The sequence below is a fragment of the Bubalus bubalis genome, chromosome 7, assembly GCF_019923935.1.
Source record: "Bubalus bubalis isolate 160015118507 breed Murrah chromosome 7, NDDB_SH_1, whole genome shotgun sequence".
In the NCBI taxonomy this organism is placed as follows: Eukaryota; Metazoa; Chordata; class Mammalia; order Artiodactyla; family Bovidae; genus Bubalus; species Bubalus bubalis.
In genome coordinates this window covers 96,272,252-96,344,340 of record NC_059163.1, presented here as the reverse complement: position 1 = coordinate 96,344,340, position 72,089 = coordinate 96,272,252, and the positions used below count along the sequence as shown (strand labels likewise).

Genomic DNA, 72,089 nt, shown 5'->3' with positions numbered 1-72,089 from the left:
CTAATCTTTTTGTAACCATGGCCTATTAATTTCCATATTTTGTCTCTGTATTGTCCATTGTCCTGCATGAGAGTTGTCTGTAATTTTTACTTTCTATGTTAAGAGGATCTTGAAGGCAGTTAACAACAGCTTCTTCACCAACACCATTCCTCCAATGTCTAGCGTCATTAGAATTCCATGCATATTCAATAAGAGCTAAAATTGTGAAAATAGACATACAATATGAAGTTCAAGTCAATCAATTTCTATCTTGTTAACAAGCAATGTTGAATACTATTTGGATCAGTTCCTTCTTTTTGAAAGATTTTTTAAAATAAATTATAAGAATACATAATACCATACTGTCTCTTGTTGGGATATTCTAAAGCAATATCATGGGTGGTGTAATGTATATTTTAGGGGAACTAACAGATGATGGATACAAATATCTGAAAACACTAGGTCCTTAAATATAGAGAATGCCCTCTGTATGAAGATTGTGATGCCTTTTTATTTACAACTATGAATAAATTGGGCTTTCCTGGTGGCTCAGCTGGTAAAGAATCCACCTTAAGTGCAGGAGACCTAGGTTTGATCCCTGGGTTGGGACGATCTCTTTAAGAAGGGAATGGCTACCCACTCCAGTTCTGGCCTGCTGCTGCTGCTAAGTCGCTTCAGTTGTGTCCAACTCTGTGTGACCCCATAGACGGGAGCCCACCAGGCTCCCCCTTCCCTGGGATTCTCCAGGCAAGAACACTGGAGTGGGTTGCCATTTCCTTCTCCAATGCATGAAAGTGAAAAGTGAAAAGTGAAAGTGAAGTCGCTCAGTCGTGTCCAACTCCTAGTGACCCCATGGACTGCAGTCTACCAGGCTCCTCCACCCATGGGATTTTCCAGGCAAGAGTTCTGGAGTGAGTTGCCATTGCCTTTTGAATCCCAATGGGATCACAAAGAGTCAGACATGACTGAGCGACTTTCACTTCACTTCATGAATAAATTAACAATACCCACTAATTACACCTTTGTTTTATGTTTTTGCCTCAAAAGCTTCATGAAACCCTCTCCTTAACATAACAAGAAAATCGTATAGTTACAAGCTATATAGGTGTTTAGAGTTTTGCTTAAAATTTGTCCTGTCATTAATATTGGGACTATCTCAGTTTTCTTTAAAAATAGGTGGATTGTTACACTTAAGTTTATCATATACCTAAGTTCTCCCAACAGCTTCTATTCTGTGTAGTTAGAACTGCTTGTTAATAGTTTTCATTTATTAAAAATGCTTATCAAGTGCCTACTGTCCATAGCTCTGGATATACCAGCAGAAATGTGACCTGGCCACCAGGTCACTAGGATTGTTAACCTGTATTAGAGTGACAGCGTGCAAATATAGTGCTCTGTTATAGGATCTTTTCCTCACACCATTCCAAATCCAACACACTAAATAATAAAACATTGTACCAGGCATCAGGAGATGGTAAAACTTACTGGAGGCAGAAGCTTGTTTAAAGGCATCACAAAGAAGAAGAGAAACAAAGAACTTGGCAAAATAACAGTTCAATCATCACTTATTTCCCTGGAACACTGATGAAAAATTAATCCCAACAGGAAAATTAAAAAGTATAATCAATGTTCAGTATATACCTATATAGTTTATCATAACCTGGGTCATGCATTTCCTTTCCTTTCCGTTAGCAGTACATCAAGGAACCTACAAGAGAAGAACCATTCTAATCTCAGTGGTTGAGTACCACTTCTGTAACTCTCACCCTTTCCCGACTCTCTACTGTAGAAATTAACCCGTTTTCTATCAGTGTGTTCCTGGGTGAGGAATTGTAGACACTAAAGATGACAGTTATGTAAAGTTTAAAATAAAATAAAAAAAAAAAAAAAGAAAAGGAATTAGAATTTACAAAGGTGAATATATATATAACCTGAAGCTCTTGCTTTAAGAAAAATGTTGATTAAATTTCCATCTGGTAAATCAATAAAATTTGATGTCACAAGCAAAAAAAAAAAAAAAAAAAGATGAAATACTCAACTTATTCATCTCAGCGTTTATTCACATTCCTAGGTTGTGTGACAAGGGAATGATAGAGGGCAAGAGAATGTTTACAGTAACTTGGCTTCTTCTTGCAGAGAATTATCTAATTATCAATTATATCTTTTTCTTTTTGGATACGGCACATCCAGTTTTGTTTGGATATCTCACTGTTCTCCATTGGAGAGCAGTAATAGGGTGGTTTCATCAAGGAATTGCATCTTTCCCCTGGTGAAAAGGTGGGCACCTGACCCAACCAAGGTCAATCATACACAAGTTCTAGAATTTAAAAATGTGTAAAAGGTGATTCAAGGTCTGAAAATAGTCAAAGATAGATCATTTTGATGATAACACTTTGAGAAAAGAAAACTGTTTATTAGTTTCTGGTATTTGTATGTTACAAAATGTTTTGACTCCGTACTTTCAGAAACTTGATGTTTCAGTTTCTTTGGGCCATCCCTGTCATTCATATATGAAATTGTCCAAAGAGAGTTTCTGATGACTGCAACCTTCTTACTCATTCTGCTTATTGTGTCTTTCCTTCCTTAACTCATACTTTTAGTGCAAATGATGACATCCATAAAAACTTCTTGACACTGGCTTTCCCAAGAAGAATGTATTATTCCCCAAACCTCTTGCTGTTATGTCATTTGTTAACAGTTCTCCCTTGTAACTTTCTTGCTGTATAATTGTGGCTGGTTGAATACATGACTATTGCTGGATGGTGAGTTCTTTTCAGGGTAGTTAATATATCCTTGCAATTTTTGTAACCTCGGTATATCTTATAGAGCTGTGATTGTAGTGAAAAAAACATAAAGTTTTATATATACATCACGAATATGTATTTTTTATTTATTTTTAAACAAATATATGCATTGAATATATATTTAAACAAATATATATGCTAAATATATATTTGTTTGTTTACATGCATATGTAAATAGGGTGTCTCCAGTGACAGGTGGCTATTTTCCCAGACTGTTCCTTAAATTGAAATCAGGAACTAATCTGAAGTAAATATATCTTACCTTTTTCACTATTATGAGGAACATTTCAGTTTGCATTTGTGAAGCTATGTGGGTTACCTGAATATACACAACTATAAAGTCTGAAAAATAAGTAAGCATTGGCTTAGGAAAGTGAGGAAGATGTTTGTAGAATATTTAGTTTCCAGAATAGGTATCTAGTATTTTTCAGATGTCAAAGAATAAAGTATGATGCTTCAGCTGGCCTCATTCTATCTTGTGATATCTTATTTATAAATTATACCCTGCCTACTTCCAGAACATGAATCTTGAAGTTCCTTAAAATAAAAACATATCTAATAGGATCTAATAAAGCTAAAAGAAGAAAATCACAAATCTTTAAACTGGGGGAAATGGTTTCTCCCATAATCAAAGTTTGAACTTCTTGCATCAACAAAAAAGGAAATGTGATGGTTTGTAAGGTTCCATCTGCTTAAAGAAAGCATATAGTTAATTAATTTATGAATGTTTGGCCTTAAATTCTTTATTTATGTATATGTGTGTAACTATTGAGTGAATATATTAGAAGCAAATTAATGTTTATATAGAAATGATCCTCTAAGTTGAGTATATATACATTGGATTTTGGCAGTAGTTGCTTGAGATCTCAGCCCAGATTCTTTTCACTTGGCCTGACAGCACTCACCCCACAGGTCCTGTGAGTTCAAAGAACTTCTAACTTGAGAGAAATGGCCTTGGTCTGGGTACGCTGGAGAGATTCCACCCACATCCCTCCTCCAGTGTCTGACATACACGGGGCACAATGGGCAGGAAAGCCCAGCGCCTTTTCCTTGAGGCAGATCCATTCCGTGACCTAACGCAGTGCATCTTCCAGAACTCCTGCTCACCACAGTGGGTCAGGCCAAGCCCGGACTTATGGGAGATGCATCCTCACTCAGCCCTTTCCTTCTCCCTGTTCTATGTGATCCTCCAGAGGATTTTTCCTTCTAAAAGTGTGTTCAGTAAATTACCCGTTCCTGGGTCCCTGTCTCAGTCTTGGCCTCTGGAGAACCTGATTTAGGACCATTTAGGCTGGCACCCCACTCCAGTACTCTTGCCTGGAAAATCCCATGGGTGGAGGAGCCTGGTGGGCTGCAGTCCATGGGGCCGAGAAGAGTCGGACACGACTGAGCGACTTCACTTTCACTTTTCACTTTCATGCACTGGAGAAGGAAACAGCAACCCACTCCAGTGTTCTTGCCTGGAGAATCCCAGGGAAGGGGGAGCCTGGTGGGCTGCCGTCTATGGGGTCGCACAGAGTTGGACACGACTGAAGCGACTTAGCAGCAGCAGCAGCAGCAGCAGGCTAATATGCTATATTACATGTTTTTAAGTTGAGCCCTGCTTAAAGTGCAAAGTTCTAAAGCCAGTGCTGCCATCTCCACGGCTTTGCGCCCCAGGTGGACTAAACACAGCACATTCCAACGAGCTTGGTACCTGGTATGTAACTAACTGCTGTGTAACAGCCTCTTAGAATCAAAGGTAATTTGAATAGTCATAAAAATCATATTTAAGGGTATAATTTTTCACCCTCTCTTGTACTGAGTGCTTCTTTTTTAATAGAATGCAAATTGGGTTATTCAGTTTGAAGGCCATTTAAAAAAAACTGTATGCTTTTATAAGAAAATGACATACAATTTTATCAAACTCTTTACCTATTTTTATAGTACAGCTAGCACTCGCTATAACTCACTGTGCAAACCAAGTTAAGAACTTTCTAATATTTGCAAATATTTTTTCACTCAGATTTGGCAAAATCTTCTAGTCACAGATGTTTAAAAACTTATTCTTAACCTAGGTTGCTGTCATTTTTTTCCTTTGTAATACTAATGCTTCTAGGGGAAATATATGTATGTAAATGTTTTTTGAGGTCCAGATTCAAATGGGTTATATATTTGACTAAAATATTTTCTGTCTTAAAATCCTGATTTTACTTTTGCAACTTTGGACATGGCTTTGTTGCATCCCTCCCCTGCTTGCACAATCTGGTGGCTATATGTTCTGTTCTCACCGCACTGCAAGAATTTGTCTGATCCTATGTGCAGAACTAAACTTCGTCTTAGCCTTTTCTGCTTCCTTCTAGGGATGGGCACAGTGTTTGCATCTCAAAACTGTCTACTAGCTGGACACTTGTTCGAAATATCCTTGTCTCTTAACGGACTCCATCTTAGAAACACAGTCACTATGTCAGAGCTTCATTGACCCTCAGTAGCCTTATTGTCGGAGAAGGTGATAGCACCCCACTCCAGTACTCTTGCCTGGAAAATCCCAAGGATGGAAGAGCCTGGTAGGCTGCAGTCCATGGGGTTGCTTGGAGTTGGACATGACTGAGCGACTTCACTTTCACTTTTCACTTTCATGCATTGGAGAAGGAAATGGCAACCCACTCCAGTGTTCTTGCCTGGAGAATCCCAGGGATGGGGAAGCCTGGTGGGCTGCCGTCTATGGGGTTGCACAGAGTCAGATATGACTGAAGCGACTTAGCAGCAGCCTTATTGTCCATTTCGTTTAGGGTGGCCTGTAGCCTCAAGGCCAGTGTTAACTACTCTAACCCTGATGACTCTTCAGTCTCTCTGTCTCTGGGCCTCAGATATCTCTCTCTGTACACTGGGAAGGACTAATTACTTTGCCTTCACAAAGGTACTTTTGGAAAGACTATGTACCCGGAAGCCATAAGCAGCTTTCTTTAAGATTCATTTCTTGTCTTTTTATCCCAAAAACTCAACAAAAAAGAGAGAAACAATAAAGTTGAGGCTCATATTCAAGCTTTGAGTTATTAGAGCATTTCTTTTTAACATGTGTTTAGTTATCAATTGCTATAATAGAAACAGTAATAGTGATAAGCACCAGGCTAGGCACAAAGATATGAGGATGTAGATAAAAATGCTCCTCCCCTTAAAAGTTTAATTTAAATGAGTAGGTTTGTATTAAATACTCACAAACCTTTATAAAATAACACAGTGTTTAATGTGGGTAAGGAAGAGGACATTCAGCTACTGATTGAGAATCGGGGACAGTTTAACAGAGAAAGAGACATGAATTGCATCTTGAAGGACAAGATTGCTTTTTATCAAAGAGGTAAACAAATGTCAACAAGAAATTCAAAGTAGGGGTTGACATTTTCAAAGGCACAGAAGAATAAGAAAACATGACAGACTGGATAAAACCTCTGGTTCTGGAGTGGGTTGCCATTTCGGGCTCCAGGGAGTCTTCCCAGTGAGTGGTAGGCAACTGTTGTGGAGGTCTTCAAGTCAGAAAAGATCAAAATATTTAAGAGCTACATTTCTTTTTCAATGCAAACTGAATATAATCTTGAGTCTGGTGGGGCTAGTGTATTTGTGAATTAGTAGTACAAAACAGCTTTCCTACCTTTGATACTTTATGTTTGCATCATGCTTAAAGAATCTCTAAATGTACCCACACACATTATTTCACCTTATTCTCAGAACTACTCCAAGACGGGTGATGTCATCATCTCTAACAGAAAAAATGAGGCTCACAGAGGTGAAATATTTTACCCAAGGTCATACACTGATTTAAGGACAGAATATATGTATGTCAAGAGGAGTGCAAAGTGTTGGGGAACATGTAAGATATAGGCAATTGCTCTCAATCGATCTGGCTCCCCTTCTTATAGTTTAGATTGACCAGTAACCTCAAAGCCAGTAAAAGCCATACTCTAACCAGGGCAACTCTTCAACCGGCAACCCAGAGCAGCAGCTTTGTCACTGGCTCCTGCAATGGAAGCACTCCTGGTCCTCCGTGATATACTGCACTAAACCGGATGGATTCCAGCTTCACCATCCAGCAACTCTGCCCCAGTGGTTTTGCAGTGCAGCTCTGCTCTTCCCACAAGGCTGCCCCTCTGCCATTCCTCACTCTCCACCACTGTGGTCAGATGCTCTTCCTTGGAGTAAGATTTTTTTTTTTAAAGCTTTCTTTTTGAGTCCAGGATATTTGCTGTGAAGACTTTCTCTACCTAGTCTCATGCCTAGGAGTGGTTAGGAAGACAGGCTGAATGCTTCAGACTTCAGCAGAAGGTTGCCTGCATTCTTTCAGATGATGAACAGGGACATTGGAAGTCCTGCATTTCTGTTTTAGGAAGATAACTCTGGTGGTTGTTATCTTTTCTGCCCCAGTACTCCATTCACTAAAAATAAAACCTCCATTGGTTTAATATTTTGATTTCAGGCACAGTCCAGGACATATTTGAAGTTGGCTCCTCTTATAAAATATTTCTCCTTTAAATATGTAAATGTCAATAGAGGGACACATTCTCCTGGGGGATCCTATCTTCTCCTTCCTCTCCTCTCAGTGGGCATGCTGTGGTGGCTACAGAAGCCCAAAGAGACTCAAGCCCATTGCAATCAAACAATAAAGATCTGCAAAGAGTTCAATGCTATTTAATGAATGAATAGATTTATTAACTTATATAGCTGAAACATGAATTGTTTGTGAATGAAATCTATAGAGAAAAATGGGAATAGGAGGCAGCGTGTGAAGAATCCCGTGAAGAAAGATGTTGACAGCAACAAAATAAAACAGTTTCAAGATTGGTATTAACGGGGTGACTTGAGTATTAATTAGGCAATTTGGGTATTAATTAGATAATTTGTTTCTGCTGCAGAATTCTATGAACTAGAAATGAACCTATAAGGCTGGTTGTGTGCATGTGTGTGTGAGAGAGAGGCAGAGAATGATCCTGGGAATGGTGCCAAATTGAAGTCCCCAGAAAACTAAAGTCCTCAATTTACCTGGAGAATGGTTTCCATTGTGTTAGCAGAAGCCTTAGCAATAGTATCAGTGAATTATATTCAGGATGACCTAATGCAGATATCCTCAAGGCTGGAGTGTCCTATTCTGCCCTTCATACTGAAAAGAGAGTTAGTCGCTACTGCTTCAAAGACAGTCTGCTTAAAATCCCTTGTTACAGGGATATGTCATTTCCACGGATTGCTCTAATTTGGGAAGATCATTGGAAGTAGATTCAGTCAAATTTACAAGGGCCGAGAACTCTCAGATGTGAATTTTAGCAACATTTATTCAATTTGGTTGACACTGGCTAACAGAATAATTATTTTCCAGAACAAAGATTCAAGAATCTTGTCTTTCTCTCTAGAAACCAAATTGAAATACTATGGCATCTACTATAAACTATCAAACACTCTGGCTTGGTTTGCTCATTCTTTAAGAAAAAATTTTATTTTTTATCTTTTTATGTGGGCTTCCCTCATAGCTCAGTTGGTAAAGAATCCGCCTGTAATGCAGGAGACCCCAGTTCAATTCCCGAGGTGGGAAGATCCCCTGGAGGAGGGATAGGCTCCCCACTCCAGTATTCTTGGGCTTCCTTTGTGGCTCAACTGATAAAGAATCCTCCTGCAATGCAGGAGATTTGGATTCGATCCCTGGGTTGGAAAGATCCCCTGGAGAAGGGAAAGGCCACCCACTCCAGTATTCTGGCCTGGAGAATTCCATGGACTGTCGCAAAGAGTTTGATATAAACTATCAAACACTCTAGCTTGGTTTACTCATTCTATAAGAAAAAAAATTTATTTTTTTATCACTTTACTAGTTAACACCTGCCCATCTAGAATATTCATTCTGTGGGGGTAAAAAAGTTGTCATGCATATTGCTGCATCCTTAATGTTTAAAATGCTGCCTTCTCCATAACAGATCTTCAGTATGTAATAAATACATAAATGAAGCAATCACCATGGTTACATTCATGTTGTAGCTCCTCACCTCAGTTAGAAAGGTTTAAAGTTATGAAGTTAAATTACTGTGACCAAAAGTATTTAAAATGAAAGACTACAGATGTAGGTAAGGAACAAAACAAACAATAACCTTCTTAAGCCTGAAATACCACCTAGGTGGCTTTAGTTGAGTTTGGATGAAAAAGCTTGCCTATTTCCCACTTGCCAGCAGATGGCCTAATTATTCCATTGTTCACTGGGCATGGAAACTACTCTGCAAAAAGAAAACCAATTGATGGGGACTACTAACTTTCCTCTTAATATTTTTTATTTTTTTATTTTTATTTATTTATTTTTTTTTTATCCAAAACGTGTTTATTGGGATGGTTTCCCGTTCATCTTGACACAGGGTACTTTTAGTGCTGCTTCCGTCTGAAAGAGCATCCTTAATATTTTTTAAAGCAGAGATAATGTTTTAGTATGTTTTCCATTATTTTTTGCTGGGTTAAAAATTGATTAGAGATGCTGATTTTAATATAGCCTGTCTAATCAATAAGGAAAGCAGGTACTGCTCTTTATATGCACCAAATCACCTAGGAAGATCTATAGAGGAGACATATTAATATCATTGCCTCAGGGATAAATTGATTCATCAGCCTCCATGAGTAAAGCAAGGCTCTTTATTTTCCTCTGGATGGTCTTTACAAGTCTTTCAACATATATTCCATTTGGACAACTTCAACAACTTTTCTGAAGATCAGTGTAAATGAACTGTTGATCTTCAATCTCAGTTTACCTGTAACAAACTTACTTTCTCAGAGTTCTGAGGTTATTTGCAGAGTATATAATTTGTCTATAAGGGAATGTGCTATTTCATCTAAAAAGTATATTGAATTTTTTCTTTAAGAGTAAAGATGAAAAATATACTATGCTTGAAGAAAAAGAGAGCAAGAGATAGAAGGGAATTTTATAAATTAATATAATGTCTCATTTGATCACTGATGCAATGGACATGAACTCCAGGGCAAACTCCTGGAGATGGTGAGGGACAGGGAGGCCTGGCGTGCTACAGTCCATGGGGTTGCAAGGAGTCAGGCACAACTGGGTAACTGAACAGAGCTCGTTTGATATTTTAGTTTATTAACCTACCAATCTAAAAACACGTTATTCCATTATTTTTTTAAAATATTGCCTATCTTGTCAGTCGTCTAAGTATTCAATTGCTTTCCCCTACTTGAAGGTAAGCACTGTGAGGTTAGGGGCTTTGTCTCTCTCAATACTGTTTATATACTGACACCCACAACAGTGCTTTGTCTATGGAAATAATTAATCTTAATATGTATGAAACGAAGAAATTTGATTCTGAGCACATTTTCCAGGGTAAACCAATAGGAAAAGGCAATGAAATTTGGCATAGCAATTAGAAGTCTCAATCTTGGGCCACTCCGAAATTTAAAATAATCTGGCAATTATTTTTCAAACACTTGCCACATCCTACCTGCTTGTACCTCACACCAGGTAGCTCACTTTCTTCAAGGTATTACTTGTTGGGTGAGTTATTCAAGAAAAGGAGTCTTATTGCAGAAAACCAATTACCTGCCCACAATCCTAAAAATGTCATCTCAAAAATAAATTAAGAAAGAAAAGGATAGAGAAAATCCCACAAGTAACATAATGGTGTTTTTTTGTGCACATGAAATCAAGGATAAAGTCACGGTGTCTGTTTTATCATTATAACTTATAAATATCTTAAGTCCATTTGGACCTAACACTACATACTAAAAATATTTCAGAGAAAATGAAAAGGAGATAAAGAGGTGAGTTAACCATTTTTATCCTTGTGACTTCATTTTCTTTCATTGGTGGCTTTACCAGGATTTTGAAAGAAGAAAAACAAGCCTACTATCCCCATCATGACATCTGTCTGATTAGTATATTTGGTACTGTATAGACATTGTCTTAGAGAAGAAAGTCATTTTTGTTTTCTGGTGGAACTGTTATTTCTTTGTTTGTTTTGGTAGTTTACCATTTTATTTTTTGTTAAGCAAATAATTGGAAGATTATTTCTTGTTAAACATGAATGAAATGAGTTATTATTATGTAATATTTAATCCATATTTTTGAAATAAAAATATTCTCATGGAAAGAGTATGCTATCACTAGTAAAAGTGAAAGTTGTTCAGTCATGTCTGACTCTTTGCGACCCCATGGACTAAACAGTCCATGAAATTCTTCAGGTCAGAATACTGCAGTGGGTAGCTGTTTCCTTCTCTGGGGAATTTTCCCAACCCAGGGATTGAACCCAGGTCTCCTGCATTGCAGGTGGATTCTTTACAGCTGAGCCACAAGGAAAGCCCCTTCAAATCTGATTTCACTGATATAAATGCATATTTTAATTGGTAATCAAAGTGTTTAAAACAATTTTAAAAACCTAGATTTCTCAATAGAAAATTCAAAAGTCCCCAAAGATTCTGAAAAGATGTTTGGTGTTACCATGCTGATTTTTTTTTTTTAACAATATAAAATCTGTGATTTAACTTTAGAGTTGTATCTTCCTTAATCAGTATTTTGAGTGTGTAATCAAGAAGGTGTCTACACAGTTTTATTTATTTAAAAATTTTTTTCTTAGGAATTTTTCTCAAACGTGCCCTAGAGGCTGTGGACATTAGTACCAGTAAGCAAAAATGTTATTACTTTCATCTTCTTACTTTTTGGATTCTGGTGGCTTTCAGGATTTCATACCTATGCTCTATTCACTTGCATCAACAAAGAAAAATTGATTTAGATACTTTACAATGGATCTTATTATTTTATCTAAATTTTCTTATTTTTAAAATAATTAAAAAGTAATGATAAAATACAATTTGTATAATTTTTTAATATAAAAGAGGTGTTTAGATTGTGAATTTCATGTTGTGTGCCTTTACTTACTGATCAAGTATATGTTATATTCTACATGCTCTTTTCATGTGTAAATATATATTAGTATATATAATATGTATATATTGTTAATATATATAAAATTGATCAATTAGGAAAGGGGTACAACATGGGGTTATGTATAGTCTTTCTAAAATATACATAGTGAATATATATTAGATATAATATTTTATAGGACACATATTAGTGTAAATATTTTACATGCATATATATGTATGTATGTAAAATATATCCATGGTATCCGGTCCCATCACTTCATGGGAGATAGATGGGGAAACAGTGGAAACAGTGTCAGACTTTATTTTTTGGGCTCCAAAATTACTGCCAATGGTGACTGCAGCCATGAAATTAAAAGACGCTTACTCCTTGGAAGGAAAGTTATGACCAACCTAGATAGCATATTCAAAAGCAGAGACATTACTTTGCCAACAAAGGTCTGTGTAGTCAAGGCTATGGTTTTTCCTATGGTCATATATGGATGTGAGAGTCGGACTGTGAAGAAGGCTGAGCGCCGAAGAACTGATGCTTTTGAACTGTGGTGTTGGAAAAGACTCTTGAGAGTCCCTTGGACTGCAAGGAGATTCAACCAGTCCATTCTGAAGGAGACCAGCCCTGGGATTTCTTTGGAAGGAATGATGCTAAAGCTGAAACTCCAGTACTTTGTCCACCTCATGCGAAGAGTTGACTCATTGGAAAAGACTCTGATGCTGGGAGGGACTCGGGGCAGGAGGAGAAGGGGACGACAGAGGATGAGATGGCTGGATGGCATCACCAACTCGATGGACATGAGTCTGAGTGAACTCCGGGAGTTGGTGATGGACAGGGAGGCCTGGTGTGCTGCGATTCATGGGGTCGCAAGGAGTCGGACATGACTGAGCGACTGAACTGAACTGAACTGAACTGATCCTTCTTTCTATTCATACGAGAGAAAAGCATAGGTTGTCTCAGGTGAGGGGCAGCTGTGCCATACTGGTGTTGGGGTCTCCACTGGGATGGTCCATCCCATTATACTTTGCTCCACTGAACCATGGTGTCCCTTCCTTCACCAACCACACCTAACTACACCTTCTTGGAGGGGAAGAATGTGCCTGATGTTGGCTTTGTCATGACTGTGTGGCAGCTGTGAAGTCACAGAAAACAAAGCCATGTTCCAACTGGACCCTGGTGCCCTTTCCTTCTTTGAAAAGTGACTTTTTGAACTTTAGGCACATCTGAGGCTGCCTGGTTATCTTTTTCTTCATTGTCTTCTTTGAGAAGGCAGGTTGAATAAAAACAAAATAAATACATACTTTAACATTTTTTAAAATTTAAAAAAAAACTTTTTTTTTAATTTGGAGGGTTTTTTATGTTGAAAAGGGCTTTACATTTATTTGTACTTAGTTGTTTAGTTGCTAAGTTGTGTCTGACTCTTTTGTGACCCCATAGACTGTGGCCCGCCAGGTTCCTCTGTCCATGGGATTTCCCAGGCAGGATTACTCTAATGGCTTGCCATTTCCTTTTCCAAGGGATCTTCCTGACCCAGGGATCAAACTCATGTTTCCTTCATTGGCAGGCAGATTCTTTACCACTGAGTCACCAGGGAAGCCCATATTTGTACTTAGACCAACAGGTAAATGATGAACTATAAGATTGATCACTGCTGTGAAAGAGCTAGAGTATATGGAAGAGTAAGATCACTTCTAGTTTGGAAGATGGGTGGAAAGTCTAGGAAAGATTCACAGTGTGGCATTTGAGGCAGGCCTTGGGGGATGAAAAGCATTTGTGTTGTACACTTCATTGGAACTTACATAATTTACTTAATTATTTTATGATGCATTGGTGTGTATATATATATATCTGTATATATATATATAGAGAGAGAGAGAGAGACAGAGACAGAGACTGTACTAGAGGCCAAGTGCTATTGTAGACACAGCAGTGAATAGAACAGATTAAAATCTCTGTCCTTAAGGATTTACATTCTAGTGGAGGAGGAGGCAAATAATAAAAACATAAATATATGTTACAAAATAGTAAGCAAAAAAGTAGAAAAATTATCTGGCTCTTTTTTTCCTAGCTAGAGGACATTGGTCAATGAACTTATTCTCTATAATGCTCATTTTCTGCATTAAAAATGGACATAATGCTTACTACAAACAGATGTCATAAAGTGCAAATGAGATAATGAATAGAAAGTGGTTATCTAAGGGCTTAGTGTATAGTCACATTTAGATTAAAGTTGCAATAATAATTTTAGTTATCATTATTTAGGAAATTCTGTTTAATTGGGGAGGTGGCATGTAAGTTTGCAAAACACTGATTGATGGCTGGAGTGTTGACAAGAGAAAGTGAGGTAAAGATTGATTTCGTTTGGAGGATTCATGGAATGTTTATGGGCTTTAAACTGATTTTACAAGGTTTTATTGAGGAGGATATTAAAAAAAATCATAGATGAGAAGGAATTACACAAGTTAAAAAGGAAAGGACAGGTGGGCAGCATCCAGTTCTAGACACTAGACCAACTCTTGATACTTTTGTCGATTTAAAAAGACATATCCACTACTCAAGGGTGCCATCCAAGGAGATATTAAAGTGAAACTTTAGTAGCCAAGATTTACTAATTCTGGGGAAAGAAAAGTGAAGGACAGACAAAGCCTGAAACAAAGTAACAAATGTGTGTCTCTGTGAAGAGGAAAGAATATTAGGGTTCTAGGGAAAGCTAAGCTTGGAAATCCCAAGGGGACAGTAGCCAATGGCAGGAGCTCTATCAATGAGAAGCTCTACTCCAGTCACCAAGCTGTGGGCAGTTACTATTCTCCAATCTCTGGGGGCAGATCAACAAGGGCATATGAGCTGTGGAAGGTGACTCTGATATCCAGAAAGTTACCAGAACATGGTCAGGTACTTTGTAAAAAGGAGAGCAGAGTGTACTAAACCTCAGGTTTTTTTTCTTTTTTCACATAGTTAATGGAAGGTAGATAGGAGAAGAGCAGAATGAGGCCAAGACAGGGATTCAGAAATAAAGCAAGAGTTTATTTTTCATAGGTGAGTTCTTGGTTTGCTTTGGAGTGTCTGAGGATTATTTTGGGGGGGATTTGACCTCTTTTCCTAGAATTATTCCTGGGAGTCTAAAGCATTACTTTGCGAGCCGGTGGTTTTCACTGTGAGGAGGAAGAAGGAAAAGACAGAGGGCAGTAAGGCAAAGAGCAACAGGAACAAAAGCTTTCAATGACGACTGAACATGCAGCGTGTGGATACTTTATCAGGCAAAACTGATATATGCAGGTGGCTGCTTCAAACTATGTAGTACAAAAGGAAATGCCTAAGTGAATAAATTAACCTAATAATTCTTAAACCTCACTTTATTCTCAATAAATATAAAAGAGGACAATAACCGAACCATAGGCCTTCTTTGTCATAACTTCTATCTCTGCAAATGCCTGCCTTCCACCTTCAGCGGATCTCTATCAGGCGCCATAAGAGATCCATGGAAGAAAATTTAAATTTGGCCTTAAAACCAACATATATTTTTGATTATATTCTAAAATATCAAGTTCTTTAAATCTAAGGGGAGAGAATGTAAAAGGTAGGTGCTTTAGACAATATTTTTTCTAATAATATCAGTATTTAGGGGACATTAATATCTACATTCTAGAACTGAACATGAGTAAATACATTAAGCCAGGTTCTTCTTGCCAGAGCCACTGCTTTATTCTTTATCTGTTATATATATACTCAGTTCAGTTCAGTTCAGTCACTCAGTTGTGTCCGATTCTTTGCGACCCCATGAATCGCAGCACGCCAGGCCTCCCTGTCCATCACCAACTCCCGGAGTTCACTCAAACTCACGTCCATAGAATCAGTGATGCCATCCAGCCATCTCATCCTCTGTTGTCCCCTTCTCCTCCTGCCCCCAATCCCTCCCAGCATCAGAGTCTTTTCCAACAAGTCAACTCTTCGCATGAGGTGGCCAAAGTACTGGAGTTTCAGCTTTAGCATCATTCCTTCCAAAGAAATCCCAGGGCTGATCTCCTTCAGAATGGACTGGTTGGACCTCCTTGCAGTCCAAGGGACTCTCAAGAGTCTTCTCCAACACCACAGTTTAAAGGCATCAATTCTTCGGCACTCAGCTTTCTTCACAGTCCAACTCTCACATCCATACATGACTACTAGAAAAATGTATATGCTAATACTTATCAAAGTATAAAGTATAAAGCAGTTTAAGTATTCCTGAAGTTATCAAATTTGCCTCAATGTAGAAATCATAAAATACATAGTAGATAAACATCAGGTATTTGTTGGAAACCACTTTGGCTGGCAACAAGGGGGAATGTTAGAAACATAAAATAAGGTTTGGTCCTTATCCTTGGCTATCTTATAGCCTCTTGAGGGAAAAAAAAATGTGTTACAGACAAATGCATTCACATGTACACACTTGGAAATGGAAGATAGTGTATTATTTAATGCTGTAGGTGTTCAAAGAAGTAAATGATGACTATGCAGCAAAGAAGGAATCTGTAAACACAAAAAGTCCAATAAACACATATTATTAGTGTGAATTTTAATTTCTGCTTTCTTGCCCTTTGCTGTTGGCAATTAACTACACTATTCTGGAACTAAGAGCAACAGACATGATGGAGTGACAGACATCAGAGGACACAGGAGAAGACAAGAGACTTTCCTGAATTACACAACCAAAAATATAAAATAGAGAATCCCCACTGTTTAGACATTTTAATGAATGTTTGAATACTTAGTTAACTATGCATCCATTTACATGCACCATACAGTACATTATTGCTGTCTATAAAAACAAATGCACACACCCACACTTAACATGTACAACATACACTCGCACACACATGCAGTATATGTATAAGTATTCAGATTTGTTGTTGTTCAGTCGCTCAGTCGTCCACTCTTTGCGACCCCATGCACTGTAGTATGCCAGGCTTTCCTGTCCATCACCAACTCCTGGAGCTTACTCAAACTCATGTCCATTGAGTCAGTGATGCCACCCAACCATCTCCTGTGCCTTCCCCTTCTCCTCCTGCCTTCCATCTTATCCAGCATCAGGGTCTTTTCCAATGAGCCAGTTCTTTGCATCAGGTGGCCAAAGTATTGGAGTTTCAGCTTCAGCATCAATCCTCCCAATGAATATTCAGGACTGATTTCCCTTAGAATTGACTGGTTGGATCTCCTTGCAGCCCAAGGGACTCTCAAGAATCTTTCCCAACTCAATTAAATTAATATTTATTCAATTTGATGTTTATGTTTATTACATTTGTAAGTGCTTGACATCATTTCTAAATTATATATATCATGTTATATAGTATTGATTTTATTAAATTATAAAACTATTGAATAATATACAAATTTTATATAAATAACATAGTATGTTTATTATAGAGCCACATATTAACAGACTTCTATCGAAAGTAAGGACTTCCCTGGTGGCCCAGTGGTAAAGAATCTGTCTGCCAGTGCAGGAGATGCAGGTTCATCCCTGTGTTGGGAAGATCCTCTGGAGGAGGAAATGGCAACCCACTCCAGGATTCTTGCCTGGAGAATACCAGGGACAGAGGAGCCTGACTGGCTACAGTCAGTCCATAGGGTCTGCAAAAGAGTTGGACACAACTTAGCGACTAAACAACATCAAAAGTAAAATTCCATTCTTTGCCCAAAGGATTCAGTTAACCTTCTACAAGATACCATACTCACTCTCTCTCTCTTTCACACACACACATTCTTAGAAGTTTTTTCTTGCTTATTAAACCTCAGTCATTTGCCCTAGTCTCTCACATTCACTGGGTCTCAATGAAGGCACTAAGTGCTTTCCAGAACATAGATTTAAACGAGGCCCCTGCCCAGTGGGCTTACAACCTAATTAGACAGAGACAGTTGACCAACATATGCCCACAGACTCCAGTTGGCCACTTATTTATTCTCTAATTAACATAAAGCAGCAGGGCGACAGCCCCGCCTGTGCTCAGTGAGCAGGAGCTCTGCCGAGGGTGCGGGGAACTCCGCGTGAGCCGACTGCAGCTTTCTGCGAGAGTTTCCAGCGTGCAGTCTCATGCTTCTCGCTTGTCTCCATAATTAATATTCCTGTGCATATCTTGCTGTGAATGTGTGTCCCAGCCAACAGACCGTCAGGCACAGCGGAGTCAGTTCAACCATCTTGATGATCCATATTGGTCGCTGGAGGATTGACTTGACTGCGATACAGGTAACCCCATTGAGAAGGTAGGCAGTAACAGTTAGTGTGCTCCTCCCCTTATCTGATTTAGCTAAACAAGCAAGTTTGTCATCTAGAAGCATTATATTGTCACGACCCAGAGGCTGCCTTCTGCTGTTCCCACTACCCTTTCTAAGTCTTCCTGCAGCCTCTTTCATTTTTGAAAAATTTCCCTCCCTCAGTGTGTTCTGCTGCTGCTGCTGCTACTGCTGCTAAGTCGCTTCAGTAGTGTCCGACTCTGTGCGGACCCCATAGACGGCAGCCCACCAGGCTTCCCAGTCCCTGGGATTCTCCAGGCAAGAACACTGGAGTGGGTTGCCATTTCCTTCTCCAATGCATGAAAGTGAAAGGTGAAAGTGAAGTCGCTCAGTGGTGTCTGACTCTTAGCGACCCCATGGACTGCAGCCTACCAGGCTCCTCCCTCCATGGGATTTTCCAAGCAAGAGTACTGGAGTGGGGTGCTATTGCCTTCTCCACAGTGTGTTCTACAAGATTCTAAAAAAAAGAAAAACGATGAATACTGGAAGTGACATACAACACAGAGCCATCCTATTTTTAAAAATATATATGTATGCTAGAATAGTACGATGAGAAAAAGATAAGCACCAGACCAATTAGATAAAGTTTGAGAAGTTGGTACCTGTAATGCATGACAAGAGCTCACAAATATTTCCTAGACAAAAGCCTTCACAAGGGTGGTGGATGGTTTTACTATTCATTAATTGTTTATTCAGAGAAAAAAATGCAAGGAAGAAAATCATACTTTTTTCTAACTCTGGGGATATATTCGATGGTGGAAAAAAGCAAATCTAATTTGCTTTTAGGCTACAAACACAAAGGATTGCCAGCTACTACCCCTCTAATGCTCTCTTTAAAATTCTGTGTAATGCTCTTGACCTAATAGTAATCCTGATTTATATCTTCTAAGAATAAAAACCTTCACAGTTTTACAGCCACGAATTTTTCACCCTGTGGTTTTTTAATCTGCTATTGGAAAAACTGATATTCTTTGTCATCTTCTTTTGGGGGAGTATTGTGGTTTTTTTTCTTATTTAAATTAATCTCAAAAATAGTATAGACATTGGAGAGTGTGATTTCCTATATTATTCTTTTGTGTTTACTTCTAAAATTTTTTACCTCACACACAGCAAACATTAGATAGTTAATATCATTACTTGTTTTAAAATGTTTCTCGAATGAGAATAATACAGTAGATATTTGAACTAATAGGAATTTAATACTCATAATAAATGCTTATATTTTCCTGTAAGTTGTAAATCTGAGGATTTGCTGCTATGTTGCTGAAATAAGAAAGTATAAGTAATCCCATTCACATTATTTAAAAAAAAAAAAAACTTTCAGACCTAATGACATTATAACATGACCTTAACAAGTCAAGTGAACAACAGAAGGCCTGAGTCAAAATATTAAAAAACTAAATTTTAGATTTTTAAAATTATGTAACCATTACTTGTCACTGCTTCTAAACAGAGTCCCAGAAATACCAGTATTATTATTATTTTTTCATGATAAATTGAGTTGGTACAATCAGACTAGTCACATTTTAGAATTTAGATATTCTTCTGATAGATGTTCTTGACCACAAACATCTTGTACTTTAAGAAATAAGTGGTTCTTTGTTAAGAGTCTTTTTGAATCAAATTACTGTTTCAATTCTCCCCCTTTTTTAATGCACATGTGAACATGATCACCACAGTGAAAATAAAACCCAAATTGAAAGGGCTATCTCATGTTAATGTGGTTTTACTTATTTGTATTTAAAACTCTCTCTGGAATTTGAAACCATGCAACTTTTGTGAGGTATTTTCTTTTCATTTATTTTATTCTTTTCTTCCCCCTTTCTTCTCCCATCTTCCATTTTCATCATGGAAATTTCATGCAGCAAAACAGGAAATTCCATCCAAGCTGATCTAACCTCAGGGCCTCCTCCAAGCATGCTAGAGAATCAGTACTCTGTCACCTCTGAGAATAGAATTCATTTTGGATTCTTGTATTACCTGCCTCTGGTACTTGGGCTCTTATTTGCTGACTGACTGATATATAACTTTGGTATGATGTAAATGTCCTTTATTGCACAGTTTCCAATTTAGTATTTTTAAATCAAGACTGAATTGAAACAGTTCAAGGTACAGTGTCCCCTCCCACATAACGAAGCACTTAGCTAAAAATGTCAAAGTAAAAGTAGTGGCAAAGCTAGGAAGAAGAAATTATAATGTTGTGATTCTTAAAATTCAAGTTCTAAAGTAATTTTCAGCCATCCAAATGCATGTCCTTAAGAAATACTGTTATTTGAAAATAGTAGTGACTATTAGCAAATTGTGATAATAAAACATAATGGTTATGTCAGGATTTGTAAGATTTAGTTGTTTAGATGGTTCTTAATAGGTAGAACTAGTGTTTCTGGGCTCCTGCCAGTTGACCATCTGTCTTGGTAGTCTATGGAGAATCAGAACAACTGAACTTTTGGCACATTCAATTACATTGAGCAATCACCAACACTGCTTTCGGTTACAACAGAAGAGAGCATTACCAAAGATTAGGTTAATTGACTTAATGCTGAGAATTCAGGGAATCTGGCGATATTCATAGAAGCATCTCAGTGAGCCCTAGTGAGCTGAACCCATCCAAATATAAATTACTGTAATTAGATGAAGGTCCTCATTCTTCTAGGTGCTTTGATAGACATTTGAGGAATACAGTGATAATATAATTTGTGTCATCTGTTGCACACAAAATAATATATGAGATAAGATTTGCACTTTTCATATCTGTAAAGGAATGCAGCTAGTAATTTTTAAAAGTTATATTTTTGTTGTTGGAGTACTAGGAGGAAAAAAAAAATCTAGTTTTGAGTGGAGATCAAGAAGTAGAGCATGATTAGTGTTAAGTCTCAAATATAGACATGCTTTTGAGAAATGAATTTAGAGGAGAAAGTTTTACCAGCTTGAAGGGGACAGGTTGAGAAAAAACAGTGAAGTGAGTTAGGAAACTGGTGAAGGCTAAGATTAATTGGAGAGTCACATTGGGGCCAAATCAAGTTGAGTCGTTAGCATCACATTTAGAAATCTAGATTTATGTCACAGAGAGCCAGTAAGGAATCTTGAGCAGTGGAATCATAGCACTCTAATAGGATGTAATACCCAGGAAAAAGTGTAGTTAGAAAAATCTGGGAGGAAATACCTACAATATTAACAATACAATATATCAATAGAAGAAATAATGCCTTCACTCGGGTGAAGGAAGAGGGAAAGGAAAGAGATGACGTTGAGATAGATGTGAAAATAAGTCATTTGATTTTATGTAAAGGGAGAAAAGAAGAAGTTAAGGTGACTCTCAGGTTTTGAGAAGGAGTGATGGTGAAAGTGTTATACAGTTAAATGAGATACAGAATTCAGCAAATGGCACAGGTTTGGAGATTTACCTGTGATCATTAAGTCCATGAGAGTACCTGGAAGGATGAGTAGAATTTTGAAAAGGGTCACACTGAAGAGACAGAGGAAAGACGGTAGGGCCATGATAAGAGAAAGATGAAAGGGAATTAAAAGAGAACAATGAAGAAAAGAGTATTCATAAACAAGTGATCATCAGGGTTAATCACCTAAGAAATATTAAGAAAGAGGTCATAAATAATATCATTGGCTTGAGATTACAGAAGGTCATAGGGGAATTTCAGAGGAATAATTGTACCTGAGTGTCAAAGTTACATTATATTCACTTTACTTCTAGAAATTGTAGGTTTCCTAGTGAAAGAGAGCTTGAGATAAAAGGAAAAGGTTAGATGGATAGATACAGAGAGATATATTGATATGTAATTATGACTTAAGAAAATGAGTAGTTTTTTAATGAGTTGTCAGGACAGGAAAGATGAGCACTAGCATTCTATCAAATAATGTAAAATAAAGGACTGTTTTCAAAGGTTTAAGTAGCAGTAAATAAACCAACAAAGAATATTTTCCCTCTTCCCCGCTGTAGATCTGAAGAAGAGAGGGAAAGAAACAGAGGGCCCCAGTGGGCACTGAGGCTACGCAGCAATCAGCCCCTGAGAGAAACATGGCCCACAGCAGAGAGGGAAAGTGGAGGGAAAGCTTGACTCCCTGTAGCCTCTTACCTCCTCTTCTTGCTTTACACGGACAGAGCAACATATAAACCTGGGCAGCACCAAGCCCTGACCTTGGGAGTACAGTCCTTGGGAGCATGTCTTTTAGAGCATAAATCAAGGCAGAACAGGTACAGAACGGAGAGCAGGAGAGCAAGAGAATAACAGGGCAAGCTTATTTTAAACAATGAAAGGCCTCCCAAAATTAAGAGAAATGTATATGAAAGAAGATGAGATGATAAGATGAAGGCATACATAGAAATTTTAAATTAAAAAGTGCAAAAGAGGAATAGAGATGCAAAGCAGTTTTGAAGGGGAAAAGGAGGTGTGACAATTATCACAGTATGTTTGAAATATGTCTTTTGTTTCACTAACAAGAGACCACAAATTTGCAGCTTAGCATCTACAAATGTTGCCATATAGGAAATACTCAAATCTTAAACTCTAAACAATATTATAAAAGTGGCAACAACAATAAAATTCTGGAATCTATATCATCATATTGCTGAATGCTTAAATATCAATTTATATAAACATATCCATTTGTAATGACTTAAAAAAAGTGTGGGGGCAAAATTCATATGTTTCTTAGCCAAATACAATCATTCTTAGTGATTCAATTAAGCTACATACCAAATGACATATTCCATGGTTTAATTTTTAAATTTTGCACCATCTTTTTGGAAATTTATTACCATATCAGCTGAATCAGACAGTATCACCTGCTTAACTTTTACTTTCAATTATCTTAAAAATTATTTTATATTTGTGTATCTTGGAGTATCGACAGTTATTCTTCAATAACACTTCCCTGGCATTAGGTATGTATTGTAGGTATAATATTATAATCGTTGTTCTATCAGGACACATATTATTTCTGAGAAAATAGTGGATTGGTGAATAATTTTACCCTAATATTAGGAAAATGGTTTCCTGTAAATATAAGACTACAAATGACACAATGTGCAAGAAAATACTATGCAGATATAGAAAAAATATGGCTGAAAAATGGCAAGAGATTTTTCTAGAAGCAGTCATACATACATCATAAAAAAGCAAATAAAATTTGATCAGTTAAGACTGTACAATACAAGACCAGGGGATAGCAGGTAAAAGTCCAGAGAATAATCTTTGTACTCTCATGATATCTGGCCTACAGATGGATCTCATGAAACCAAGTCTCAAGTAGCAGGGATGCCTTTCAATTGGGAGTGTTCCCCCTTTAGTTCATTGGCTTTCGTGTAGGTACATGTGGTACTCAGAACATTGTTTGGAAAACAAAAGGTATGGATTACAGTGTCTGATTTTTATTAAATACTTGCATATTATTTCACTTGATCCTTGCAACAATCATATATATTTAGATATATCCATGTGTATATGTGGATATGAGAATATCAATTCAGAGTGGGGAGTCTCACATATTTTTTAAGAAACTGAAAGACAGGAAAGTATCAGAGAAATAAAAGAACATTTCCAGAACTCAAAGCATTAGTCTTCATATAGTAAGTGTCCCACAGTACAAAAGATAAAATATAAATGCTAAATCACATCATCGTGAATTTTTTAACACTAGGGATAAAATAAAAGATCCCCAAATAAGAGCAGTACTTGTCTCAGGCAAAGACTTGAGAATCAAAAACAAGTAAGAAGAAATAGCAACTCACTCCAGTATTGTCTGGAGAATTCCATGGACAGAGGAGCCTGGTGGGCTACAGTTCATGGGGTCACAAAGAGCCAGATGAGACTGAGCAGCTAAGAGAATCCTGAACTTCACTAGAAGACAATAGAGCAATACCTCTATATTCTGCAACAAAAATTATTTAAAATCTTGAATTCTACACTCAAAGTCATTATTAATGTTGAAGTAGAACAAGGGGAAGTTACAATATATGCTTCAAAGTGTACTCCATGTGAACAAGAGAATAGATTCAAAGTTAGGAACTGAGGAAACAGATACCCAAGCCATGAAAATGTTGAGTGAAGTTCATGATGACTTTGGGACAGCATAGAATTCGTATTGGAAAAGGAATAAGAAATTTTCCAGAAAAAAAGAAAAGTAACGGGGAAAATGGAGAGGATTCATGCAAAAAGAGTAAAGTTCCTATTAAAAATCTGACATGGATAAGGAAGTTGTTTCTGATAGGTAAGTGATAAAGTCTGTAGAACTGATAAAACAGTTGAGGCATTTGAAAATATTTCATATTTGAGAACAGATATTTTAAAAATCTATTGGAATAGGTGGAGGAAGAATATCAATCATAGCATATACAGACAAGTAGATGAAACTCAAGCAATGAGTAGCTTCTGGATGTTCTATTCACTGTATATGTTCACAAATGAGATAGAACACAAAACTACAGGATTTAATGGTGAATGACATTTGCATAACATAACAATATAATATCTGTCTGAATTAATTAAATATTATGAATAGGTGATAGTATGGAGAGAAAAGTGAAGGGAGACAGTCTTGCAAAAGAGCTAAATCCTCTTTTAAATCCTAAATCCTAAAGACAAATTATCTTATGTCACTTGTTGAATCAATAAATAGTAGTACAAATGTAGTAGTCTAAAACGGGATAAAGAATGAAAACTGAGAGTTGACTTTGAAAAACTGAAATAGGGATAGAGATGCGTGGTACTAAAACTATCAGCATCCTCTATCACTGTATTTAAATTGTAATACATACTGTGTAACAACTGGAGAATTAGCCGAAGTGTTCAAGTTTTATAATGTCTTTGTTCCAAAATTCATTCTAGCAGATGAATTTCAGTAATTTTGCCATCTTACATGTATTATGGTCATAATAATATTTAGCTTTCTAACTAGTTAGATAATATTTGAGTCTTGATCTTTTCTGTAAAATTTAGTAGTATAACTGCGTCATTCAGTACCATATAGTAACCCACATGGTAACACAAACACACAGGACTTTCCTGGTGGCTCCCCAGTAAGGAATCTGCCTGCCAATGCAGGAGATACAGGTTCAATCCGTAGGTCCGAAAGACCCGCTGGAGAAGGAAATAGCAACCCCCTTCAGTATTCTTGCCTGGGAAATCCCATGAACAGAGAAACCTGGTGGGCTACAGCCCATGGGGTCACCAAAGAGTTGGACATGACTGAGCAACTGAACAATAATACCACCAACAGCACCCACACACACACACACACACACACACACACAATTTATTGTGTCACTTGCAATCATGCAATCATTTTCTGTATCTATAGAATGCTTAATTTTAGAAATAGACTGTCATTTTATCTTATATAATGGGTAAGTTATGGTTAAGAATCATTGAAATCATTTTTTTCTAGTCTGAATTTTGTATTGTATTGCTTTCAAATTTCTTAATTAACTTTTCTGTTTTGTTTCTATCTCAAAGTGCTTAGTGTTAATAACCTTTAACAACTTGTGTCTGTAATGTATAATGTCATGTCTTAAAGTTATTAATCTTTGCAACAGATCAAATCATCAATCACTTCTACTATACTTTAATTTGGGCAAATGATATTTCATTTGCAGTTTTAGGTGCCTATGGATGGTTGTTGCTATAAGGTTTGTGTTAAGGTCACCAATATTAAGCATATTCATTTAATCAGATTGTTATATTATCACTGCTCACACACATATTAACTATATTGACCTCAATAACTTCTTCAGCTTCTCTTTAATTTTTATAAAGCTGATTCTGCTTACCTGCTGACAGCATAGATTTCTAATCTTTCCTTTGCATTAAATCTATAGCATTTTGATTTGTAATGGCAAGGAAACCTTAGGTAACAGAAGTCATTCTTTCACGTGTACCATGTAAAATCTTATTCATATTAAACTTTATTTGCCCTTCACAAGTCAGGTTTTGCGTGTGTATTTAAAATTGATGAAACTCAGAGAAGTGTGGAAACCATCCTAATATCATGTAAAAATACTGGTCTGTCTGTCTGTCTGTAATTTGCATCAGTCCCTTACTACCGCCACCACCCTCTTTGCTGCATCTGCCGTTGCCCTTCACTGACCAACCACAACAGCCTTCTCGTTCTGTGGAAACCTACAGTTTCTGCGTGTGCTGTTCCCTTGGCTCAGAAACTCTTCCTTTTCCCCCTGGTCAAGTCTGACTCACTCTTCTCATCTCAAGTCAGTGGTCATTTCCTTGTCTGCTTGACTGGGCAAAACACTCTACTACAGCCGTTTTGCTGTTTACTCTTTTGCAGTTTCTTTGTCCCAAAAACATTTTGTCAGTTTTAACAAAGGCCTATATTCTATGTGTGCGGGGATTTGTTTGTGTTTAAAGTGAAAGTGAAATCACTCAGTCGTGTCCGACTCTTTGTGATCCCGTGGACTGTAGCCCACCAGGCAAGAATACTGGAGTGGAGTGCCATTTCCTTCTCCAGGGGATCTTCCTGACCCAGGGATTAAACCCAGGTCTCCCGCATTGCAGGCAGACGCTTTAACCTCTGAGCCACCAGGGAAGCCCTAGTTTGTGTTTAGTCACCACATAAGTTAACACGTATTTATTGAATCAATGAATGATGGTTTACTTTAATAATAAATTGTAATCAATATTTGTGTTTTGGTTCTTAAAGTGTGGCATTGTTTTAACTTACTGCTGTAGGCAAATCAATTTGTTTTTCTAATATCCAGACAAAATAAGCTTCTATTATAAACTCAGACCTTATGCATGCATGCTCAGTCACTTCAGTCGTGTCCAACTCTCCGCGACTCCGTGCACCATGGCTCACCAGGCTTCTCTGTTCATGGCATTTTCCAGGCAAGAATACTGGAGTGGGTTGCCATTTCCTTCTCCAGTGATGAAGAATGAAGTGAGTGAAATGAATGAAATGAAGTTGCTAAGTCGTGTCTGACTTTTTGCGACCCCATGGACTGTAGCCTACCAGGCTCCTCCGTCCATGGAATTTTCCAGGCAAGAATATTGGAGTGGGTTGCCATTTCCTTCTCCTCAGACCTTATGGATTTCCTTTATTTTTGTCATCCCATCCCCAATATCCTACCCTGCATGATATTCATCAAAACCTTTTCTTTTAGAGGTAAATGTCCTGAAAATATAACTAGAACGCTTCAGTTTTATTTTCAAAGTGAAACAAGCTCTGACCTCTACAACCATTCAAAGCACTAGCCTTTCCCAGGTATAAACGTACTGTATGATCAAGAGGCAAAGTAGGGTTTATATAATGGGCAGGAAATAAATAGCTAATTGAATTGTTACCATTCAGCAACTAGCCACTGAGCACTTTAGTGTCTTCTGTGGGGATAAATAAATGAATCCAAGGAGATATCTTCTCCAGAATCTTGCAGTTTTGTTGAAGAAATATGAGAGATACATTAAAAATTAGAATATACATTAGCAAGTGGTATGTGTATCCTGTTATCTGAGAACCAAGTGTTACTGTTTTTACTTCTTGTTTCTGGAAACTTTTTTTTTTTTTTTTAGCAAAAATTACATTTCTCGTTTTGGAAGTTTGGGGACTCTTCCAAGCTAAAAATAAGATACTAATATATGCCTCCCCTAAAACTCATCCCACCCTCTACATTCTGGAATATTGTTAATCTTCTCCATGTCTATGAAGCCCCCGTATCTTCAAATTAAAATTGATTGCTCTCATGAAATGGTATCTGCCCACTGTTTTACATTAATAAGTGAATTACATACTTTTTAAATTGTGTTTGCCAATGTGAATTTTATAAAAGACATTCTCTCCTCCCCTTCATAATCCCTTTTTGTATGTTTTCAGGGTAAATGCTGGAGGGGCTCCAATTTTGAAGTGTTAAATTATCAAGCGAAATCATAAGAGCAATTTATAAAAGAGATAGCTTAAAATTAAAATACAAAAACTGCTTAAGGTAAAATTCATGGGGAAACTCTCTTGTCACCGCCCGGAGACCCTGAAGAACAGATGGAAGCAACTCTCCAGCTTCTGTGTAGGTACCTGCTGTTTAATTACACCCTAATTAATTAAAGGAAAGACTCCTGTGTGGTTTCAGTAGTAGTGAGCAGGAGGGCGGCCAGAAAGAAACACTTGAATTCAAAATACTTCAAAATTAAAACTAATCAGCTCAGGAAAGCAATTACCATTTATTCATTGTGGTCATTTTCCAAAAGCAATTATTCCAACAAACTGATTCCCACACTCCTTCTTCCAAAATACATAGTATGTCTCTTTTATCAATAACTAAGTTTCATGAGTATCTTACCAGAGTTTTAGGGACCACTAATAAATATTTAGAAGATATATGAAAACTTTTAGGACCATGTGTGAGCGTGCGAAGTCGCTTCAGTCCTGTCTGTCTGACTCTTTGTGACCCTATGGACTTGAGCCCGCCAGGATCCTCTGCCCATGGGATTCTTGAGGCAAGAATACTGGAGTGGGTTGCTATGCCCTCTTCTTGACCTCCAGCCCATAACTCTTACATCTCCTCATTGGCAGGTGGGTTCTTTTCCACTAGCACCACCTAGGAAGTATACATTGTGGGTAAATACAATTGTAACATATCCAGATGAATGGGATGATAATGGGGTGGAATCTTGCTATCCTCTGTGTTCAGTAGCAATGCCTTGTCTGCCATCTGCATTCTATGTGCTTGCATGTGTATGCACACTTGTTTTTCTGGCTCCCAGATTTTTTCTTCTTTACCACAGTCATCACTGAAGTGTTACCAACTTTTTGGCTAGCTGTATGAAGAAAGATGGGAAGGCACATTTTATAGAAAACCAATCAACAGGTAAAAAGAACACATTCATAGTATGCATTAGATAGACTGTGTAGATGTTTATGCATATGTTTGATGTGTTATCAGTGGATATAGCAATCCATGAACCCAAGAAACTGCTAAAATAAGTCTTGTATCCATTAATTATCTTTTAAATGTGGCTTGGAAACATTAAATAATATATTTACCTGTTTTATTGTTTCCTTATTGATTGAGGAGGCTTCATAAAGTAGTAAGAAATTCAGTCAACTGCAGTGCCTAAGTCAATTTGGTAAGCTAGATAAGAATAATTACACCAGATTTGGATCTACAGTAAGATTGCAAACAATAGATTTTAGTTTGCTTCATTATTTATAGGCTTATATTTGGGGTTTATAAAGGGAAAAATTATTGAAATTGAAATACAATTGTTGCTCAAGAAAGATTATTTGAGATCGTTCATTAATATTAACGAGTTATCGGTACTATTTAGGTAGGTGGAGCCTCAAGAGTTCTCTTCTGCTCTGTATAGAAACCTGGAAGAAAGATAAGCTTTTAAATTAAATTTGAAACATTCAGTATACAATCTCTTATTATAATATAAGAAATATTAATTAAGAGTTACGGATTTGGACTTATGCAGACTCCATAAAATCTCACCACAATAAAGGTAATTGACATGTGTATCTCCTCCAATAGTTTTCTTGTTTTCCTTTGGTTTTTGTTTTAGTTTGGTTTGGTTTTGTGGTGCATGCAATGCATGCTCAGTTACTTTCCCTGCCAATGAATATAGTGCACATAGATTATTACTCAGAATCCCACAATAATAGTTCAAGCTCAGACAGTAAAGAATCTGCCTGCAATGTGGGAGACCTGGGTTCAATCCCTTGGTTAGGAAGATCCCCTGGAGAAGGGAATGGCTACCCACTCCAGTATTCTTGCTTGGAGAATTCCATGGACAGAGGAGTCTGACAGGCTATAGTCCATGGGGTCACAAAGAGTTGGACATGAAAGAGCGACTTTCACTTCACTTCACTTTACTTCAGTCAATAAGTATTTATATCTAAGTTTGGACACAATTTTGGCTGACCAGTGTACACATATGATACACATCGTTACAGGAAGAAGAAATTACCAGGTGTATTATTTGACTATTAGCATTTGATTCTTTTTAAAAATATGTCTTTTTAAAACAGCATTATTCAGATATGTAATTGATATACAAAAAGCCTGCAGACAATGCTATGGATGTGGACTTAGGCAGACTTCAAAAAACCATCACCACAATAAAGGTAATTGACATGTATGTCTCCTCTAATAGTTTGCTCGTGTTCCTTTGGTTTTTGCTTTAGTTTGGTTTGGTTTTGTGGTGCATGCATGCATGCTTGGTCACTCAGTTGTGTTAGACTCTTTGCAACCCTGTGGGCTTTATCCCACCAGACTCCTTTGTCCATGGGATTTCCCAGGCAAGAATACTGGAGTGAGTTGCCATTTCCTTAGCAAGGGGATCTTCCTGACCTGGAGATTGAACTTAACATCTCTTGTGTCTCCTGCATTGGCAGGCCGATTCTTTACCACTGAGCCACCTGGGAAACCCTTTGGTTTTGTGGTAAGAACACATAAAATGAGATCTTCCACTGGAAAAAAAAAAAAAAGTGCACAGTACAGTGTAGTTATCTATAGGCAAAATGCTGCACAACAGGTCTCTAGAACTTGTTCATCTTGTATAACTAGACTGTTACATCCATTGAACACTAACTGCTCATTTCTTCATCCTTTCTTTAGTCCTTAGCAACCACCATTCTATTCTCTGAGTCTATTAACTTGACTATTTTAGATGCTCCATATAATTGGTGTATGTAATATTTGTCCTTCTGTAACTGACTCATTTCACTTAGCATAATGGCCTCTAGGTCCATCCATATTGTCACAAATGGCAGGATTCCCTTCCTTTTTAAGAGTGAGTAAAATTCCATTATGTGTGTTTATGATATTTTCTTTGTCCACTCACCTGTGATTACTTCTTAACTGCCTAAAAGGTTGGTATTATTTTATAATTTGTCTTTCAAAAATGAAAAGGAGAAGCAGCATATGTTGGAGAAAGTAAAAAATGATCTGTAGAAAACAGTATAAAATGAAATACTAATTTTCTTATTAAAGTATTGATATGGATATCCAGATAATTGATCAACACATCCTTTGTCTCATACAATGCAGTCCATGATTTTTTAACTGCCTGTTTTGTTCTTATTAATGGAATTTCAAACAAGAAGTATATCATGGCCTAGACAGAGATCAGATTGACGACTATTAGGATAAATACACTGGTGATATGTAACTAATACATGGGTGGAGAGAAAAAAAAATAGAACAACTTTATTTTATCCTCTTCTAGGCAAGATCCAAAATTATATATATTTTTGAGGATGTGTAATAATAATTTCAGCATTAAGCTATTTACACATTCTATGTTTCCCTCTTTTTGTAGATAATTTTAATATCTTAGTGAGATATCTAGGTACCTGCCCAGTCTCAAGCCCTGAAGATTGTTTTGCCTGATTTCTAAATGACAGCTTCTTTCCAACTAAAACCGCCAATCATGCTTTTCTGGAACTATGTTGCTGTGTGCAGAGCCTCTGATGCCTTTATAATGCAAAGATTCCTGAGGAAAAGTGGTTCGGATCTTTGTGTAGTTTTTTTATCAGTATGTGTAGTTTTCTCCATGAGTATCCAAATATCCATTTGGCTGGTGGTTCATTTCTCTTTGAAAAAATGACAATTTTTAGAGGAAGTTCAGTGGTTCTTTGGGCTGAAATATGTACAAGAAGGCTTTTTAACTTACAGTGTTTGAAGCTTCAGATGGAACTTGTTTACTGGTAAACCTGATTTCTCTGCAAAATTTGTGTAACTCCTAATCTGTAGGCAATGTTCCCCAAATCAGGGATTCTCTCCTACCTGGGAGATAGTATTCTAATAACTCTAGTTACAGGAGAGAGAGAGGGAGGTGGTAGAGAAAGTAAGGGAAGGGGCGAGGCAGAGAAAGAAATAACCCTGAAAACAATAAAGAGAAACAGATAAAGAAGAAATTATCTTTACATCTCCCTAAATCCTGTTCTTAATATCTTTTCTCTTGTATCTGCTCTTAGCCATGATCAGAGTATCTTAAATATCTTTCATTATCAGCTCAGCATGGGCTGCTCCACCATGGTTTGAAGAGTTATGTAATTTCTGAGCATAAACTGAGCTCTTCTTTATTTTGGAGTCTGACTTCAATGGGTTTTTCATTTTATTTTTCCTTAGAAGACCATCCATACCTTGCTATTGGAACATAAGGGAGACCATAATGGAGACTGGTTGTTGATAGCTTTATTTCCTAATTCTAAGTGCATTCTCATAATATATTTAAGTTCAGATTCAGTCAAATTGCTTCTTTGTGGTGTTGAGAAAAATTATTAATTTATTCTCCTGGAAACCATGCATATTTATATGGGAATTGGGGGGCAGTGGGGGAGAAAGTCTTGTAGATTAAAGAATTTTTTAGTATGTCCTAATGTGGGTGTGGAGAATGAACTAATTTGCTACCTCTACCCTTTCAAGTTAATCTTCTTTTCTGCCTCATTTAATTTTCCATAGGGCTAGGTTTAGAATTGTTCACCCAGTTTGTTTCAACTAGTGAGGAACACTGGCAAGAGTTCAGAGGATGGAAGAAGGGTATGGGGCTTGCTTACCTGCACCTTCTAACTTCAGAGCCGCTCTTCTGGCAGCACCTGTGTGCTTTCATGACTCAGATCCTGTCCGCTCAGACTCTAGCCCTCACAGTGTTCCAGGAACACACTTTCTTCCTCTTGTCCCTTCAGGACCAGAGGTAGCATTTCTCCATTGTTTCTAAACTCAGTTTGCTCCAGCAGCTCTGGTTGGCTTCTGGAATCCAGCCCAAATCTCTAATCTGTCTTTCATGACTGTTTCTGTGAACCACTTGATTTGGATTTGTTTTCTGTTGGAGGCTTGACTGATGATAATGACAATAATATTAGTAGTAATACCTCGAACTTTCCGAATGCCTGCCATATTTGGACATTATGTTAAATGTTTTATATGTGCTATTTAATCAAATCATTAAATTGTTCTGAGGTATGTATTGTTTCTCTTTATAGAGAGTAAATGGAAATTTAGAAAGTGCATTATTGCCCAGTCTCCCCAACTAGTTTGGGGAGGAAAGAGAAGAAGACAGGATGTTGCATTCATTTTCCAGAAATACCATGCATTTTTTCCCCAGTATCCTCTACTTAAACGCCAAACCTTGGCATGTTCAAAGTCATTTTTCTCATGTAACTTCTGTAATCATGGGTCGGTGCCTATGGCAAAAAAGCACACTCTAAATTAAGATGCAAATCAGAGGGTTCTAAGCAACAGTGAACAATATTCAGAGATGTCTTTTTATTGCAGTTCATAGTGCAGAGGGTCTGAGGATGGCAGCTATGTGACCTGACTCTGTCAGTCACATGAAGGGATGAAGGCCATGTTCAGCCCCATGCACTCTGACTGGTAACAGGTGTGCATGTATCATTTTGTATGTCTTCTATGTTGAGTTCATCTGCATATAGGAGGTTGCCATGTGCAAGCCCTGTCAGATATTTCTCATGTTTCAGTTCAGTTCAGTCACTCAGTCATGTCCAACTCTTTGTGCATCCATGGACTGCAGCACACCAGGCTTCCCTGTCCATCACCAACTCCTGGAGCCTACTCAAGTTCATGTCCAGTGAGTCCACGATGCATGCCATCCAACTATCTCATTCTCTGTCACCCCCATTTCCTCCTGTCTTCAATCTTTCCCAGCATCAGGGTCTTTTCCAATGAGTCAGTTCTTTGCATCTGGTGGCCAAAGTATTGGAGTTTCAGCTTCAGCATCAGTCCTTCCAATGACTATTCAGGACTGATTTCCTTTAGGATGAACTGGTTGGATCTCCTTGCAGTCCAAGGGAGTCTCAAGAGTTTTCTCCAACATCACAGTTCAAAAGCATCAATTCTTTGGCGCTCAGTTTTCTCATGTTTAGGCTATTGAAAATTTCTTTTCAGAAAAGTCGACTCCACCCCTCCAGTTCTCTCTTCAATAATTTATGAGGCTTTTATTTTTTCCTTAGAGAATTAGTACTACTGTTTTTTCCTCTTTTGATTTCTTTAAGAAAGAAATGTTGAAATGTTACTTGCTAGCACAAAATCGAAGAAGCCAACTCTTCTCTCCTTGTTTTCAACCCATCCTTATTTCTCCCATTTCTGTTATCTTCTGGCAAATGATTAAATGAGTACCTAAATAAAAATTCACTACCCAGCTAACATAGTTGCTTCACAAATATTTAACCAAGAAAAAATGTATTTTAAAATGAATGCACAAATAGACAAGTGATGTGTAATATTTATTTTAGCCTCATCTGATCTGCTAAGTTTAGAATACACTAATTCCTTTTAGGCCTCAGGCCATAAAAACTAGTATTTCCTGTCATGAATAGTATATTCTCTTGCCTTGGAATGGGCATATAAAAATATCTGTGTCTCATAATGGATGGTTATGTGCAGAAATAACTGAGGGTGTTCAAAGGGTTACTGGCAAAAATGAAGTGAATGCATGTGTAAACCTCACATAGTGGCATTACACATTTCCCTGAATCTCATCTCAGTGAAATAAAATTTCAAGCGAATCTCAGGTGATTTCAGAGATGCTGTAGGAGATTTTTTCTGGCCCTTTATTCTCTATATATCAATATAAAATTCTCTCCATTGAACTTTTCTGCTTTTGAAGTGTGTAACATCAGTGTATTTCCATTGAGGATAAAAAGAACTTTAAAAATTTCAGTGTGGCTTGCTTTGGAGTTTACATCCTAATATAAACTCACAAGAAGAAATATAACATTTATTTGTATTAACTTGTAGGGAGCTTTTGAGTTAAGAAATGTAACTCATTAATATTTCAATATCAGCAATTGCTGCATGCACGCAGCATTTACAAATGATTTACATTTGTATAAACATATTGCAATTGGTAAAGAAGGGACAAAGAATTGGAAAATTACTAAAATTACTAAAATTTTAGGAGTAATTTGTTTTCAAATCAATCCGATATATTCATAAGATTCTGTGCATAAGTTAATGTTAGATATGTGACAATTTGCAAAAGTATTCTACCTTTTGTAAAAAGATATCACTAACCAAATTATACAAATAAATAACTCACATCCTGGATTAAAAACTGCTTATCAGATATGTACAGTTTATCTACTACAGTAAGCTGTTCACACTTTTTATAATTTTATGTCTTTAAAACTTCTATTCCTTGACATCTCCCCACCTTGAATTTTTTCCACTGATCTTTTAAAGATACTGGATGCTTGGGGCTGGTGCACTGGGATGACCCAGAGGGATGGTATGGGGAGGAAGGAGGGAGGAGGGTTCAGGATGGGGAACACATGTATACCTGTGGTGGATTCATTTTGATATTTGGCAAAACTAATACAATTATGTAAAGTTTAAAAATAAAATAAATTAAAAAAAAAAGATATATGTAATATCTGACTGTTAGTCACCAGTGTGTTTGAACTGGTGATTATATTTAGAGATTTTATTAGATTTAGGATCAATTTGTAGGAGCAATACATCTCTAATGGTGGTTACGTGGACTTCTTTATAACATGTGTTCATGAGACACATACCCCTTTTTATCAAACTGATAAATTAATTATCTTTACTTTCATTGTTAATTTCCCCATCAGCATTTCACTCTATTAATTTCAGCAAAATTGTTTTGTTTTTAAAAATTTCATTAGAGTCTACAAATGATGTTTTTCAATTCTCATGTTTTTCTTCTACTTGTTAGCTATAATTCTCCATGGGAAAAAAACATTTATTGAGTCATTTGGTTAGCTTTTAATACAGTTTATAGAGAATCATGATAAATATATACTTTTTCTTATTAATTTATTTTAGAAAAATGTTTTTGCTGTAGGAATCTTCAGTGCCACCAAAGGAAAGTATTTTTGTTATTATTATAACTTCTTAGACCTTTATATATTTGATATGGATCAATCCTTACTAGAAAAGGCAGAGGAACCAGAGATCAAATTGCCAACATCCGCTGGATCATCGCAAAAGCAAGAGAGTTCCAGAAAAACATCTATTTCTGCTTTATTGACTATGCCAAAGCCTTTGACTGTGTGAATCACAATAAACTGTGGAAAATTCTGAAAGAGATGGGAATACCAGACCACCTGACCTGCCTCTTGAGAGACCTGTATGCAGGTCAGGAAGCAACAGTTAGAACTGGACATGGAACAACAGACTGGTTCCAAATAGGAAAAGGAGTATGTCAAGGCTGTTTATCGCCACCCTGCTTCTTTAACTTATATGCAGAGTACATCACGAGAAACGCTGGGCTGGAAGAAGTACAAGCTGGAATCAAGATTGCTGGGAGAAATATCAGTCACCTCAGATATGCAGATGACACCACCCTTATGGCAGAAAATGAAGAGGAACTCAAAAGCCTTTTGATGAACGTGAAAGAGGAGACTTAAAAAGTTGGCTTAAAGGTCAACATTCAGAAAATGAAGATCATGGCATCTGGTCCCATCACTTCATGGCAAATAGATGGGGAAACAGTGGAAACAGTGTCAGACTATTTTTGGGGGCTCCAAAATCACTGCAGATGGTGATTGCAGCCATGAAATTAGAAGATGCTTACTCCTTGGAAGGAAAGTTATGACCAACCTAGATAGCATATTCAAAAGCAGAGACATTACTTTGCCAACAAAGGTCCATCTAGTCAAGGCTATGGTTTTTCCAGTGGTTATGTATGGATGTGAGAGTTGGACTATGAAGAAAGCTGAGCGCTGAAGAATTGATGCTTTTGAACTGTGGTGTTGGAGAAGACTCTTGAGACTCACTTGGACTGCAAGGAGATCCAACCAGTCCATCCTAAAGGAGATCAGTCCTGGGTGTTCATTGGAAGGACTGATGCTGAAGATGAAACTGCAATACTTTGGCCACCTCATGTGAAGAGTTGACCCATTGGAGAAGACCCTGATGCTGGGAGAGATTGGGGGCAGGAGGAGAAGCAGACAACAGAGGATGAGATGGCTGGATTGCATCACCCACTTGATGGACATGAGTTTGGGTGAACTCCGGGAGTTGGTGATGGACAGGGAGGCCTGGCCTGCTGTGATTCATGGGGTCAAAAAGAGTCAGACATGACTGACCGACTGAACTGAGCTAAATCCTTTCTAACTTAGCCACTTACCAGAAGGAAATGCAAATACTATATGTAGGAAAATAATAACCAAGAATCCAATTATGTGTACATTTTAAAATATCTAATGCAGAGTACATCATGCGAAATGCCTGGCTGGATGAAGCACAAGCTGGAATCAAGATCACTGGGAGTAATATCAATAACTTCAGATATGCAGATGACACCACTCTCATGGCAGAAAGTGAAGAGGAACTAAAGAACCGCTTGAAGATGAAAGAGGAGTGTGAAAAATCTGGCTTAAAATTCAACATTCAATAAATGAAGATCATGGCATCCGGTTCCATCACTTCATGGCAAATAGATGAGGAAACAATGGAAACAGTGACAGACATTATTTTCTTGGGCTCCAAAATCACTGCACATGGTGACTGCAGCCTCGAAATTAAAAGACACTTACTCCATGGAAGAAAAGCTATGACGAACGTAGATAGCATATTAAAAAGCAGAGACATTACTTTGCCAACAAAGGCCTATCTAGTCAAAGCTATGGTTTTTCCAGTGGTTGTGTGTGGATGTGAGAGTTGGACCATAAAGAAGGCTGAATGCCAAAGAATTGATGCTTTTGAGTTCTGATGTTGGAGAAGACTCTTGAGAGTCCCTTGAATAGCGAGGAGATCAAACCAGTTAGTATTATCATTATTATTAATCAATAATATTAATTATATTATAATTAATAATATTATTAATGTTATAATAATTATAATAATATAATAAATATTACTATTAATATTCAAGGAAATCAATCTTGAATATTCATTAGAAGAACTGATGCTGAAACTGAATCTCCAATACTTTGGCCACCTGATGCAAAGAGCTGACTCATTTGAAAAGACCCTGATGCTGGGAAAGACTGAAGGTAGGATGAGAAGGGGGAGACAGGATGAGATGGTTGGATGAAATCACTGACTCAGTGGACATGAATTTGAGCAAGCCCTGGGAGATGATGAAGGACAGGGAAGCCTGGCGTGCTGCAGTCCATGGGGTCTCAAAGAGTCGGACATGACTGAGCGACTGAACAACAACAGTGGAAGATACCTAATCAAAAGTAACTAGATATACAAAACTCAAGATAACATAATCACAATTTAAAGAAAATAAATAAAATATACAGTATGAACAGATCCACAGTTTATTCAGATAATGAGTACAGTTAAAAGGTAAGACTAAAATAATATACTGCATATATTAAATGAAATATAAGACAATATTGAGAACTTTTGCAGAGAGCTAGAAGCATGAAAAATAACTGATAGAAACTTTTAAATTATATACATAAACATAATTTTAGAAATTAAAATGTGAAAGTCAGTAGAAGGCTTTACAGAAGGTAAATATAAGTGAAGAAAATTACTGAACTAAAAAAAGAGGAGAGAAAAATATCCAGACTGAAACATGTAGAGACAAAGATATGTAAAACACATACATACATGACAATTAACGATTGTCATAGTGGGTTGGTGCAGAAGGATGTAGGGAGCCTGGAGCCTTGCCAGCAGGGTTGCTGCATTTTTCCTAACTTTTTTGGTCACATGTGTGGAAGAAATTATTAAGTGGGAAAATGTTAAGATCATGAGTGGTAAGCAGCACTGACCTGGCTTCCCTGGTGGCTCAGAGGATAAAGCATCCACCTGCAATGCAGGAGACCCAGGTTCGCTCTCTGGGTAGGAAAGATCCCTTGAGGAAGGGAATGGCAACCCACTCCAGTATTCTTGCCTGGAGAATCCCATGGACAGAGGAGTCTGGTGGGCTTGCAAAGAGTCTGAACGACTAACACTTACTTACTTCCTCAAAATCTAGAAAGTGACTCCCAGTATGATTGAGAGTATACAGACTGCAAGCTTGAGAGTATTCAACTTCATGAAGTTACGAACTTCATGAAGTTAAGTTCATTAGAAAAAAAATATATATATATAGAAAAATATTTCCCACATTTTATGGCTTTGCTTGCTGTGGTGATCGGGCTTCCCAGGTGGCTGAGTATTAAAGAATCCTCAGGAAACGCAGATTCAATCCCTGGGTCAGGAAGATACCCTGGAGAAGGAAATGGCTGCTCACTCAGGTGTTCTTGCCTAGGAAATCCTGTGGACAGAGGAGCCTGGCAAACTGTATAATCACGGGGTCACAAAAGAGTTGAACGCAATGACTAAACAACACCTGTGGTGATTCTAGAGCTAGATTTTCCAGAATTCCTTTCCCTGTATGGCTGTTGGCAGCAAGAAAAATTTACTTAGGATTTGGAAAGTGGAAGGAGGGTGGCCTCTGCTGTGTTTGGATGGTTGGTACATATCATCAGACGCATTCCTGAAGTGCATGCATTTGGGACTGAACTGGTGGCCTCGGGCAGTCATCAGCACTGCAGCTCACCCAGATGCCATCGGACCTCTTCCTTCAGTTTACTTTGCATTTGGGCCAGGTACGTGCAGACTGTAGAAAAAAGAAGTCGGCTTCTTCAGAACTCCCACATGACTCAGACTGGAGGTGGTGAGACACTGATTCCAGTTAATCTGCAATAATTCCAGTATGCCTTGTCTTCCTCTGCTCCATGCATAACTTTTCTTCCTGACTGCCATCTCTGCTAACCTACAGTGCCTTCTAATCCACCACCAGATGAGAGGCAACGACTTCCTGTAAACTTTGCCAAAAACTTTGAATGTGGAATTTTTATAATTTGTGTAACAAGTCTTATTCCATACTGTAAAATTGTGGCTTTGCAACCCTGACACTGAAATTGATCCTCAAGTGTCTCTAGAGAAATAAAAACTTGAGGATGTATTATCCAAATATTTTCTGGGACATCTGGAATTGGTTCCTTGATCTTATTAAATTTAACTTCCTTAATAACCCTGTTGCAAGTAGTAAAGTGACACCGGTTGTCTGTTCCATACAGTGGAAAAGTAGTTAGTTAAATGATTATGAGGACACCTAAAATCAAGTGATTAGAAAATGCTATACTTTAGGTCAAGTGGTGCTGGTTTAGAACACTTCTGTGAAAATAAAGACCATAAAGGAGTTTGCTGGTTACTTAAGCGTACACAAAAGAACTTGAAGAAAGAAAATGAGGAATGTGGGGCTTTAATTTTCTACCTTAAATTGTGGATAAGAAAGCAGTTTTAGGACTTTGTCCTAAAATAAAGGGCCTTAGCCAGGCACAGGGCCAGGATTTCTGAAAACAGCACCTTAAGTCTGATCATAAAAGAGTGCCAAGTACCTGCCAAGTCACTTCAGTCGTGTTCAACTCATTTTGACTCTATGGACTGTAGCCCACCAGGTTCCTCTGTCCATGGGATTTTCCAGGCAAGCATGTTTGAGTGGATTGTCATACCCTCCTCCAGGGGATCATCCCAACCCAGGGATCAAACTCGCATCTCTTTATGTCTCCTGAACTGGCAGATGGGTTCTTTACCACTAGCACCATCTGGAAAGCCAAGGGTGCTGCATTATAGTACAAAATTAATTCATAAAATCACAAGATTGCATGTGTTAAATGTAGAGCAATGACTGGGGAGGATTTTATCCTGAAAATGGAGAGGGGTAACCAGTTCTCATTGCTTGTAGACCTATGACCAGATTCAAATCTTGGTAGGAACTAGAAGGTAGAAGGCAGATGAAAATCATCAGGGGATTTACCACTCCTGATATGGAAATAGATCCTAAAACTACAGGGGCAGGATAAAAGAAATATTGTGTTGGGTCTGATTGAATTTGTTGATATGCTTGAATTAAGCATAGATTCCAGATTCAATATATTAGCTCTGGTGATTGGGAGTAACAATTTTGGAGGCTAGCAACAAACTTTGCACTCAAATATGACCTCACTAAATGAAGTGGAAATGCCATTACTTCCTTGGTGCAGTGTAGAGGATGGTGTCCAAAGGCTAAAAGAAATCAAATAAATTCTAGAGTAAATTTATCATGAAAGTCCCACTCATTCCATTTATTATATTTTTTGTAATGTTCAGAGATTATTTACTTCACAAAAGCTATGAGAAATACACCCACAGGGAATTCTAGTATTCTTAAAGATATCTGTGCTGGTTATTCTCTGTTGGCCAGAATGACAGTGGGAACCACTACCATTGAATTGGGATCCCAGATTCAATAAGGATGTTGTGTCCTATGGTGGCAGGGACCAAGCTGTGGCATGTGATTTCCAGAGGCAACTATGGTTATTTATGAGTATGGTTGTAGCCACAATTTCAGGTGTGATTTTGATGCTGGACCAAACAGGCATAATCTCCAGCACCTGGAATGGATCAATTAATGTAACAAATGCTACTCTGATATTCTCTCTCTTTATTTGGAACTGTTTGTTCTCACCTGGCAGAGTCTGAAATACACCTTCACTTATACTAAGGCAACTAGCTTCCTAGTCCAGTATAATAATCTTATCCATGGGTACTTTGATAGCCTACCCATTGTAGAACATCACTAAGTCATTCGATTAATGATAGAGTTCTCCTTGGACATACATCGATAGTATCCATGTGTACCAGAGGAAAGGAGATAAATGCCATAGAATGCGCTGGTCATAGCAAACACCCTCTTCCAACAACACAAGAGAAGACTCTACATATGGATATCACCAGATGGTCAATACCGAAAACATTGATTATATTCTTTGCAGCTGAAGATGGAGAAGCTCTATACAGTCAGAAAAAACAAGACCAGGAACTGACTGTGGCTCAGACCATGAACTCCTTATTGCCAAATTCAGACTTAAATTGAAGAAAGTAGGGAAAACCACTAGACCATTCAGGTATGACCTAAATCAAATCCCTTACAATTATACAGTGGAAGTGAGAAATAGATTCAAGGGGTTAGATCTGATAGACAGAGTGCCTGAAGAACTATGAACAGAGGTTCATGACATTGTATTGGAGGCAGTGATCAAGACCATCCACAAGAAAAAGAAATGCAAAAAGGCAACATGGTTGTCTGAGGAGGCCTTACAAACAGCTGAGAAAAGAAGAGAAGCTAAAGGCAAAGGGGAAAAGGAAAAATATACCCATTTGAATGCAGAGTTCCAAAGAATAGCAAGGAGAGATACAAAGCCTTCCTCAAGGATCAGTGCAAAGAAATAGAGGAAACAATAGAATGGAAGAGATGAGAGATCCCTTCAAGAAAGTTAGAGATAACAATGGGATATTTAATGCAAAGATGGGCACAATAAAGGACAGAAATGGTATGGACCTAACAGAAGCAGAAGATATTAAGAAGAGGTGGCAAGAATACACAAAGAACTATACAAGAAAAGATCTTCATGACCCAGATAACCAGGATGTGATCACTCACCTAGAGTCAGACATTCTGGAATGCGAAGTCAAGTGGGCCTTAGGAAGCATCACTACGAACAAAGTTAGTGGAGGTGATGAAATCCCAGTTGAGCTATTTCAAATCCTAAAAGATGATGCTGTGCAAGTGCTTACTCAATATGCCAGCAAATTTGGAAAACTCAGCAGTGGCCACAGGACTGGAAAAGGTCAGTTTTCATTGCCATCCCAAAGAAAAGCAATGCCAAAGAATGCTCAAACTACTGCACAATTGCACTCATCTCAAACACTAGCAAAATAATGCTCAAAATTCTCCAAGCAAGGCTTCAACAGTATGTGAACTGAGAACTTCCAGATGTTCAAGCTGGATTTAGAAAAGGCAGAGGAACCAGAGATCAAACGGCCAACATCCATTGGATCATTGAAAAAGTGAGAGAGTTCCAGAAAAACATCTACTTCTGTTTTATTGACTATGCCAAAGCCTTTGACTGTGTGAATCACAACAAACTGTGGAAAATTCATTAAGAGATGAGAATACCAGACCATCTGACCTGCCTCCTGAGAAATCTGTATGCAGATCAAGAAGTGTATAGAACAACAGACTGGTTCCAAATCGGGAAAGGAGTACGTTAAGGCTGTATATTGTCACCCTGCTTATTTAACTTATATGCAGAATACATCATGATAAATGCCTGGCTGGATGAAGCACAGGCTGGAATCAAATAATCTCAGATATTGATATTGAAGTGTCAATAACCTCAGATATGCAGATGACACCACCCTTATGGCAGAAAGTGAAGAGGAACCAAAGAGCCTCTTGATGAAAGTGAAAGAGGCGAGTGAAAAAGCTGGCTTAAAACTCAACATTCAGAAAACTAAGATCATGGCATCTGGTCCCATCACTTCATGGCAAATAGATGGGGAAACAAAGGAAACAGTGACAGACTTAATTTTCTTGGACTCCAAAATCACTGCAGATCGTGACTGCAGCCATGAAAGTAAAAGACACTTGCTCCTTATAAAAGTTATGACTAACCTAGAGAACATATTAAATAGCAGAGACATTACTTTGCCAACAAAGATCCATCTAGTCAAAGCTTTGGTTTTTCCAGTAGTCATGTATGGATGTGAGAGTTGGACTATAAAGAAAGCTGAGCACTGAAGAACTGATGCTTTTGAACTATGGTGTTGGAGAAGACTCTTGAGACTCCATTGGACTGCAAGGAGATCCAACCAGTCCATCCTAAAGGAGATCAGTCCTGAATATTCATTGCAAGGACTGATGCTGAATCTGAAGCTCCAATACTTTGGCCACCTGATGCGAAGAACTGACTCATTTAAAATACCCTGATGCTGGAACTGTTTGAAGGCAGGAGGAGAAGGGGACAACAGAGAATGAGATGGTTGGATGGCATCACTGACTTATGAACATGAGTTTGAGTAAGCTCCTGCAGTTGGTAATGGACAGGGAAGCCTTGCGTATTGCAGTCCAAGGGGTCACAAATAATCGGATATGACTGAACGACTGAACTGAACTGAAAGTCATTTAATTAGCAATAGAATTCTCCTTGGACACACATCGATAGTATCCATGTGTACCAGAGGAAAGGTGATAAATGCCGTAAAAATTCTATAGTGTGTTGCTTCAGTGAAATTTCTAGAGTCCAAGTACCTGGAACATGTTAAGATATGATTTCAGAGGGAAGGAAAAGTTAATATATTTGGAAACTGGTTCCTGCTTATGAAATTTGATTCTCATGTTCCTCATCATCCAGATGCAGCTAGCATAATAAAATAGTGAAAAGACCTTCAGGAGATTCTCTAATTGGCCTGGTTAGGCACATCAGCTTCTGGGGTTGGAAGAATGTCCCCCAGATGTGTTATATGTTGTGACCAATATTGAGTGCTATTTGTCCCACAGCAAAAGTTAGGAAATGAAAACTTAGGAAATGAAGGATAAAATTTGGGGGTAATTCTCTTACTCTTACCCCTAGTAAATGAACTATTAATGAAAGTTTTACTTCTTGTACTTGTGTCTTTGGGCTCTTCTGCTTTGATATGTCTTAGTTCCTAAGGAGTGAATGCTCCCACCAGGGGACACAATTGCCATATTAAACTGGAAGTAGAGACTGCCACGTGGCCGCTTTAGAATTCTCATGACAATGAATCCACTGGCGAAAAACGGAATTACTATACTCTCTGAAATAATTGGTCCCGACTCTTCAGGGAAAATCAATTTGGCCCTATGGGGTAAGAAGACATATGCCTGGAATGAAGTAGACACCTTGGGTACCCTCTTAGTGCCCCATGTTTTGTGATAAAGGAAATGGAAACTACAAGTATTCAATACAAGCAGGATTGCTAAAGCCCAGACCTTTCAGAAATGCAGGTTTGTGTCATCCTCTCAGGCAAGGAATCATCCTCTTAGGCAAGTCTGCAGAGGAGGTCACTGAGGGCAAAGGAAATACAGGAGTGTCCAGTTATACCTATCAGCTACACACTAATACTTATGAGCATCTCCCCTTTACTTTTATATGAATATGCATGCATAAACTCATCAGTTCCTTTTTTCAAAATTCCATTATCCCTATAATTTAATATAAAGTATGTTAATACTACTTAACCTTATTCAACATTTAAAATATGTCTCAGTTTGATGAGATAAAAGGAGATCAAGTGATATGAGGTATGAGGACTTGAACCTTTTTTGGAGAGAAGGTTAGTGTTTGTTTATTTTTGGTCCTAAGAATTTCACCTACATCCTATGAGTTTGAAGTATGATTTCGTATTTATCTTTCTTTGGGGGGATAATTATGGTTAGGAGATACATATATCTCAAGTTGAAAAAGGTGAAGTGGGTTGTTTTCCAATTTTGTCAACTTAACTAAACGAAACAGTATTTCCTATAATTTCTTTCCTTCTATGGTTTCAGGTTAGAATTGTGTTGAGATTTGGCTAAACTACTCCATAATACTGTGGCTGGGGCATCCATTTTGTATAGGTAAGTAGACTGTGGGGGCCTTAAACCGACAGTAGCCCCACCCCATCCCCTTGGCACGTGATCTGGAAAACAGAGTCACAAGTAAATATGTCATGACTCCAGATATCCTGATATGACTCCCAACTGTCCTGTAATAAGCACTCTCCCCTGCCTCCTAGGGCCTTCCTTTTGTACCCCTTAGAAAAGACTCCCCAGGAAGTTTATAGAAAATCTACCTTTTTGAGGAGGTTGAATTGATCAGTTCAGCTTTAGCCAGGGAACTCCAAAGCACTCCACCTGTAGGTCTTAGTAAAGGCACATGTCCCAAATTCTGCCCCACTCTCTGTCTGTCCTATGCCTTGATGTCCCTGTGTGAACCCAGGAGGCATGCTGTGTATTTCCTCTAAGACCTGTAAGTTATAATCTTCCCTATATCTCTTCCCTTGCGGTCTTTCTTGAACCGTGGCTCACCATCAACACCCCTGGGCACTACTTAACAAACTTTAAACTTAACAAATTCACAACAGGTTGGCTACAAGAAAAATTTCTGTGAGATTTGGAAAGTAGGAGGAAAGAACAGTCAATCCACTCTGAAGGTCAATGTTTAGCACCTTGCAATGATGCAGTATTTACATCAGTTTTGAGTTAGTGATGTAACTAACCGTACATCATGTAGCATGTAGTTAGTGATGTCTTGTTGGAATAGAGCCTGCAGCCCTTTGAGCTACCAAAAGTCTCCTCAGGCTTGTTTTAGGGTCAGATGATGGTGCAATTCGGTGGCAAAGGGCATCAACTAAAATCTCGAATTAAGAACTTTTTTTATCTACAAGCACTAAAAGGCTTATGTCACTCATATGTGTCTCCAAATATGTCACTGAAATAAATATCAATACTAATTTTTAAAGTAAACATAAGATACCCAAACTAAATTCTAATTAGTTCTAAGATAACTATTTCAATAAATGAAAGCAGTATATTAAATGCCAAACTCTTTCAAATTATCTCTTTCCTTTGGATTTTCCATACACGCTTAGGCTGTTGGAAATTGTAGCAGATTGACTGTAAAAACAGTTCTACTTTTTTCTCTCCATTTATGTACCACCTTTGCAATGTGACAGTGCATCTCCTTCCAGGGAGAGGGGGAGTCTTTTTCCCATTCCTCGATTCCAGCCTGGACTCTTAATAAACTTTGGCCAACAGATGACAGTAAAATGACCTGGCGCTCTTCCTGAGCTTGGGTCTCTATTGTCTCTGTGCTGCTTCTCTTTCTCAGTGGTCTGTACACTGAGCTAGTCTGCATGGAGATAAAGACCCTGTAGAAAAGAGGCCAGTTGCCCACCTAGAAGCTTCCAAAAGCTGTCTAGCACCAGCAGACAGACAGTAAGTGAGCAAGCACAGCCAACATCACCAGAACAGCCTACCTAACCCACAACGGGCCAGGATGTAAGAACATACCCAGCTGATACCACGGAAACGCTATCACACATAGACTCATGAGTGATAAAAATTAGTTCTTGTTTTAATCCTCTGGGTATTAGAGTGGTTTGTTAAACCCTAATATTTGAGAAATAAAGAAACCTGGCCCTAGAAATTGTTGGGCTGGACTGTATATGGAAGAGAGTGATTAACCTATGAAGAGATTTAAAAATCACTCTATATCAGAATGGATTGGAAGAATTAGGATATTTAGCATAGAGAGGAAGAATTTTAAGAAGGACGTGATGGCTCCCCCCAAATACCTGGTGAGCTGTTATGTAAAAAGGAGTTATGTTTTCTTAGTATAAATTCAGAAGATAAAATGGTAAGCATTTTCAGATATTAGATAATGAGAGGCATTGTAGTAGAGGTGTTTCACTGGGGGCTCAGATGGTAAAGAATCTGCCTGCAATGTGAAAGACCCGGGTTTGGTCCCTTGGTTAGGAAGGTCCCCTGGAGAAAGAAATGGCAACCCACTCCAATATTCTTGCCTGAAGAATTTCATGGACAGAGGAGTCTGGTGAGCTAAAATCCATGGAATTGCAGAGTCGGACACAACTGAGTGACTAACACACACCCACATTGTAATAGAGAGAAATAAATTGTAGAACTAGCTCAAATTTTCTGGTGGGTTTGGTGACTTACAATGCAGTCATTTTTCTCAATTAGGAATGTTCATACAGAGTGGATGACATTTTCATGGGTTTGTTTCAAGAGGCAATTTCTTCTTTAGCTTAGAGTTTTGACTAGGTGACGTAAGATTAGTTTTATGCCAAAATTTTATGAGTGGTGAGATTTTATGTTTCCTTTAATTAAATATGCTTTTAATGATTAGTATTCAAAATTTTATATTGTTTAAATACCAGTAGTCTATTTGTTGGGTTTTACATTCATATTGATTTGAATTGATGATACCATAGCGACACTCTGTGTGGAATAATCTGAAAACTATCTATCACTTTACCATCAATAGAGCTGTTTGTTAAAATGTGTTCTGGGTTCCAAAGAATTTACTTTAAAATAAACTATTGGGTAACAATGAATTTTGAAACCCAAGAAAAAAATTCATACAGAAATAATAAGAGAAATTTATTTCTATTCTTTTATTCAACAAAGTTTGAGTATTTTGTAACATAATTTTGTAACATATTCTGTAACATAAAAATTACATCTTCACAATTTTCTTTGTTTGTTTGTTTGTTTTGGCTATGCCACTCAGCTTGTGGGATCTTAGTTCCCTGACCAGGTATTGAACCCGAACCCTTGGCAGTGAAAGTTTGATTTCTTATTATTTGCTTGGCATTGATCTAAGCACTGGAGATATGTCAGTTAACAAGTGTAGACTTACTCTCAGGAAACTTATGTTCTAGGAGGATGAAAAACAGTAGCCAAACATAAATTCTATATAGTGAGAGGTAGTGATAGTACTGAGAAGAAAATTAAGGCAGGACAAGGAGACATAAATTAATGAGGGGGGGGATCAATCGTGTAGATGAGTGTTCAGAGGAGTCCTTTCTTGGGAAGAGACATTTGAGCCCAAGACTGACCAAAGCCAGGCAGCAAACCCAGTAAGCGAGGGAAACCATTTATCAAACAGATGGGAGTTCTTGGGAATAAGTTTTTCTAGGCATACTCAAAAAAAAAAAAAAAAAAAAAGCAAGAAAAGGAAATGTGCTGAAATAGGGTAAGAAAAGGAAAACATTAGGAAGTTAGGGTAGAAGACAGTGGCTAGGTCACATGAGGCATCACAGGTCATAGTAAGACCTTTGTATTTTATTCAGAGCATGATGTAAAGCCTTTGGAAAGTTGAGACTAGGCACTTGGCAGGATATGTGATATCTATTCTATTTCATATAGTTCACTCTTGCCTTTTAGAGATGATAAGCTATGAGAGAGGTGGAGAGGGGGACAGAGCTCATTATTTCTTGGCCCAGTTGTCTTCATATCCATGGTCTCCTTTTTTTGAGTTCTCTTTTATATCACTGGAGGAATGGGATGGACACTTGGTGCTTTACTTTATGGCCTCCTTATGAAACAGCTGGGCAAAACACTAGCTGGTAAAGGAAAGAGAGAAGCCAGGTCATTTAAAAAGCTTCTTTCTCTCTATTTCATCCACTAATCATGATCTGAGTGAATTACAGTGGTTCTGCATCAGCAATGAACATACTTTTGAGTTTAGGTTATGCCACTTCATTTCCCTATGGATGGGAAATTCTCTAGAGTGATTTGTCTAGTTAGATTTTGATTGAAACAAGGGGTGAGAGGTGCAGCAGGATGACTGTCAGACTATTGCAGTCACCTAGACAAGAGAAGAACAAGTTGAACAAGTTCCTATAACAACCATAGACAAGAAAAAATGATGAGATTTGGGATCTCCTTTGAAAGCAGAACTTACAGGGCATGTGAAAAGATTGGATGATTGGTGGAGTCAAATAAAAGAAGTTTTAAGTTTTCAAAGTTTAGTTTGAAAAACTGGGTAAAGGCAATATCGTTGATAGATATGGGGAAGACTGAATAGGGAAAAACACTAGACCATTCAGGTATGACCTAAATCAAGTCCCTTACAATTATACAGTGGAAGTGACAAATAGATTCAAGGGACTAGATTTAATAGAGTGCCCGAAGAACTATGGATGGAAGTTCATGACATTGTACAGGAGACAGTGATCAAGACCATCCCTAAGAAAAAGAAATGCAAAAAGGCAACATGGTTGTCTGAGGAGGCCTCACAAATAGCTGAGAAAAGATATATCTATTTGAATGCAGAGTTCCAAAGAAGAGCAAGGAGAGATAAGAAAGCCTTACTAAATGATCAATGCAGAGAAATAGAGGAAAACAACAGAATGGGAAAGACAAGAGATCTCTTCAAGAAAATTAAAATATTTTATGTAAAGATGGGCACAATAAAGGACAGGAATGGTATGGACCTAACAGAAGCAGAAGATATTAAGAAGAGGTGGAAGAATACACAGAAAAATTATACAAAAAAATTTTTAATGACCCAGATAACCATGATGGTGTGATCACTCACCTAGAGGCAGACAACCTGGAGTGTAAAGTCAAGTGGGCCTTAGGAAGCATCCATACAAATAAAGTTAGTGGCGGTGATACAATTCCAGCTGACCTATTTCAAATCCTAAAAGATGATGCTGTGAAAATGCTGCACTCAATTTGCCAACAAATTTGGAAGAAAATTCAGCAATGGCCACAGGACTGGAAAAAGTCAGTCTTCATTCCAATCCTAAAGAAAGGCAATGCAAAAGAATGTTCAAACTACCACACAATTGCACTCATCTCACATGCTAGTAAAATAATACTCAAAATTCTTCAAGTGAGGCTTCAACAGTACATGAACCAAGAACTTCCAGATGTTCAAACTGGATTTGGAAAAGGCAAAGGAACCAGACATCAAATTGCCAACATCCATTGGATCATAGAAAAAGCAAGAGTTCTAGAAGAACATCTACTCTGCCTTATTGTTTATGCCGAAGTCTTTGACTGTGGATCACACAAACTGTGGAACATTCTTAAAGAAATGGGACTACCAGACCACCTTACCTGCTCCTGAGGAACCTGTATGCAGGTCACGAAGCAACAGTTAGAACCGGACATGGAACAACAGACTGGTTCCAAATTGGGAAAGGAGTACATTAAGGCTGTATATTGGCACCCTGCTTATTTAACTTATATGCAGAGTACATCACGCAAAATATTGGGCTGGATGAAGCACAAGCTAAAATCAAGATTGCCAGGAGAAATATCAATTACCTCAGATATGCAGATGATACCACCCTTATGGCAGAAAGTGAAGAAGAACTAAAGAGCCTTTTGATGAAAGTGAAAGAGGAGAGTGAAAAGGCTGGCTTAAAACTCAACATTCAAAAAACAAAGATTATGGCATCCAGTTCCATTACTTCATGATGGGGAAACAATGGAACAGTGACAGACTTTATTTTGGGGAGCTCAAAAACCACTGCAGATGGTGACTGCAGCCATGAAATTAAAAGACACTTGCTCCATGGAAGAAAAGCTATAACCAACCTAGACAGTATTTTAAAAAGCAGAGACATTACTTTGCCAATAAAGGTCCATCTAATCAAAGCTATGGTTTTCCTCATAGTCATGTATAGATGTGAGAGTTGGCCTATAAAGGAGCCTATTATACAGAGTGAAGTAAGCCAGAAAGAAAAACACCAATACAGTATACTAACGCATATATATGGAATTTAGAAAGACGGTAACAATAACCCTGTATATGAGACAGCAAAAGAGACACTGATGTATAGAACAGTCTTTTGGACTCTGTGGGAGAGGGAGAGGGTGGGATGATTTGGGAGAATGGCATTGAAATAGGTATAATATCATATATGGAATGAGTCGCCAGTCCAGGTTCGATGCACGATACTGGATGCTTGGGGCTGGTGCACTGGGACGACCCAGAGGGATGGTATGGGGAGGGAGGAGGGAGGAGAGTTCAAGATGGGGAACACATGTATACCTGTGGTGGATTCATTTCGATATTTGGCAAAACCAATACAATAATGTAAAGTTTAAAAATTAAAAAAAAAAAAAAAGAAAGCTGAGCACCGAAGAACTGATGTTTTTGAACTGTGGTGTTGGAGAAGACTCTTGAGACTTCAAGGAGATCAAACCAGTCAATCCTGAAGGAAATCAGTCCTGAATATTCACTGGAAGGGTTGATGCTGAAGCTGAAGCTCCAATACTTTTTGGCCACCTAATGTGAAGAACTGGCTCATTGGAAAAGACCCTGATGCGAACATGAGTTTGAGCAAGCTCTTGGACCTGGTGATGGACAGCAAAGCCTGGCATGCTGCAGTCAATGGGTTTGCAAAGATTCGGGCATGACTGAGCGACTGAACTGAACTGAACTGAGGCAGAAAGAGATTAAAGGGGAAGGTAATAATCAATCAAGAATTTTGTTTGGTAAAAGTCGACCTGATGTGACCGTTTCATGTATGGATGGCATTCAAGTTGAAAGTTAAGAATATAAATCCAGGGTTTGGGAAATCTCTTCAGTTTAGCAATATGTTAGATGGATGGGTGGGTTTGGATTATTGGTATAATAAATTCATTAAATTTGAAGAGACATCCTAGGAACTGGCAAAACAGAGAAAAATCAATAACTAAAGACTAAGCCTTAATGCACTCATACAAGAAATTAGAGGGACAAAAAGAAACCATCGTAGGAGACTGAAAAAGCATGATTTGTGAAGCAGAAGGAAAAAGGGAAAAGTAGCATTTTTGTAAGTCAAGTGAAGAAAGCTTTGATACCTGTGATATTCAGCTGATGAAATTTTTGTGTCATTTATATCCTTCCTTCTTTTCTCTCTTTTTCTCTCTCTCCTTTCCTTCCTATTTTTTACATTTCTTTATTCAGTTATTTAACCAATATAAGCTGAGAGTTTGTTGAATGTACTATGGTAGTTAATTCAGAATTCAGATGCTGGAGGCCTTGAATAAGAATTGTTAATAGTAGTCTCTTGGACAAGAGTCAATTTTCACAGACTATTCTCTTACATGAAGAATGATAAAGTTTATTTTTAGAAAACAAGGCATAACTTAACCTAGAAAACAAACCCATTGTCCTACATTTTAGGAAAAGAATGAGATTTATACCTTGCTATATACTTTATTTGCATTTACCCATACAAAAACATGTATATCTGCATAAATATTTTACTTTCAACTCTACCATATTTACTCACAGCATCTTGCAAAGAAAATGTAAAATAATCTTTTCTCATTCTCTAACTTAACTAACTTAATTTTTTTTTGCTTGGAAATGGCAAATGCAATAGAGAATCTTCTGCAGAGCTCCTTGTTCCTTTGTGACAATCTGAGGGTTAAATTAAAGGAGACTTTAGCTTCTTGTCCTTGGCTCAGAGAAAAGCTATATGTAACCTCCATTTATTTCATCATATTCTTTTTGCTCTTTCCTCTTTTAGGACTAGCATGTAGCCTTCATTTTTCTTATCCGCAGCCAAGATGCACCTCGAAAGTGAAGGGATATCTAGAATATGGTTTGAATCTAATTCTTAAAATCAAAGGTAGGTAAGCTCCAAGGTTAAAATTGGAAAGCTCAGGAAATCCTAAGTGCAAACACCACCTTTCAATCAACTGCAAATCATTTCCTGCTCCCTTGTCTCTGAAATGCAGGATTGCAGCCTCACTGCAATTTTTCTTTCTAAATTAAGTAGCACATTTCAGGTGTCTACGAAGCAGCTGAGTGAGGCAAGGGATTTTAGAACTGGATTCCATTCAACTCTGCTACTGGTTCATTTTATCATTACTTTTTCACAAGTGGGGGTGAGAATTTTAGAATTTAATGAAGGTCATTACAGGAAAAAAATGGCAGAAAATGGAACTGGATGTTTTAGAGTAAAAAATAGGAAAATTGAGAAAGTAAAATATGCTATTAAAATTCTATACTTTTAATTCATTTTCCCCAGCATAATTATGAACTACACATGACAAATAAGATGCATTAAAGAGACGGAACCCTGTAAAATAATTATATTTAACTATAGAACTTAACCACAGAACTTTTGTATTCAACCTATTTGAAACCATTAAAAGCTTATGCTTATATGTTTATAGTCTTTAATCATTGGAATTGGGAATTAAATGCAGCAGAAAAGACAAGAACCAGAACGTGGTGTTAACCTGCTGTTAGCTCATGGGAACAACCAAGCCTCCTGAATAAAATGCAAAATATGTATTTTAGCCTTTTAATAACAGCAGGTGCTATTGTGGTTAAATTTATTCCTGAAGAATGTATACTCGGAGTGTGCCTAAAGAAATTCAATCCACAGAAGATTTAGTGACCTCAGACAAAAATAGTTATATTTAGCTATGTTTAAAAAAGATCAGACAAGGGAATAATCTTTCCACCTTAATTTCTCTCATTAGAAACCATATCTAGCAGAGACCAAGATCTTTTGCAAGGCTTTCCATCTGGCCAGTTTGCTTGTATAGTGATGATGTATGGCAAATGATCTCCAGTGAAGGTCAAAGAGTCAAGAGTCAAAACCAAGAAGAAACAAAAGGAAAAAAAAAGAGAGAGAGAGAGAGAATACATAGAGTCTTGTAAATACCTGGAAAAAAATAGATAAAGATTGGAATCTTGTTATTGTATTTATTCATTAGGGAATTAATGCCATTCTGAGATGACATGTCTATGCCCCATTTAGGCCACCTTGAGGTTTGAATCCCAACTATAGTATTAGAATTACTCATCCCCTACCCTTGAGTTTCACTGGTTTTCATTTCTTCATAATGTGAAAACATCAGAGAAGACAGTGAACTGCTTTCAGGGGTTTAAGAGGAATAGGAAATACGTGTATTAGCACTGAGGATCCTAAGTAGATACTGGCTGCGAAAGGCAGACTCTATGAGGGCATATGGCACCCCACTCCAGTACTCTTGCCTAGAAAATCCCATGGACGGAGGAGCCTGTTAGGCTGCAATCCATGGGGTCGCTAGGAGTCGGACACAACTGAGCGACTTCACATTCCCTTTTCACCTTCATGCATTAGAGAAGGAAATGGCAACCCACTCCAGTGTTCTTGCCTGGAGAATCCCAGGGATGGGGGAGTCTCGTGGGCTGCCGTCTATGGGGTCGCACAGAGTCGGACACAACTTAAGTGACTTAGCATAGCATAGCATAGCATGAGGGCATATGGTCCCTGACTCCTCATTCTCACATCTTTATGTAATCCTTTGCTTTAAGCTAGGCTGGGTTTGGTTACTTACTTCTAATGAACACAGCAGAGGTGATGGGATGTCAATTCAAAGATCAAGTTTTAAAAAAAGTATGGCTTCCTTTGTGTGATCTTTCTTTCAGAATCTGTACTTGGGGGGGAACTAGCTGACATGATATGAGAAGCCCCACTGAGAAAGTCACATGGCAAGAAGCTGATATTTCCAGACTTCACCTAGCAAAGACCTGAGACCTGTGAACAGCCCCCTGGGGGGACTTCAAAGTGGATTTTCTTCCAGTTGAGTCCTGAGATAACTGCAGCTCCAGAAAACAGCCTGATTGTAGACTCCTGGGAGACTGTCATAAACACCCAACTATGTCACGTCAAGATTCTTGATTCACAGAGAGAATTCATGTTTTTAAATGTGTTAAGTTTTGGGGTCATTTGGGGTAAATTTGGGGGTAATCTATAGCCAGCAATAGATAACTGAAATAGCGTCTTTCAGATTTTCCACTGAGTTTTCCATTCTACCTTTCCTTGATAAAATATGGAATTTACTTCCATTAAAAATTATTTAAGATAATTATTTTCTAGTGAAATAAAGATACTGAAATATTGCCCACCATATATAGTAGCTCATTCATTTATTATGTACTATTTAAAAAAAATATCTCTTTAAGATCTCTGTGAAAAAATAATTCATTTCTGAATTCTGGGCTCCATTTTCCACCCTCCTCTGCATCCATTTAGTCCAGCATAGAGACATCATTGAATTTAATTATCAATTAACATGGAAATGGCAACCCACTCTAGTGTTTCCCTGGGAAATCCTATGGACAGCAGAGCTTGGTGGGCTACAGTCCATGGGGTCGCAAAGAGTCAAACAGAACTGAGTGACTAACCTTAAAAATATATATTTTTAGAGGAGTTGAAATCTATTCATCTGTTTTCTTTATTAACACTGGGAGTTTATGATGAACAAATTTTTTCCATTAAATTAAGGCAGCATAATATTAAATGGGATAGAATGATTTCAGTAAAAGTTATTAGAGTAACTTTAACTAGAATTAGACTAATAAATATGGTTTGTCCTTTATTTTTCCTTGTCTATGCTATTATTTATTCTTTATTTGTGTTATTATAATTAGTTTTAGAAAGAGACATTTCTTAGATACTGAAGATGAATATTCTGAAAAACTTTTGCTAGAGTGATAAGAAAAAAGAATAATTTTCTAACTTTTTCCCACTATGTAAATGTAAAATTTTTCCAATGGAAGAGAATCATTATTCTTTGCAGTAGCAAAATAATTTTCTCAGAAAAGAAAGTATTTTATCCACAGACAAACTAGCTTTTGCATAATCCTTTGACACAAGGCACTCTGAAGGGAAGGGAAGAGCCATACTACATCAGAAGGTGGCATCCAATTGTATAATGTCTGGGTCTCCTCCTTATAATGTTAACTGACAAACCTTTAGCTAGATTAACAAAGAAAAAAGGGAGAATACTTACATAAATAAAATAAAAGATGAAAGAAGGAACATTACAACTTACGCCACAGAAATAAAAGGAATCATAAGGTCAAACCAATCAATCTTAAAGGAAATCAACCCTGTTCATCGGAAGGACTGATGCTGAAGCTGAAACTCCAATACTTTGGCCACCTCTTGTGAAGAGCCGACTCACTGGAAAAGACCCTGATGCTGGGAAAGATTGAGAGCAGGAGGAGAAGAGGGCAACAGACGATGAGATGGTTGGATGGCATCATAGACTCAATGGACATGAGTTAGAGCAAACTCCAGGAGATACTGAAGGACAGGGAAGCCTGGCATGCTGCAGTCTATGGGGTTGCAAAGAATTGGACACAACTTAGCGACTGAACAACAAAAACTGCTATAAACAATTATATGCCAACAAACTGGGTAACATAGAAGAAGTGGATACTTTCCTAGAAACATAAAACCTACCAAGACTGAATCATGAACAAAGTTGAAAGTCTGAAGATACTGATGTACAAGTAAGGAGATTGATACAGTAAACTAAAACCTCTTAACACAGAAGAGTTCAGGTCAGATGGTTTCACTGGTGAATTTTACCAAACGTTTAAAGAAGAATTAATACCAATTTTTGACAAATGCTTCCAAAAAATTGAAGAAGTGGGAATAATTATAAACTCATTTATGAAACCAGAATTACCCTGACTGAAAGATAGATAGAGACACCATAGAAAGTGTCCTGAAGTAAGTGTCTTGGAAGCTACAGCTTGGCATCCCCACATTGGCTAGTCGGTGGCTGTCTCATGTCCTCCTCTTTAGAGGGAGCTCAAGTTCTCAGGCCCCTTCTAGTGAGATAGTTCCTGCCAGCCAAAGATGATTCTCTGGAAAAGTGTGTAGTTGTACCTCCTAATGGTCCACAGTCATAGCTAATAGTGATAAATGCATTGCCTCAGTAAAGCGAATCTGGGCAAATTGAGCCTCTCTCAAAAGGGAGTTGATACGCCTGAGTCAAATCTTGATTTTTTTCTGTATTCATTTTACTCCAGCAGCTAATATCCACATTTCCTGAGTTGTATCAGCCTAAGATCAACCTAGGTATTAGATTTTCATTTTGAGTAAAGGTGACTCGAATAAGGGAAACAAGGAGAAATTAAGGAAGCTTTATATCAGTAGAAACTTTATCATCACTAGGAGTATTTTATGGTTGGTCTTACTTTAATTGGATATCACAGTTGCCAGTCTCTGGGCTTATGCCTTTCCATTACTATTTTCCTATAACTAATATCCAGAATTATGCCATGTTCTGTATTTGTTGTGCCTCTAATCTATTTTTGCTGAGAGTCCACTCATATCTTGCTGTTTAGGTCTTCATTCAGTGTTTACCCTACCCTTTTGGATTTTGCCTAGAACTTACCTGCTTATGCTTAAATCCTGTTTGGACTATTTCCTCTGTTAGGAATTGATATTTCCCTGTGCACAGTTAAGTCATATATTTAGTCTCGAACACAGTACCCAATCCTTTGGAACTGCTAGACTCTAGGCTCATGCTCCCCAGGTCCTACAACCAGTAACTCTCAGTGATGACAATATCTTTCTTTTCAGAGGCCCAATTATGTTGGAGAGGGCACTAATTTATAATTGTAAATAGCCATAAAATATTCTGAGATGCAGAGCATTCAGTTATACAGAGAAGGGTGTTCCTACATTTTTAACCCCCTTGGGGACTCTTTACTAGCCCATTGCAACTCCCATAAGTGTCCATAAGACCACAGTCTGCAAATTAGAAAGTGAGAAAACACCTCTCGAGACAGCTGAGGTCTAGGTGAACTGCGAGGAAATGCCTTTACCCGAAAGCCAAATAATCATGGTAAAAGGGCAGGGAGCTCTGGTGAGAATTCATTGAGAGTTAGGGGGACCATGGATTTTATAAAAATAAATCTTTTACTTTCTAATATCTTACACTGAGTACATTGACGTTACTTATATTTTAAAAAATCTTTTGTGAACTTGAATTTCCTTATAGGGAATAGTAACAATACTAATAATAGCAGCAAAATATAACAATAATAATAAAAGATGAAGCAGCGGCAGCTGTCACTGTCGCTAAAGAACAAAAATAAAACTAAAGAACAAAATACAAGGACAACAACAATGGGGAATAGTGGTAGTAGCGATTGTAATAATAAGAAGAAAAAGAAAAAGGAGAAATCGTAATAATAAACAGTAAATCCCACAGCATCCTGACTTCTCTATTGAATTCTTTTTGTCCGAGTTGCTAGCACACTTCTACATGAGAAGAGCTTATTATGTGTCAGGCATGCTATATAATGGAGACACATACAAAAAATTCATGAGGCATTTTTCTTGTAATTATTGGGCTTAGAGTTTAGTAAGGGGAGGTGAAACATGGTAAAAAATTGCCTGTTATAAAATGTTACATTTGAATTATTATGTCCCCACAGAGGAACAAGACAGGAAGTATGAAGGCAAGAACTCTACATGTGTCAAATAAAGAAAGCTTTCATAGAATAGGTGATGCAAGGTAAATCTCATAAACCCTTTCTTCCTGTTCTCTAAGTTTTTGATTATGTAAAGCAAATGAGAATTGTTTCTATTGCCTTTGTTGATTTAGGAGAGAAGGAATATAAATAAGTTAGCTCTAGAGGTAAAGAAAACAAAAGGTAAGGTATGGCATGTGTCAATATGGAGGTGGCGGTGATATTTGACGTGTTGAACCAAAATACAAAGGCTTTGAGAAAAGAGAAAACGTTTGCATTAGAGAAGGCTTCAGAATGATCCTCTTGACTGAAATGGCAGCATTACGGCCTGAAAGCAGATGTTATGCCGAAAGTTATTAGTATTGAAAAGAGAACTACTGCTGGACCAAAAAATACAAAAATTGCTAATTATTCTTCCCCTTGAAGTTGTTAGAAAAATGTATTATTTTGCCTAATGCATGTAGGAAACCAACCCATTACTGCTTGTGAATAGTATGGGTCTTTTTGAAAACTGAATGAGCAACTTTCATTAGAAGATAAGTTCCTCTGTGTGCATAGAGTTTACTCTCTGGTAAGAGAGACACAATTTAAAATTATACAATGTACACACACACAGTTACATACCTATGTGACTTGTCTTTTGACATATGACTTGTGCTTTAACTCATCCAGAGTATCTTAATGGAGAGCCTACCTTATACTGGAACTGTTAGATTCAATGGGGAATGTGAGAATGAATCAGAAAGATTCCATTCTGCAGAAAATGTCAGTTCAGTTGGATCAATAGGGCACATGCTGCTGCTGCTGCTGCTGCTGCTGCTAAGTCGCTTCAGTCGTGTCCGACCCTGTGCGACCCCATAGACGGTAGCCCACCAGACTCCCCCATCCCTGGGATTCTCCAGGCAAGAACACTGGAGTGGGTTGCCATTTCCTTCTCCAATGCATGAAAGTGAAAAGTGAAAGTGATGTCGCTCAGTTGTGTCCGACTCTTCACGACCCCATGGACTGTAGCCTACCAGGCTCCTCCATCCATGGGATTTTCCAGGCAAGAGTACTGGAGTGGGGTGCCATTGCCTTCTCTGAATAGGGCATAATTCAAAATGTAGAAAAGGTAAGTGCCATAAGAATATAGATTATACTATAGGATTCCTGAAAAGAAAGAGTTTACATTTTAGTGGGAGAAATAAATACATTCTGATGGAGAAATTGACAAATGATCTAAATCTTGAATAGAGTTCATAGTTTGGATATGCATGCAGGGGCAGGCCGAGTGTGAAGTGTGAATAAGGCAGTTTGTTAGTATGCTAGGGCTTCTGTAACAAAGTATCACAGATCCAGGGACTTAAACAATAGCAACTCATTTTCTCACAGCTCTGAGGACTAGAATTCTGAGATAAAGATATCGGCAGGGTTAGTTCCTTCTGAGGGCCACAAAGGAAGGTTCCGTTCCAGGGCTGTCTCCTTGGCTTACAGATGGTTGATTTCTTCCTACATCTTCAAGTTGTCTTCCTTCCATACATGTTGGTGTCCATATTTTCTTTGTAAGATCACAGTCTTATTGGATGAGGGCATACCCTAATGACCTCATTTTAGATTAATTCTCTCTCTAATGATGCTGTTTCTAAATATGAGCTCATTTTGAGGTAATGGGGTTAAGACCTCAACATATGAATTTTGGGGAAAACATAACTCAGCCTATAACTGGCAGTGAGGAAAAGCATTATAGGATATATAAAGAGAATGGTGATTTTTATCTTGACTAAAATATGATTGCATAAACTAACTCAAAAATAAGGCTAGGCAAAAGACTGAAGCCAGATTGTATAGACTGAATATCAACCTAAACGTTTGGACATGATTCCTCAAGCATTAGGGAACCAGAAATGAATCTGAGCAAGGGAGTAACATAATAAATACAAAATGATTGCATGTTTACAGTAAGCCAGAAACCATACTAAGGGTTTTAACTTACCAACTCACCTTATTCTCATCTCATTTTGATCTTTACAGCAATACCTTTAATAAGGCTTTATTAGTTTCATTTTACAGAGTAATAAACTAAGGTTTAAAAAAGTACTACAGATTATGAATAACAGAGCAGGAAAACTTAAAGTCTTCAAAATCTGGCATCACATCTAGTAAGATATTTTTAATCTCAGACCTTGTAGTTTTATCTCTAGAATTTCAATTTGTGTTTTTTTTCAATATAACATCAGTGTGTCTGATTCAATTTTGGACATATGGAATATAGCTATAATAACTTTTATATCCTTGTCTTATAATTCTTATATCTGTCACCCAATTGTGGGTCAGTTCCAAGTGATTGATTTGTCTCTTTATCATTTCTCATATTTTCCTGCTTCTTTGTATGCCTGGTAATCTTTGACTGCATACCAGACATTGGAGGTTTTACCTTGTAGTATTCTGGATATGTTTTAATAAATATTTTTGACATTTACTCGGGGATGTAGTCAAATTAATTAGAAGTGGCTTGATCCTCTTTTGGGTCTTGCCTTTAACATTTGTTAGGTAAGAGTGGAGGAGGGCTCAGACTAGGCCAAATTATCCCCCATTTCTGAGGCAAGACCCTCTCTGCACTTTATACTCTGCTCCAGTCTTGAGATTTTTCCAGTCTGGCTTATGGCAACAGGCAGTGTCCTCTCTGGGCTTCCCTGGTGGCTCAGCTGGGAGAGAATCCACCTGCAATGAGGGAGACCTGGGTCTGATCCTCTGCAGTGATTCCCTGGCCTCAGGCAGTTTCCTGAAATGTCTGTTCTGATCAGTGCACTGCTGACTGCTCAAGGGTACCATCTGCAAAGCTGGATACCATCTGCAAAGTGGATTTCTCTGTGAGTGTAGATCTCTCCTCCTCAGCATCCATCCTGAAAACTCTAGACACTTTGATCTATGCTTCAACACTTTGATCCATCTCTTCACCTTGGGGTATGCAAAAGGCTTAGCACAGACTCCTTCCTGCATCATGGCCTGGGAACATTCCAAGACACTGAGCTGGACCACCTGAAGATCTCACTGCATTTGGCTCTGAGTTCTCAGGAATCATCATCCTTCATTTTCTGGTGCCCCATGTCTGCAACCTGCTCCTTAAATGTTTTGTATGGATTTTGTCTGTTTCAGAATGAAGAGTAAACTTGACCGCTTTCACATGATCTCGATCAGAAGTGGACATCAACCTAGGTGTTTTAATGTTAAAATTCAGGATATAAGGTAGAAGAGTAAAGTGGGCAGTGGAGTCCTAAAATTAAAACACACGTAAGGCAGATCACCAAGAGGTACATGGATCAGTGTACAAAGGGTGGAGCAAGTAAGGGAGACAAGCATACATGGTCTCTTTTTCCAGAGAGAACAGGGGGGAAAGGTGGTCGCTTCGTAAGGCTGAACCATGAGACTTCTAGGACTCTAGGATTCCCATTCTGATCTAAAACTAGGGCTTCATGGAGGAACCCTTCTTTATGTCCTTTCCTATTCCTTTTCATTCCTATTGGTGCACAGGTTGATCAAGTAGCTGTTTCATCCTCATCTTTCTTTCCCTTGTCATGAAAACACCACTCTAAATGGGTAGGGCATCTGATGTTATTTTAGTTGCCATTTAATGATAATTTCATATTATCATCTTCCTGTTGCTAATGTGCTGAAATGAATTTCAGTATCCCTTCTATATCTGCTAGAAGTCCACTTGTGAATATGATACTAATTAAGAGTGACATTGTAGTCTCAGTCCTCAAGAATGATATGTAAATAATTTTTAAAAATTAAATTATATTTAAAATTTATTAGGGGATCTTGGTTTTTAAAATATAATTTAAAATTTTGATTTTTTTAAAGAGTGATTTTATCTGAATTATCACTTTGAGGAAATACAGTGTCTTCTCAATATCAGTTGGGATTGGTTCCAGGATGCTCAATTCTCTATATGAATTGGCATAGTATTTGCAAATAATCTGCACACACCTTCCCATATAATTTAAATCATCTCTAGATTACTTATAATACCTAATATCTAGGTTACTCTAATTACTTATAATACCTAATAAAATTGCCATTGCCTTCTCCAATACTTACAATACCTAATACCTATACAATGTAAGCTCCATGTAAATAGTTGTAAATACAGTGTAAATGTTATGTGAGTAATTGCTAGCCTGGGGAAAATTCAAATTTTGCCTTTTGAAATTTTCTGGAAATTTTTCTTGGAATATTTTCAACTTGTTGGTTGAGTCTGTGGATGCAGAGTTCACAGATACAGAGGATTAACTGTGTATTATTTTGTATTCTATTATTTCTAGTCTCATATAGACCTGCCCTTATTCAGTATGTCTACTATATTTCTTATTAGTAATTTTTATGATAAAGGTTAGATGTATCTACATATACTGTATTTGTTGTTATTATTTAATTGTTAAATCATGTCTGACTCTTTGCGACCCGTGGACGATAGCCCACCAGGCTCCTCTGTCTATGGGATTCTCCAGGCAAGAATACTGGAGTGGGTTGCCATGTACACCTACCTCATTATTTGATATAATCTAGAAATCTTCTAATGGGAGGGATTTCTTAAATTATGATTAAATTTGGAAATTGGACCTTATTTTGTTTTTCATTTAAATGAAGTTATATTGAATGAAGACTATATCTTGCTCAATCACATAACTGTAATTTCTGACACTTTACTGGTGAATCATGTAAACACAGAGAGGTGTCAATTTGGTAGGTCAAACATCTGAAATCTGGGAAAACACTTTTTGTTATTTTAAGGGGTTTTTCGTTTTCCCACTCATGAAACACTAAAGTCAGGATTAATTGAATTCCTATATAGTTAACACTATACAATTGATGGGCTTCCCTTGTGGCTCAGAGGTTAAAGCGTCCACCTCCAATGTGGGAGACCTGGGTTTGATCCCTGGGTCGGGAAGATCCCCTGGAGAAGGAAATGGCAACCCACTCCAATATTCTTGCCTGGAGAATCCCATGGACGGAGGAGCCTGGTAGGCTACAGTCTACGGGATGACAGAGAGTCGGACACGACTGAGCAACTTCACTTTCACTTTCATACAATTGATAGATACTGATAAAATAATATATTTGATATTTACTTAATATAATTAATATTTATTATATTAATAGAAAGGATAGTTTTGATATATATATGTATATATATCAATGTTTGAATGATTAACACAAACATTCTTTGACTTTACACACTTAGCATTAGAATACTTCAACTTTCCCATTAATTTTCTTGTGTTCTACTCAATTAAGAGACTATAATGGAAGTCTTTGGGGTACTTTAAAAAAAATCACATTCTTATAAAATATCATGAAAAGTTTTGATACTTTAATGTATAAATAACACATGAAATTACACAACACAAGTCTTACACAAATAACACCAAAAGCTAACAGGTGATGTTTTTCCTGTTACTTATATATGCTTATATTTTTGTAGGTTAGGTAATTGTGCTATATTGACAAAATTAAAGTTTAACTATTTTTTAAATTCTTTATTTTCAAGAATTTAAATGTTATGTCATAGATAAGGGGATGCTGTAAGAAAATCATCCCCTATACACATTCCCAAGCAGAAAATAAAGCAAAGGTGCTTTGCTTGCTTATGTTTTTATTCCTCCTCTGCCTATATTCTCTGTCCTGCTTGACAATGAATGATTGAATAGAATGGCCTAGAAGTGGGTCCATTTCCTTTGTGCCTTGTTCGATGTGAAGATCTTACAGCCTGAAGCAGTATCTCCTTTAGAAAACAGGTAATTATTTAGAGAGTGCATCCATCCTGTGATTGCAAGGGAGAATTCCAGGGTTTTGTAAAGGCAAAAATAATATTTTCAAATCCACATTGAGGTCATTCAAAGCTCAATGCTAAGCAGAAGAAAAATTAAGCAGCCATAACTTTTAGATCCTAGACTGAAAGATGCTACATAAGCTGAAATTTGAATTTTTCATTATCTAGTTAATAGTGACAGACTAATAAAATATACTGCTTAAAGAATAAAAAAGATAAATATGATTTTTATACTTACTAAATAAACAATAGCTAAGACCAAAAGAGACTGTTACAATGTTTATATTTTATAAAGTTACAGTGTAATTAATTCATATCAATTTAGTGAATTAAAATTTTGCTTTTTCATCAGCAAACTTTCTTTCCTTCAGTCCACACTTGCATTTCATTTAGTCAGATTTTTAAAAAAATCTCTATCCAACTTGAAAATTTTGATGTGACTTTGGTGGTATACATTATTTCTTCAAGTTAATTGCAAGGTTTCCCAGGACCTATATGTATAAAAATATGACAACCGCAAAACTAATTTGGCAGATTTGTTTTAAGTGGTGTATGTGCTATGGGATTTGAGGAGCAGGTATGGGGTGTGAACGCTGTAACATTCAGTCACAGGCTTGATATAGCAGGTCTATTCACGTTCATGGTCATGCAGAAAACCAGACTGGGTCAGGCAAGAGCAAGGAGCTTTAGCACAGAATTAGAGAGCAATCTGGCTAGCTCTCTAAGGTGAAAAAAAAAAATCGAAGTGAAAAAAGAGGAGTGTTGGGGGATGGGTAGAAGAGATAACACCACAGATGAAGGAGAAAATAGTTCTTTTCAAAGATATCATCCCGGAGATTACTAATTTCTCTAAATATTGATGCTTGTGAAAATGAAAGTGCATAATAAATGATTCAAAGGACACCGGAAACTCTCAGGCACACATTTTTAATATAAGGTGGGGGAAAAAAAGGTAGAATCTTGAGCGTGAAAAATATTTCATTACAAAAATATGATTTGTCCACGAGGCAGGTTTCTTTAAGCTCTCAGAGTTCACTGCACATCCTCAGCAATTTAGTGGGCTCTGCCGCAGAATCATCATAAATCAATGAGAGAATGTCTTGAGCCGTGGGGAATTAGTGGGCTTGCTTATGTATGAGGAGACTCATAACACTTCCACTCGGAAACCTTTATGAGACCACATGCTTACTTGTCTGAGACACATCTATGTCTAGGCAGTGGTAGTTCTGGCTAGATCATGTTGGTTTTCTCTGTATTTTCTCTGACTGGAGGAAAATTTTTCTTTAGCCAAATCCCCTCTCCTATTTGGACAGGGACCTCTAAATTAATTTCTAGTTGTATGGACCAGACCCAATGCTGTAGACTGCAATTAATATTAACAGTGCCAGAACACATAAGAATTCAAATTTGTTTAAGAGAAGGGAGTGGAGGTCTATTTTTGAAATAATAGGTATAATCAGAAATTCTCCAATGGACTCCACCAGGGGGCAGCTCCTTTGTGATATGCTCGCAGTATTTACCTCAGAGCCACACACAGCTTGTCAGAAGTGTTCCCAGAGGCTACCCCTGTCCCTGTCACACTTCAATCTAACCCATCAGAAATCCTGCCTCAAATTCTTGTATTATCACATATACCACATATGCAGTATCACATATACCAGTAGAGGCACTAAAAGGAAAGCTAAATGTGGATCCTAGAGGAATTTTAGTATCACGAAACTGGAAGAATGTTCTTAAAAGCCACCGAAATGCTAGGCTATTACATAAAAGCATAGAACCTCTTTTACTAGATAGTGTTTATTATTATTATTTCCTGAAAGGAGCTGAAATGATCCTGCAAGTGAAAATCTTCAAAGGCAAGAAAGTTACAATCCAAATAAACAGAACTTGGAAAAGGAGACTTTTAACATGAAGATTATTGAAAAGAGAGCAATGACTGTTTTGATGGCACTAATCTCATTCAACAGTGGCTAAAATTTAACAAAATTTACTGGGATAATACATTGAATGTGAAAGAGAGTAGTGAAAAAAATTGTAAAACCACGCCATTATAAGAAACCAGGAAGTCAAAGAAGAAGCAAAGGGAAGTGCATTAGCAATACCTCTCATGCTTATACTGTGGTTTACTTTATAGTAATAAACCACTTTGCAAAGTACCATCCCTATGATGTGTCTACATCTGATGTAGAATGACAATGGATAAACTTGATTTTCCATTAAGAAGCTTGTGCATCCTAAGAAGGGCTTTACAATACATTAGTCAAGACTATAACACCTGTGCTGTCAAAAAGTTTTTCTTTTCTAAATGTTTAAATGCATGGTTAAAAAAAACAAAACTATCAACAAGCTGTTGAGAGGGATCTAGAAAGAGGTGGGGTGAAAAAATGCCTGTGATTTTCTTCAAACTAACACATAACACTGTCTAATGTAATCAACAGACGGCAAAACATGTCTGGACAAGCATAAAAAAGTGATTGTCACCATGTAATTTATAGTCTATTGTACTAAATAATAATTGCAGATAGCATATATCTGGGCTTCCCTGGTAGCTCAGCTGGTGAAGAATCTGCCTGCAATGCAGGAGAGTCCAGTTTGATTCCTGGGTTGGGAAGATCCCTGGATAAGGGATAGGCTACCCACTCCAGTATCCTTGGGCTTCCCAGGTGGCTCAGCTGGTAAAGAATCTACCTGCAATGCAGGAGACCCCAGTTCGATCCCTGGGTTGGGAAGATCTCCAGGAGGAGGGCATGGGAACTGACTCCAGGATTCTTGCCTGGACAGAGGAGCCTGGTGGGCTAGAGTCCATGGGGCTTCAAAGAGTTGGACATGACTGAGCAACTAAGCACAGCACAGCATATATCTAAGTTAAAAGAAATATTGCCTGGATCCGACTATTGGTATCCTTAATTCTGAACTGCTATTGACCCTTAATTGGTTACTATGGAAAAACATGCTCAAATGTCTTAGTGACATGAGAGATATTGATCTGCAATTTCCTTTTCTCCTTTAAGTTTTATTGTGAAATAGTTAACATCAGATCAGATCAGATCAGATCAGTCGCTCAGTCATGTCTGACTCTTTGCGACCCCATGAATCGCAGCATGCCAGGCCTCCCTGTCCATCACCAACTCCCGGAGTTCACTGAGACTCACGTCCATCGAGGCAGTGATGCCATCCAGCCATCTCATCCTCTGTCGTCCCCTTCTCCTCCTGCCCCCAATCCCTCCCAGCATCAGAGTCTTTTCCAATGAGTCAACTCTTCGCATGAGGTGGCCAAAGTACTGGAGTATCAGCTTTAGCTTCATTCCTTCCAAAGAAATCCCAGGGTTGATCTCCTTCAGAATGGACTGGTTGGATCTCCTTGCAGTCCAAGGGACTCTCAAGAGTCTTCTCCAACACCACAGTTCAAAAGCATCAATTCTTCGGCACTCAGCCTTCATTACAGTCCAACTCTCACATCCATACATGACCACAAGAAAAACCATAGCCTTGACTAGACGAACCTTTGTTGGCAAAGTAATGTCTCTGCTTTTGAATATGCTATCTAGGTTGGTCATAACTTTCCTTCCAAGGAGTAAGCGTCTTTTAATTTCATGGCTGCAGTCACCATCTGTAGTGATTTTGGAGCCCAGAAAAATAAAGTCTGACACTGTTTCCACTGTTTCCCCATTTATTTCCCATGAAGTGGTGGGAACGGATGCCATGATCTTCATTTTCTGAATGTTGAGCTTTAAGCCAACTTTTTCACTTTCACTTTCATCAAGAGGCTTTTGAGTTCCTCTTCACTTTCTGCCATAAGGGTGGTGTCAAGCACTGTATAAGTTTAAGATGTAAAGCATAAGGATTTGACTTGCATAAACCATGAAATGATTACCACAATAAGTTTAGTGAATCATCTTATATAGTGTCTGTGCTTAGTCGTGTCTAACTCTTTGCAACTCCATGGACTGTAGTCCGCCAGCCTTCTCTGTCCATTGGTTTCTCCAGGCAAGAATACTGGAGTGGGTAGCCATTTCCCTATCCAGGGGATCTTCCTGCCCCAGGGATGGAACCCAGGTCTCCCGCATTGCAGCCAGATTCTTTACCATCTGAGCCACCAGGAAATCCTGTCCTTGTAACCCATAAGAGTGGTGAAAGAAGCCCTATTTTTAAGGATGAAATTCAGAGGTTGCACACTTCAATTCTTATGTATCATTGGTCAGAATTGGTCATGTGACCCTGGCTGTCAAGAAAGAAGACTGAAAATGTTATAGATGGGTGACCCACATACTTGATCACAATGCCCATTTATAAAGCTGAAAAGACAACGAATATTGGTGGAGGCAATTAGCAATCTCTGAAACAAATAGTGTTTACATTTTGAAGGTACAGAAGGATGAATCAGATAGACATAGATGTCTTATTTTAAAAATTCAAAATCATGCATAAGATTTTATATCAATTCAAGTTTTATGTAACTAAAAGCTTCTTTTGATTGATATTTTTTGGATTTCAGACCCAAGTGGAGCATGGTCACTGGGGCGTTTGCAGCTACCCTACATGCATCTATAAAGATTTCTTTTTATATCTTTGAATCTTTCTAACTTCATTTTGTGAATTTATGTCATTTTTTCTAATTTTATTTTCAATTAATGGTAGGAACTCCATTTTTAAAATAATATCAAAAGTGTGAAATCACTTTAATGACCAAATAGTGAATAATTCATCATTACCAACTGTATGCCCAATGATAATAGTAGAGGAACAGATATACATTATCAAACATATTTCCAAGATCAAAGTTTTTTGAGTTCTTTAGAATTTTTAAGGTAAATAATACTGGTGTTATATAAACAATTACAAAGCAGAGAGAAAGGTGGAAAATTCCAAATGATGCTAGGTTCATTTTAGAAGATCCTCATACAAGTCCTGTTTCTTTCTGTACATGGTGGACACTCAATAAAACTTCAATGATGTGAAAGTCATTAACTATGCCAATGATTTTTCATAATTTTTAAATTAGCTTCAAAATCCAAAGAGATATGGCTTCTATATATTAAGGAATATGATAACCATACATTTTCATTGTCAATGGTGGGGACACATTCTATCATGACTTATTAGTTGCTTTGATTAAGTTACAAGCTATATTTGTGGTTGTTGTTCAGTCACTACGTTGTGTCCAACTCATTGCAACCCCGTAGACTATAGCATGCCAGGCTTTCCCATCCTTCACTATCCCCCAGAGTTTGCTAAAATTCATGGCCACTGAGTCGGTGATGCTATATATGAGTTACGTTATGACTCCCCTAACCACTAAGAAACCACTCCAACTTGATGATTTAGAATTAGACAACTTCTTATCGTCTAAAAATTACCATACAATTGTTAAACAATCAAAATTTTACTTCTGAGAGTGTAAAGATGTTTATCATTTTATCAGTCACAAACTTATGGTTAATTAACTTATTTTAAACCAAAGCACAAAAGAAAACATAAAGTAGACATGAATTTTTTTTCCTTTTTTGTAAAATTTGTGTTAAGTTTATTTTCTTACACATTCAGAATTCTGCTTAGATATCCATGTTCAAACCTCATTCCTATCACTACTCTGTTAAAAAGCCGTGAGGTGCTGAAAGGCCTGGTTTATCTTGTCCTGATTACTAGAATGCTCTTTCACTTCATCAGAAATCATGAGAACAGATCATTCTGAAATGAAAACTTCTTTTCATTATTTTCTTTGTTAATCTGCCTTCTTTGAGCTTCATTTTGGGACTGGATTCTTCTGTCTGGTAACCTTGAATAACTAAACTTTGCTTTTGCATTAGCACAAATCTCCCATTTGTCTTACTTTGGCTTTTCAGGACCCTCTTATAGCTAGATTCATATGTCAGTGTAACTCAGCTAATGTTATAGCTTTTATCAGATCAGATCAGATCAGTCGCTCAGTCGTGTCTGACTCTTTGCGACCCCATGAATCGCAGCACGCCAGGCCTCCCTGTCCATCACCAACTCCCGGAGTTCACCCAGACTCATGTCCATCGAGTCAGTGATGCCATCCAGCCATCTCATCCTCTGTCGTCCCCTTCTCCTCCTGCCCCCAATCCCTCCCTGCTAGTATCAGAGTCTTTTCCAATGAGTCAACTCTTCGCATGAGATGGCCAAAGTACTGGAGTTTCAGTGTTGATTGAAAAATTTATAATTTTTTAAAATAAACAAAGTGAATAAATAACTCACATATAAGCCAACAAAAAATTATTTTTCAAGTAAAAAATCCATTCAAAATTAATGCATATGTATTTTATATTTTTTATAACTTTTAAAAACACTTTTCATGATTTATATCATTATTCTCACAACAATAGCAACATAAGAAAGCATGAAAAGAAGATATTTGTTATCCCTGCTTTGGAGATAAAGTATTTGGGGCACAAAAAATTCAATAATGAGACCAAGATTACTGAATAAATCAAGCCCATGATGGTATTAGGACTTAGGTCTTCTAATTATGACCTCATAGATCTTTCCACTAGATTGATAATCTCCAATTTTTTATGCCTTTATAAGTAAAATTCTAATTCAGTATTACCCCCAATATATGTGTACTGATTTATTTATAAGTTACATGCAGGTGCTATTACATTAATTCAGTATGTATACTTTATTTAAAAAATAAAAGAAATGCAAAATATATATATATGGAAGAAAATAAAACTTTCACTTTTTTTTAACATAGCCTACTGGATCATAAACTCTTCCCTCTAGGTAAACTCTACTTACCGCATTTGGAGTCCTATCCACGACCTCCTGCTGAGTTAAGACATTTGAAGTCTAAATTACACATGCAATATACTGATACCTGAAAGTATTAGATAAGAAAATGAGTACCCATTATTATGAAAATATGTTCTTGCCTTTGTGTGCTTCTCTCGTTTGCATCTCTTCATTTATGCCTTCACTTTTTGTTATTATGAAACAGAGTCATATTTTCCCCTAGATACTGAGCACAACAGATATTAAAGTAGTAGCTTGAAAAAGTGTCCCCACGGCCCATTTACTAATGCCTTCTCCTCCAAATCATCTTGCTCTGAAAGATCTTATGGGTCTTTCCGAAATCAAAAAAGGCAGTGCTTGTCTTTAACCAGACGTGACAGAGGGGGAGGTTCAATAATGGTAAGTGAACACCCTCGACGCAATAGAAGGGCAACTGTGTGTTAGGCAGCTGCTATGGCCCTGTATAGCCGCCTCACTTTCAAGCAAAAAGTGCTTCCATGAACAGCTGTCCAAAGTGCTGGATGAGACATTAGCGGCAAGCTTGTATAGTGCAAAATGAATGCATTTCACTCCATTTGAGCTTAGAAAGGTTTGGAGCTTTGGTGACGCAAATTGGGTTCCATTATCACTTAGCAGCTCTTCTGGAATCCCATATTCAGTGAATAGTCTTTTAGTTTGGACTGGAGAGAGAACATTTCATAATAGCCTGTGCCATTTCAGGAGATAATAAAAGTACTAATGACCATGTGCATGGTCTAGGAAAGCCTGCTTTCCACATTTGCTATTTGTTTAGCTAATACAAGAGTTTTAAAGATATTTATGTAATATCCATATTACATTAGAAAACTATTCTTTAGCTAATATTACAAATCAGTCCTGATGTAATTACAGGCCAAGCATTTTTTTTTCAGATTTCACCATAATCCTTTGTAAAACTGTCAATCCCTTGTATCCACTGTCTTCAGTGAATAGTTAGCATGTTTCAAAAAGTATAGAATATACTTTAAAAATATTTATTACATCAATTAAATGGTCATATAGCACTTCAGTTTTCTAATCATCTCTCTAT

The 72,089-nt window shown here is 37.6% G+C and overlaps 1 long non-coding RNA gene across 2 annotated transcripts; it reads left to right on the top strand.

Annotated features, from left to right (window-relative positions):
* The first annotated feature begins 17,657 nt into the window (after nt 1-17,657).
* Nucleotides 17,658-55,479, top strand: LOC123334571. 2 transcript variants are annotated; one of them, XR_006552593.2, is made up of 4 exons: nt 17,658-17,901; nt 45,219-45,287; nt 52,709-52,810; nt 54,607-55,479. It is a non-coding gene; the product is annotated as an uncharacterized LOC123334571 (long non-coding RNA). The 2 variants fall into 2 exon arrangements; XR_006552594.2 differs by lacking the exon at nt 52,709-52,810.
* The last annotated feature ends 16,610 nt before the right edge of the window (nt 55,480-72,089 follow it).